At 35.2% G+C, this 57,913-nt stretch overlaps 3 protein-coding genes across 6 annotated transcripts; 1 reads left to right on the top strand and 2 right to left on the bottom strand.

Moving 5' to 3' along the window:
* Positions 1-880: 880 nt before the first annotated feature.
* On the bottom strand, positions 881-17,864 carry LOC102808704 (abscission/NoCut checkpoint regulator-like). 2 transcript variants are annotated; one of them, XM_085508326.1, is made up of 10 exons: positions 17,718-17,864; positions 15,871-16,058; positions 14,878-15,056; positions 13,957-14,045; positions 13,383-13,491; positions 7,953-8,198; positions 7,408-7,487; positions 6,996-7,094; positions 2,836-2,945; positions 881-2,433 (listed from the first exon to the last, which is right to left on the bottom strand). In XM_085508326.1, the coding sequence occupies exons 1-10, from the start codon at positions 17,769-17,771 to the stop codon at positions 2,361-2,363; spliced, it is 1,227 nt and encodes a 408-aa protein (XP_085364452.1). In that variant the 5' UTR covers positions 17,772-17,864; the 3' UTR covers positions 881-2,360. The 2 variants fall into 2 exon arrangements, with proteins under 2 accessions (XP_085364452.1, XP_085364457.1); XM_085508331.1 differs by lacking the exons at positions 881-2,433; positions 2,836-2,945 and adding an exon at positions 2,948-2,968.
* A 209-nt stretch (positions 17,865-18,073) lies between these two features.
* LOC100370400 (histone H3.3A) lies at positions 18,074-20,601 on the top strand. Its single transcript, XM_002732921.3, has 3 exons — positions 18,074-18,160; positions 19,297-19,598; positions 19,862-20,601. The coding sequence occupies exons 2-3, from the start codon at positions 19,317-19,319 to the stop codon at positions 19,988-19,990; spliced, it is 411 nt and encodes a 136-aa protein (XP_002732967.1). The 5' UTR covers positions 18,074-18,160; positions 19,297-19,316; the 3' UTR covers positions 19,991-20,601.
* A 17,116-nt stretch (positions 20,602-37,717) lies between these two features.
* On the bottom strand, positions 37,718-56,590 carry LOC100373311 (nuclear RNA export factor 1-like). 3 transcript variants are annotated; one of them, XM_002732940.4, is made up of 20 exons: positions 56,420-56,590; positions 55,866-56,079; positions 55,306-55,477; positions 54,951-55,034; positions 54,625-54,732; positions 52,886-53,045; positions 50,241-50,329; positions 49,011-49,118; positions 45,409-45,518; positions 44,065-44,101; positions 43,546-43,673; positions 42,393-42,453; positions 42,006-42,123; positions 41,667-41,782; positions 41,341-41,383; positions 40,410-40,485; positions 39,908-39,965; positions 39,185-39,360; positions 38,761-38,821; positions 37,718-38,507 (listed from the first exon to the last, which is right to left on the bottom strand). In XM_002732940.4, exons 1-20 carry the CDS (start codon positions 56,487-56,489, stop codon positions 38,469-38,471), a joined length of 2,028 nt encoding a protein of 675 aa, XP_002732986.2. In that variant the 5' UTR covers positions 56,490-56,590; the 3' UTR covers positions 37,718-38,468. The 3 variants fall into 3 exon arrangements, with proteins under 3 accessions (XP_002732986.2, XP_085364435.1, XP_085364442.1); XM_085508309.1 differs by having other exon boundaries at positions 40,410-40,482; XM_085508316.1 differs by lacking the exon at positions 56,420-56,590 and adding an exon at positions 56,274-56,378.
* Positions 56,591-57,913: the final 1,323 nt, after the last annotated feature.

The following is a 57,913-nucleotide window of genomic DNA, read 5'->3' as shown; positions in this document are numbered from 1 at the left end:
TTACAGTGGTACATGATTCTAGGCTGCCAAAGTCGGGACGTTTTTTTATTTTTTCTGAAATAACTAATTTGTTAGCATGACTGAGATTTACCACTATTTAAGAGGAAAAGTTGAAAAAACATCTATTTTAGCTTATGAAGCAGAACCAAATTCTACAACAACCCATGTCTGTTAGGAGCATTTTTTTACGCATGTCGCTTCGTATATTAAATATAACCGGTTTAACCCAACAGATATCCGTATCAGTATATGTGCTTATTCTAGCTTTTATATTCTGCCTATAGACACGGGCACAGTTAGGGGCAATGTGCATGTATAATTATTTATTATGGTAATTTTAGAATCGACTGGGCGATCTAAATATCATAATTTATTAGTTAGAATCTATTAGAAAGATATCGAACCGTGTCTTAGTAGTGCAGGGCACAATAAAAAGTGTTTCCTAGACATCCAAAATCCAGTGCCCTATTACAAAGGATATAATTTTAACAATAATCTAATCGATGTGTGGATATTCACTCCGTCGTATGACATAACCGTTTATTGCGAAATGTGGAACCCAATATGCAGCAGCAATTCAGAACTACGCGATACCTGTGATTTGTGAAATTAAACAGAACATTTCCTCTCATCACCAGACGATGGTACAGCTCTGCCATATTCTTAAACAATATAAGGAGTATTTCGACAGAGGTTTTTGCATTTATTAATTATATTTCAGGTAAACTCTGATCTGATAGCGCCATCAGAGTTGTAAAGAGAAATCAAACAACATTTCTAACAAATTACACATTTAACATGTCACGACAACATTTTTGCTACCATCATTCATTTCAAACACTACTGTATGAACCAGTATAAAGGATAGACACTGAATAGATGATTTTATATAATGAATTTTAATGTGCAGTTGTCATGGCAACAATGGATGGAAATGAACAGGCTATTTTTAAGCTATAAATTATGGACTTTATGTATTGAGACATCAAAAAATTGACTGCAATTATAAAAAAAAATATTAAAATTTTACACATTGACATGATTGTTATGGTAACGAAAGGGCACATAGATTTCTAATTTATACCATTACACAGGTCCAAGACCTGATTCTACCTACCTAAGTGGTAATAGTAAAACATTTGTTCTGTGCAGTGGATTCCTCCAGATGTTTACCTTCTTTTTGATAACCAATAAACAAGTACTTATACTAGTTTCATTTGCCAGAAATTCTGATTTTTATTTTTCAGTGATTTGTTGGATATAAATAGATTCTGAAAGTGTGGACACATTTTCACACCAAGACACAAATAAGAGACCCCATTACATGGCTTCTCACTGGCAGTAACCATACACTATCCACCCTAAGATGAAAAAGAAGTATTTCATAATTTCAATTACTTAATTGTTTTTATTTGATATAAGTCACCATCTTGAAAATATACAAAATTTGTTGAGATTAGTTATCACCTGACATTGTATCACCTATTTATTGTAAATTACTTGTAATGATTTATCAATTTTAGAAGTTGTAAATTTCGTGACTAACCAACTGAGATAACTACTGGGGCATGTGAAGTTTTATCCTTTGTTGTTTGATGCCATTCATCACTCCATTTATCGTATATGAAACTGATCAGATCAGATATCTACATTCAGTCAGTCATAATGGTTTTATTAAAAAACAAATAAATACATCAATAGCAACCAGCATAGTGTGTAAACCTTCATGAATGAATAAAAGAAAGACCTGGGAATTCACATTGCATAGAAATGCACCAATGAGTGTACAGATGTCATATTTTCAGGGAACCAATGAAATACATTGTACCAAAACAGACGTGGAGCAACCCTACATGGCAACAGACAAATTGTTATCAAGGTTTCAACAACCTTACAAAGAACAGGCCAGTGAAGATGACTAAAATGAATTATTTATTTATAAAATATCGTGCTGTTGTCAGATTGTACTAGCCTTGTATTGCAGCAATTAGTCTTGCTGCATGAGTCAATCTCTGAAATCAAGTACATAAACAGAGGTCTCTGGTGTCAAGTTCAGTCAACTGAATAAGTTGGTTCAAGCATGTATACAACTTTTTAAGACCAAGGTAGTACCAGTATATGCATTAAATTGCATACTTCCATACACACCAATACTCCATTGTCTGTATGGGGCACCCCAGACACAAATCCATATATTTTGAGAAGGTTGCAGAAAGTGCAGATAATGTTACATATACTGGTATATTAAATAATCATTGGAAGACAAAACCTCCACTTAATCTGCCAACCCCTTTAAAGTCCACCATTATGTTTTTAAAGCAACTGTTCAATGTACCAGTAACACTGCCCTCTGGTGTCCATCATTGTTGAATGCCTGATGGTGGATAAGGTGTAGTTTTATGATCATGTCTGTCTATCCTATCGTGTCCTAGTCTGAAATGAAACAGAGTATCATTTATTACTCAATGAAAATGATATGAAACTAAGGTAAAAATGAAAATAACAAGTATTATTAGTGATAACAATATGTTTACTAACTAAAAAGAACGACAAGTCATCCTTTTTTCAACTTCATATGTCTGAATCATCTGAAGATTGAACAACTCTAACTAAATGTTTTTCTGACAAAAAAAATGAAAGCAACAACCTAGAGGTGCTCAGAATGTAAATGAATTTAGTGCTACAAACAATTCATATCTGAATGTCTTTCATATAATTATTGTTGAATATCATTCTTGCATTGAAACAGACAAATACACACTACTAGTATTTATCAAGACCACTCAGTGGTTGTATCAATTTCCCAGGCTACACATGACAATTTTGATTTCTTACCCAAAGCACCGTTTACAGAATAGTTCATTATCACATCCTTGGCATCGTAGTATGGCATCATTGTTACATATAGAACACCATGGCAACTCATCCGGATCAATGGGAATGTCCTGAAAGTAACATACAGTCATCTCTTACCAAGTCAGAAATACTATATAATATTGTGGAGTTTTATAAATTAGTGTGACGCACGGCTGTGAGCAAAATAAAAGTGCAGTGGAGATAATATGACAAACATAAAAGCTAAAACTAGTGTGAACCAATTCATGGTGCAAATAAGGTTACAAATGTCATTATGCACACATGATGCCAAAGGTCAAAACACACATAAGGTCAAATGTTACAAATTCATTACACAAGTGGGTGAAATATTGACAGTTCACCTCATGCACAAGGTCAAAGGTTACCAGTTAACTCCTCATATCTCACACATTTCGTTTATTATGGCTATTCCAGTAGCTCATTCAAAATATTATAATGAATTTATATTCATTGAGAAAACAGTGCACTTAAGGTAGCGAGAAGGTTTTGTGACGTTTTTAAATAAAACATTCTCTGTCTGTTGTCTCGTTCAGAACAGTAATTTAGGTTATATATATCAAAAGACTAAGTATAGAGGTGCAAGTTCGCACAAACTGGACAGACATTGTTTACATAATTATCACGTGACATCAAAAATGACGAACCTTGTAAAAATGACTAAGTCTGCAATTGCGAGAGCACACTGCGGAATTTCCTGGTGAAATTTACGTCATGCATTGTCCGTAATCAAGTCCATTGAAATGCATCTCCGATAATCAAAAGACCTATTATTCTGATTTCTATGCAGGTTTGTTTTTTTGTCCCCAAATTATTTCATACTTGGCACCTTTAACAGACTATTATTCTGTGACAAAGCATTTTCTTTAAAAACCCAGACATATTTTGCACCATCATTATCTTTTGAACGATAACTGCGAATTTGAATGTCCTAGTCCGAACGCACTTGATTTGGCGGCGGTCCCAATGAGTCATACTCGATCAAAACTTCAACTCGAGAAAAACGCAAAAAACAGTTTTGGTTAATAAAACACTGTAGATTTGCTGCATTATTATAAATATACACTAAAATTGGCCAAACATATTAACCACTGATATCATAGAACTCATAAAGAGTATCAGATAATGAATAATTTCAAGCTCGAGCGTGAAAAATGAAGAAAACTGCTGGCATTTGAGTCCGTACTCCAGGAACGTTCGGGTTTTCCATTGTTATGCAAACGAACAACGAGGGATAATCCTCTGACAAACATTACTGTCCCACTGTACACGCTGACAGTTTACAAACAAGCTAATCCTTCATGTGTCTCTGATAAGACATCTAAAAACGGTTTTCATGGTAAAACAAAATGGCCGATGTTTGAAAAAAAATTGCTGTGTCAGAGTGCGACACTGAGTGGCAGATTTTTCTTTGCCTCGTCTGTCAACGCTTTCTTTCTTTTCTTCGCCATTGCGTTAGAAAAAAAATGTAATAGTAAAATAGAATAATGCCTTGGAAAATAAAATGATTTAAAACTTGAAGAAAGTTGTGCAAAGTTACAGTACTCCTTTCGCACAACCTCCCGCCTGCTTCCGCTTTCCAATCACCTTTTTCTCTCGATTTTGCGACCGCTTGTTGAATTCGACCGGACAATTTTCGCTTTATTTTCGACCGCGAAAACCCCAAAATATCACCGCCCACCTGCTCGCTCGCGCGCATTTAAAATTCAGACTAACAGAATAATTTCCGAGGTTCACATTGTCTTATAATTGTCTTTCTGGTTTTTATAGATGTTGAACAGCTGACAAAAGTTCAAATACTTTTTGTTTTAACTACATATAATTATATGCACGCAACCTGACCTTTTGACCTCGATTTGGCTTGGACTGAATATTTTATTGTAAACAATATTCTGACGTGAAATACAAAATGTATTTCAACACAAGTACGACATGGTTGTCTAGGGTTTCTTTCCTGATTGTTGAGTCTTCGCAATGTGTTTTGTATAATTATTGTTGTTTTCCCCCGATGCTGAAAGACCGTAAAGCTAAATGGCAGTTACATGCATGAGCTGAGTGAAAGAAAATATTTCTAAGCCTAAAATAAAACCTAATATTACACCTCTTTGTGTATTTGTTAATTTTACATATGTTTGTCATGACAGTATGTTTGTAAATATCTAGAAAAATCTTGTCTTTCGTTGATAATTTCGATTGTTTGTTTGGAATGTCGATCCCCGTTGGTTTCTCCATACTGAGTTTAGGAAGGGCGTCGATCAACACCGTGACAATCAGCCGAGAGAAGACAAACATTGACCGTAATTCATGGGGATCATGTCCGTAATTTGTGGGCTGAAACCCCAAATAATTAATCAATATTATTATTTTAATATATATTTTATTTTACATCGCAAAACTAAACCATGCCCAAAACAGAGCTAGAGTTGTTCGCAGTGAAACAACCACATTGAAGACGATGCAACTTCAACTAGTCATTTCTTACCTTGAAATAAAAAAAATCAAAATTCGAAGAGCATCGGGGAATATATTAATAATCATCCTTATCAATCGCTTGCTTTATTTTATTCGAATCCATGAAATTCACGATTTTTTTTAACATTGTTGGCAACTTCCGCGCTAAAAAAGATTGAAAATGTGGGTGTGGTTATTTTGCAAAGTCCTGTTGATAATACGGACAAATATGGTTCTGTGACCCAGGTCGTGCTCCGATCAGGTGACTCTCAGCCAATCAATGATGTTGTAACAAAGCATATTTGACGCTAATTGAAGGGTCGTCGTACAATCCAATCACCGGCGTCGATTCACATAGTTTTTTGTGCAGTGACAGGCTTCAAAATTATTCGCTGAAAAACATATATTTTGACAAACTGATGGAATTTGACCTTAGTTCAAAAAGAAAATACTAGGCTAAGATACATTAGAGTTCACGTGAATCAGTTTTCTCTGCAAGTTGTGAAATAAAGTAAACCAGAGTAGCGTCGATGATTTTCAGCCCTGAAGGACTTCCGTGTGAATCCTGAGTTTTGAATTGTTCATCGACTGGCCACCAAATAGTTATGGCTATAACTAAATTTGACACGTTTTTCTTTTAAGCCCAATAAATTATTCATACATGTCAAGCTCTGTTCGATTTTTTCAGGGCATGTGGCCGTTTTTAGTCAAAAATATTTTTTGTGGGAACACTTTTGCGGTACGTATACGGTATAGACCGAGCTCATTCAATGATCGTGACTTAATTTTAAAAATTTAATGTCAAATTTTACCAGACGTGGACCGATGTGGATTTGGTATCGTTATTTTTGGAATTAATCACTAACATTTCCTCGTTTCTCTGCTCTGTCAAAAAGAGTTAAAAATAAAAAAAATAAAATTACATCTAGAACAAGCACCCAAAACACGTAACAAGAGGTCCCAGTTCAGTTGCTTTCACGATACAAGTGTCATACAACTACTAGATTTGAAGTGTCGTACAGAATTTAATAATAGTTAATACTAGTTGTATGTTCACACTTTACTATCTAAACCACCATTTCGACCACCCATGTGCCAGTTTTCAGTGTTTGGGCGAGCGGTCATTGTTTTCAATGAGCGAGCGAGCGAAAAAAAAACGCGATTAAAATGCGATCGGTTTCCGGTCGGACAAGACCGCGTGGCCGGAAATTAAGCGATAAGCGGTCGATGTAAAAGCGGAAGGTTGGGCGAAATGAGTACTGTATGACCATGTTTCTCCGACGAAGTCTCGACTGACAATAATGCTGACAATGGACGTTAGATAAACACGCATTGTTTGCAACTGGAAGCTTATCACCCGTTATATCAGAATCGTCAACAACAGAGTATACAGATAAGATGTTATCATTTAAACCCTTTCAAAGATAAACATTATGCAAATATCCACAAAACGGCAGTTGTAGTCTTTTCTGCTAGTGTTTTAAAACACTAATTTGAGCAACGTTATTTCGCAATTTCGATCTTTTGTAAACCTGGGGTGATGCATCAAGGTCTAAAGTAACCGTTTTATCAATTTTTGAAAAATCAAGAAAAAAGTGAAAATTTCCCTTCTCGCTACCTTAATAAAGAGAAGATAACTGGTTGCATTACAACAGAAGTCAATTCAATACCTCTTGCTGAATGGAACTTGCTCTTCTCAGTGCTTTTTCCAGGAGGTCACCATAACCTTCAGATCTGACTTTCTTATCAAGGGCATCTTCATCCATTATCTAGTGAGCAAAGCAATAAAAGTGTAGTTTGAAGCCATAGTTTGATAATTACAGAGCGTTCAGAAACATGCTGACATACAATAATTAGAACTAACATGAAATTACAAGCATGATGACTAAACAAAAGAATACACTCAGTTACACTTACTTACTATTTTAGGTATTCATTATTAACTTTATTACATTTTAAACACCAAATTAGAAATGTAAAATTTTCTACACGGTTGTAATAAAGCTGTTATCTATCTATCTATCTATCTGATGCTATGAAACAATGAACAGAGGGAGAGTGGACTGTCAAAAACTGACTTACCGCTTTTATAACTCGTTTCCTTAATTCTTCTTCACTCAAGTCATCATCGTCTATATTTGTAGGGCACGCTGTTGCTTCCCCTCGAAGGACAAATAAAGTTGAAAAATAATTTAATTACAACTAAAAGTAACAGAAGAGAAAATATTTTGTTCTGATAATGTCCTATTATCAAGAATTTTATGAAAGAAATGTATGATGTAGTTCATATCAGTAATTATTAATTTAAACATTATATGTCTTTTCCCTGACATACTAGCAAGTATTGCAGTATGGAGATCAAAAGTCAGTTTCAAAACAAAAATTAAAAATATGGCTGGCAATAGCAGAAAAAAATATTTATAGAATGTCATTGTATGCTACTATGGGGCAATTTGTTTGACATGACAAGCATGTTGAATAGCAGAATTGTACTTCTGTAACAACTAAATGAAAATGTAGCTTTCAATTTGAGTGCATGATTATTACCGATAACTATGCAACACAAAGATACACCAATCTGTCTCTATGCCCTAATATGGTCATCAAACAGGCATAGTAAAGCTCACCAATTGGGGTCACCCCATCATTGCTACGTAATCTTCCGAGCCTCTCCTCCACCTCTTGCTCAATTGATTTTTTTCCTTCTGCTAATTTAATTTGACGTTTTGTTTCTTCTATCAGTTTATCAGCTTCTGCTGCTAATCTTTTGGATTTCTCTTCTGGATTTTCTTGACTGTTTTCTGCCTGTGTGGTACGGCCATCTTGATGGATCTGTTCCTGTGGAGCATCGTCTATTGAAGTTTTGTCATCATCTCAAAACATAAATTCAAATAAAATCAGTTAAAAGACATGAATGTCACAGTTCCCGTCATTTAATCATAAAATACTCATGTTAAAATAATACATGAAACATCTGCCAACAGGTGAATTAATATGTACCGGTACTCTATGTGGGTACAACTCATCATAAAGTAATTTCCCTTAATCTGATAACTGAAAACTTTCATTGACCCGGGTCCAAAATCTCATACACAAGTGCAACCAAACTCATACATGCTCAAACAACTACATTCATAAATCTGAGTAAACCTTGATGTACCTTTAATAACAACTTGACTTCTTTGTTAATTTGGGTCTTTGTATATTACCAGGACCTAGGTTTGTTTCAGTAACCACTATAATTCCCATCAAAATGTAGCCCTGACTGCCCTCTACAGTTTCCACTGAGATTCATAATGATATGACCCATTTATCCACTATCGACTGACAACTTAAGCTATATTTAAACCACATGTCAATGTACCTGGCCAAGATTTATAAACAGTAACTGCAAAGTGTTTTCACTGATCTTCAACTTTGTGACCAGTATTTCAGTGATGGCTTTTTATAATGGATTTGCATTTTTTACAGTTTAAAGATATACCGGTAATATACAACAACATTTCTAGCCATTTTTTTTTCAAGATTTCAGCGTTAATTTTTTATAAAACCAAACAAAAATCAAAGAAAGCTTAGAAAGAACTCCCGTGTGCTGAGAGTATTGAAGACACATTAAAAATTAATTCAAAATTACTTGTACATGAGATATTAATGGAAAAGCTGAAAACTAATTATGTAAATCAGGTAACTAATATGAACAGAACAGAACAGAACAAAAAAATTATGAATTATTATGCTCATCAGAGAATTAATATTAATCAAAATTAATCAGGCCTGTCTATTGTCCTAGAGCATTTATGTACCAAATTTTATTCAAATGTGATGATCAGTAATTGAGATATCAGTGTAATTAATTATGTTAATTAGGTGATTAATAAGCATAAATATTTACCAAAAACTAATTGGGTTTCTGCATAGTTCTCTTTAAAAGTTTCATTAAAATCCAATTTGTGGTTCTTTATATATCAGTGGAACATTATGCAAATTAGGTAATTAATATCCAATTAAAACTAATCAGGTGTCTGCATAATCCTGGAAGATCTATGTAGCAAGTCTCATTGAAATATGATGATTACTACTTGATATATCAAAAGCTGAAAATTAATTATGCAAATTAGGTAATTAATATGTACTCATATTACCCTAAAAACTGTCAGGTCTGTGCAGTGTCCTATGACATCTATGTACCAAATTTCATTGAAATGTGATTACTACTTGAAATATCAAAAGCTGAAAATTAATTAATTATGCAAATTAGGTAATTAATATGTACTCATATTACCCTAAAAACTATCAGGTTTGTGCAGTGTCCTATGACATCTATGTACCAAGTTTTATTGAAATGTGATGATTAGTACTTGAGATATCAATGAAAAAGCCGAAAATTGATTAATCATTATGCAAATTAGGTAATTAATATTGCACAGATTTTTACCCAAAACTGATCAAATCTGTGCATTAGTTTGGAGCATCTGTGTGCCAAGTTTCATCAAAATCCAATGAGTGGTTCTTTAGATATCAGTGGAACAGTCATGGAACAGCTAAAAATCAGCTAATTATCATGCAAATTAGGTAACTAATATGCATGGATTTTTACCAAAACCTAATCAAATCTGCGCATTTGTTTCACACACATACACACATACAGACACACTAACTGCAAAGACTCCCTTTTTGTGCTTCGCACACAGGAGTCAACCAGACTGTGGCCTATTTCTGTCACTGATTCAGATCACAGTCCCTCTATCCCTATATGATAGAGGGACTGTGTTCAGATCAAGGTCATGACGTCACTGAAAACCCTCGCATTACCATCTAACCTAATTATTTATTCTGAGCATGCTCAGTTGTTCTCTCAGTGTTGTTGGGAGGGTAACCCACTTAGGATTTTCAGATCTGGAAAAAATATTACGTGCATATTCAACAGTGACTGTTGCAGAATTTCTGAGAAAATGAAAAGCCTGAACAGGGACTAAAAATTATATCAGATACCACCGAATATAAGTAGTAAACTGTTTTTCTAGCTACCCAGCAAGGAAGTAAAAAAAGAGGAAAAACAGTAGCTACTATTAAACATATGTTGCTGTTCCATTGGGTGAACATAGAGATAATTCAACATTGTGATTACTCATGATGTCAGCAATAACTCAAGTTACATATGAACCTTCCTAGTTTGCTGGTAAAATGATGGCTAATTATAATGTCCTGGTTTATTTGGTTTATTTGTTCAACCTTTTAGCTAAAGGAACGGTTTGCATGGAAAGTAGGATTAGGTAAATGACAAGGTTGTGTGAGTTGCGCCTTCCACGATGCTCTAAACCCAACACATGACTGACAATGTAATATTTCACTTCCCTCGACGATTTGTTGTCGGTACCAATCAAATTGCAGGAACGTTAGATAATGACAGCCATCAAAAAGTAACCATTCATGACAGAGCTTATTTGTTTGTTGACATAATAAGGTGCTGGCAAATTTCTGCCCAATGTTTTGTTGAAAACAGTCTGTGACTTTTGCTGACAATGCAAACATGGCTTTGATTGATGGTGTTACTATGACCACCAAAATGAATATTCATTGAAACTCATTGCAAGAAGGCGCGAACTTTGCGAATTCACAGTATCTTACCAATGAGACATACTATTGTATAAAGACTTAGATGTTGTTTCCCAGCATTAACACAGACTATGATCATGCAAAAACACAAAACACATGTATCACAAGAGTTGCCAACAGGCAACAAGACTACGAAAAAGATTCTGAGATGAACATGAATCAGTTCTTTTCACAGACTCTAAGGATTCTATTTTATTTTATTCAATTTATTAAATATTATTTATTTTTTTATAACATTAAAATATATTCAAATACTAAACATACTCTCTGATTGGTGGGCAGTCATAACATTATATGCTTGTAAAAAACATAAAATGTTTGACTAACTGAAACAATATAATGGAAAAATGTTCATAGATACAAACAATTTCACCAAATGAATGGATCCACTTATATGTGTCTGAAAACAAACTAATGTATTTAGTGTTTATGATGTTTCACCTCATGAATACACAGTATTTGAAGGGCCAGTAACAGTAAATCTTATACAGTGAAATTACCGCTGTATACATTTGGAAAAGCACAACATGATGTGATTGACAGTCATTACAACTTGTCATGTTTGATATGGACCCCATAAGATGTATACATGGCAAATACATGGACTATTTAAAACAAAATATTAATGTGCACTGCTGGGCTACCATCAACCTTCAAACATTATTTGGGTTTAGCACCACCTAGTGTTCAAGTCAATACTCTATCCCAAAAAGCTGCATTTACTCTACTGTGATACTGCAGAATCCGAGTGCATTTTATTAATGCAGTAACATCATTATATATGGATATATAGATCCTATAAATATCATTATGAAAACTTAATTATAGAATATAAAATATATAAATCACAGCTAGGTATATTAAACCCTGATAGTGCAGAAAAAAGTCACAGCACTCTGGAATGCATAAATTGAAAGTACTCAATACTACAACACACATTCATACAAATCACCTTTAATCACATATCTGGAAATACAGACATCCAGAAAAACAAATACCCAGCAATTTTGACTTTCTGTCACTGATGGCAGTACCCAGAAACCTAGAATGACAGTATTAACACTATAAAGTGTAAAGATGAAGGGCTTCTTACTAAAGATATTTGCTAAGGACAACACAAAGCATTAAGTAGTACATGTTATTATTTTATAAAGTCATGCAAAACGACAAACAGAAAGTATACACTTATTATAAAATGATATAGCTTGGCAGTGACACTGAAATACATTTAGGATTGGTATGTGTACATCACAAATACATCTCAATTCATTTTTAAAACATGTATGAATAATGAATAATGCTCCGTCAACTCAGTCATCTGAAAAATGAAATAAAAATAAAATAAATGGCAAATTTACAAGCATAATGCTACATCTGATACAGCATAGTATCTCCCACAATGCATTGGGAATTTGATGATGGTACAATGGCATGCAAATTGTGAACACCAGATAATTTATGTAAATTTTGGTGTACATAGTAATATGCAATGAATGCTAAAATGATTTGAACTGTACCTTTGAAGTATGTGATGTCCACGGTTCTGGTGAATATGAATGGTTCCTCTGTAACTGCCTCTAAGCGTCACACCATGAAGTGACAGCTTATGATATAACAGACTTGACACTTGTTACAAGTGATGGACGTGTCAAGTCAAGACATTGACAGCTACATGAACATACACAATGGCATATTGCTAAAATTGTCTAGATCCTAAGGGGTCCATTGCAATTGGAACTCCCTAGTCCCTGTTTCAATGCTAGCACTTCTTGGTAAGTTGAGATCACATGTGTATTGATTTATGCACTTTTATAACATATTCAATTTGAAAATACGGGTATGGTCTCCTTTCCCTAGTATGAATTTTGTGAAGAATTGTTAACAGGACTCATGCATGTGAAAGCTTAAAGACTGTGGCTATTTTGATAGGCTATTATCATAGGTGATACTGAGAGAGCAAATATGACATCGCAAACCATGAATAATGAGATACAGTTTTCACAGTAAATCTATTGCAGCATATATGTCTTCATCATAAATGTGTGTAGCAATAATATAACTTAGGCTGAGAAAAAAATCATGCGGATTTGTGAATTGCTGGTACATTACTGCAATACTGCAATAGTTTTTGGAATCTCTCCAAAGACATATGACATGCACCTTTTAAAAAGTTGAATAGGATTAAACACGGATAAAACTATCTTGTACACACCTGTACAATATTTGCTCTTATACTAAAAACCTTTATTAATTGTATGCTGGATCATTAAAATATGACTTATTTTGACCAAAAAGCACCTCTGTTTTTACATAAGTGCATGCACTACTAATAGAGCAAATACAGTATATATACATGTACAGGTAGTATGGCACATATGTGTTTCAAATCAGTTAGTACATACCGATTTACATACATACTTTTCCTTACAATATGCACTCACCTTGTGTTTGTCCGGCTATTTTAGCGTCTAATGTAACCTCGTCTGATATTTCTGTAAATAAATCATTAAACTGATCTTGGAAAGTTCTGTTGTCTGGTGGCTGGTATACCTGGTATTGAAATATAATTAACATTAGAATTTATAGCATTGAATACTTTACTACAAAAATTCATATAAGGGTAAACAATTTGGATGTATCTAAGTATTATGATGTCTGTGTGTCATTCAAAAGTCATTCTAAGCAATGGCATCAAAAAGCATATTTAGAAAGGTTCAAATGAGTAAACAGAAATTAGCTAATTTTATTGTCGTCATGCACACTTTTTGAATAAGCATGGATACTAGTAAAATAGCCAGAGATGAACACAAGTTCCTTCAACTCACTCATTGGCATTAGTAATTCAAGAAATGTAAGTTTGTCTCGCATTTCATATCCAATTCATACCCTTATCTTTTAAATCACTGATCAAATTCATATTTTAATATTTGTCACAATGTTAATTATGTCTCAAAAATTCAAACAATGCCAAAAGAAATTGCTTTCAAATTATCATAGAAGACATGAAGCACTCACAGGTTTGGAAGGTTGTTTGAACACTTCTGGATCCATTCCTTTCAACTTTGCTAATCTCTCTTCCATTTCTGAAGTACTAGGTACATATCCTGAAAATAAAAATAGTGGTTTTCACAGTTTTGCTTGTCTATCTGGAACTTATCAAGACTCCCATAAAACATGCACTAAATTTGGTAAAGTAAATTACAATTGTATTAATTAAAGTCAGATTCCTTGAAGAAAGTGTTCTTCAAAATGAAGATCTATGGAACAAAGTTACACATACCAGTACATCAGAAATAATGCAACTGTAGACATTGGTTTAAGCAATTTGGTGATCTAGCCCTGTGTCAATCAAATTAACATAAGTGCAAGCATGGAAACTTATGATGGTCTTTTAAGTGGTCAGTGGACATTATATGTATTTACAGTTGTGTAAGTTACATTATAAATTTCATGAATATGAGTGACTACAACACATTTTTAAAATTAATGGGTGATACAAATCTGAATGTACAAATACCAGTTGCCCAATTTATCAAAAATAACACGAACCTTAGACAGCAACATCTTCTGGCAAATCAACATAAATACTTTTCTCCTTTAATAAGTTTCTCATTTCCATCTTTCATTGATTTACTGTTTATTGCTTTTTTTTATTATTATTATTTCATCTATTTTTTTCCCAATATTATTACCAACATTTATTTATAGTTTTGTTTGTAATTGTAGTCTGTTGATTTATTTTTTAAACCATAGTTGTGCTTTAGACAGTAATTCTTGTAAAATTTGTATGTTTTATATACGTGTTTTAGCAGTTAGTGTAACCATTTTAATTCCTTCTGAGGAATTTTAAGTGTTTCAATAAACCTATAACTGCAGTATTTTTTTGAAAATCAGAACTGTTACCAAAAGTTTTAATTGAAATTTTATTTCAAGTACCTCTTTCTTTTCTTCTCTCAGATTTTAATTTTTCCAGTCTTTCTGCTATTTCTTGGTCCTTTGGTGACATTCCTTTGTATTTGAGTTGCCCACCAGAATGATGTGGTGGTGTACAATGAGCACTTCTAGCACTGTCTATCCCAGTGGATGTCCCTCCAGATGCTTGTGCTTCAAGTCTCCTACAAGTTGATATAGATAGTTGACAAAGGTGCTTTTTTCACTTGGACACATCAGAGATGTCAGCAAGCAGACAATGACTATAGTGATAAGAAAACAACTGACCAACAAGTCTTGACACCCTCCCAAGTGGTAGTACAACATGAAATAATTATGTTAGACAGAATCAAAATCTCCAATTTTAGACTTAACTCCAAGTCCAAAGGTTTTTACAATAGATTACTATTAGCAGTCTGGCAAATGAACCCCAACTAACTCTGTCTGCTTCTCATTAAATCAGCAACCAATCAGAATTTGTGTAAAAAGTTGTTTTCTAGTTGGGTGCTCTCCAATTGGTTGAAAATACTGTCAGGGAAGAGGTGATTTAAACATAATTGAATTTTCCTTTCTTCAGATGTAAATGATGTAGAGATGACATACATGATGTATATCGGTGACAGGAATTAAAAGTGGATCTCTACCTACATCAGATTTTGAGGATATCTTGAGTCATAATAAAATCCTCAAAATTATGTTGATATTTCCACTGTTTCTACACTTTTTATTCATAAAATGTGAATTTTATTTTGCCAAATCACAAATTCTATGAAATGTTTTTCAGGAATACAATATCAATGTGTGATTTTTACGCATGGGAATGAGCATAAAACCACTTGCTTCACAAAAAATCTATGTGCACCAGTGAGACAAGATTTAGCTTAGAGACAAATTTGTTCCAACTACACAGTGACTAGGTGAGCTAATGGTTCAGTCAGTATTTGGATAATAAATGAAAACATGCAGACCTTACATAATGTGAGGTATTAACATACTTACTTTTTAAAGTTCAAAGGAGGTGAATACCTAGCCATGTTTTCTCTGTTCTGTACCTCACTATTGGGATGAGTCAGTCTCTCATAACACTTTGTGCATACATGCTGGGGATGTGTTCCAAGTTTTGGAACAACTGCTTTCTTTGAACAACATTTTTTACAAACTGCATGACCACAATTAGCACAGCCATACTGAAAAAAAATAAATTAAAAAAGTACTGCAAAATCTGTGTTATAATCAGCAGCTTCTATTAAATTGTTACAATGCAATAGATATGAATAAATAAATAAATAATAAATAAACAAACAAACAAACAAACAAACAAACAAACAAACAAACAAATAAATAAATAAATAAATAAATAAATAAATAAATAAATAAATGGCAGATATTTCAAACTATGAAATATTTTCATAATCCAGCATACAATAAATGCAATTCTTGCATTATATACGCTTCTACATTTAAACATACTCATTTACTAGTCATTTATTTGATAATTTATTGGAAACTGAAATTTCACAAGCTTGCATTTCACATTATTCAGATTTTTTATGATGGCATATTGCAAGACTACTACTGAGCTATATTTAGTCGTACACTTTAGGTTGTGATGTATTGTGAGTGTACTGTAATAGTAATAGTAATAGCAATGGTTACAAGTCTCTTGTTTATTTCATGGTAACCCCGCTTTTGCCATTTACATAATCCCATATTGAAAAAAACACACCAGAAAATAAACAAGAGACTGTATGCAAATCTACACTATGGTGTGAATAGGGCAACCATTTCTGTTATTTGCATGTCTCTGGTGCGAATAGTCATTATCTATTCCAGTTGTCATACAAATACCAGTAGTCATTTATTTCTGTTTCTTGCCTTACAGTGGTGTGAATCTATTTCTGTAGTTTTTTCACACAATCTTAATTCAGATTGTGAAATGAATGGATGTGGATATTTATCAAGGTGTTTAATGTATGTGTGTAGTCTTAATGTGATTGGACCAGGTATGTATGAGATAAAGATGTGGACGGTTGCACAAATAGATGGAAAAACATATGCATAAAGTTCAATCTGTAAGTTATCATTTTCAGACTTTGTCCGGAGGGAAACTAAGAATTTTTTGCGAAAATAAGGCCTCCAGGAAGGAATGGCAAGTGCTGTATTCTGCCTTAAATTCTTACATATTTTACTAGTGGAATTTGGATTTTGTTTTCATCAAAATAGTGACTTTTCTTTTATCTGTTATTATCTCCATTTTTTGTGAATGAGATGCCCCTACAAACTTCTTGTAAATATTCTAAAATGTTTGTATCCTTGAATAGCAAAAAAATCTTTCTCTTTTATTAATTGCAAAAAACATCAGGGAAAATTTAAATTGAATCATGATGCAAATTAATTCTGTCAACAAAGATGCTGTAAGATGAAAAATTATTTTTTCTTAAAAATGCACAATGCATTATTTATGGATTATCTGAACTGTTGTTTACATGTAAGCACCGTCATAACAATACTAATATATCAGTGGTTAGAGAATAAAGAAAAATAACAGGTGTAAAGATATAATTAAATAAAAGATAAGTAAATAAAGTCATTAATCGCTATTACGTTCATGCTGGTCATGAAACTTTAATGATGTTACGTCACATGTGCTCGTTAATAACCTCCCTGAAAAGGTTGGCAATGATATAACTATATAGCTTCATCTAACCATGTACCTCAGAAAATCATGGAGTTAAAAATACATTTTTATAGCTCCAATCTATGACTCAATTATCTAACATCTCTGCCTGATTCTCAAGTGATTCAGAATGACATGGCATATGAGCAAATACACTCTAAGTTCCTACCTCCTTCTTGAAGAAACTAAATTCTGTAGCACAAATAAAACATTGACTCGCCATGAGCACAAAATCTTGTTAGCAGAGATACAACGGACACGGTATAGACTTCAACAGAAACTTGTCGCAAGTCTTGTTTTGGTGGGAAACCCGGAAGTGATCACATTAACCTCGTTTTCAAGCAACATTCCGAATAAAAAAAAATTAAGCCTATTATTACACCTACACAGTCAATACAATCATAGCTGTAATATTTTTATTTTGCAACATAGTACGCATATTCAAATCACACGAAAAAAAAACACTACAAATGACAACGCACATGTCAGTTAATATAGAAGCCTGCGAACGAGCCATGGCTGCAATGCATTTCGGGTAAACCAAGTGAAGCCATTTCAAATTGGATAGACCTTCGGTTGGCATAGTGGCAGAAATATTCACTAGAAGAACAGGTAAAATCAACTGTATTTTGTTCTTAAACGTGTGACATGGTTTTGAAATTGAAACGCGACAGTTATTGATATTCGATACTCTTATACCACATTGCTGGCTTTCATCTTTGGTTTGTTTCTGCGCGGGAAAATGGCTTTCAAAACATGGCCTTTTCGTAGCGTTTCGATAGAGTGCGGTGACTGTAGTGTATTTAGTTTGGCTCAATGTACGCACTACGTGTTTGGTTAAAACAGCCTTCCTATTGTTGATTCGTCTTGCGCTTTGTGATTTGGCGTTGACTTTCATGATGAAACTTGATTGTTTTCGTTGATTACATGTGTTGTGTTATTTCCAGGTTTGTTCGAAGGTGTATTGTAGACTTAATTTGCGCCTGCGTTTAGTGCTCGCGTCTTAAACCGTCGGAAATGCTGGTTATTTCGGTCAATTTGGAAAATTCCAATTTTTTCCGTGGCATAGGAAACAGGCGTTTAATGCACTCGGGCGCCATTTTGATTGCGCAATGCTAGTGTACGTTACCAAAACATGTCACTCTCATGACATAGCATTTAGACTGCTTGCATGAATTTATTTCTGTTTTTAATTTTACGTTGTGTGTACAATTATGCACACTTTCGAATTTATTATTAAAATGAGGTGGGCTCAGACAATTTGCATATGTATACAAATGACAGAACGAGGCACCGCGTGTTCCACTGGTTTTGGCGTTTCTGAACTGAATATTATTAAAATAACAAAGAAAAAAAAAAACCTTTAATACAGTTAAGTTCTAGTAAATTATATTACACAACTCTTTAAACAGACTGGTAAATGTTGTGTAATCTTGGTTATTTATATACCCGTAAAAAAATGATGGGTTTGAAAAGAAATACCAATACAATCCCACGATGTGTAGAGACATCAAAATATATTTCTGGTCTGAGTTAAAAACTTGTCAAATTTTTTTGGGTATTTTTTTTGTCAGATATTCAGAAAAAATTATAGTGAAAGACTGGAAATGCTATTTCAGAAAACTAATGGTCCAGAAACGTCTTCATAGGCTTGAATGAAAATTGTAGCAAAATGTTATTTGAATAGCTATAGCAACAGGACTGCAATGTCTTATTTACTGAAAAATAATTAATTGTTTTTTTTTCAGTATTTTGTACAAATTAAAAAATGGCTCGTACCAAGCAAACTGCTCGCAAGTCCACTGGTGGAAAAGCTCCACGTAAACAGTTGGCCACAAAGGCAGCTAGGAAAAGTGCACCTTCAACTGGTGGAGTGAAGAAACCACATCGTTACAGGCCTGGAACTGTTGCTTTGAGAGAAATTCGTCGATACCAAAAGTCAACTGAACTGTTGATTCGTAAACTCCCATTCCAAAGATTGGTTCGTGAAATTGCTCAGGATTTCAAGACTGATCTTCGATTTCAGAGTGCTGCAATTGGTGCTCTCCAGGTAATATAGCTCCCCAAATCACTTGTGTAATATTGTATTCAGAAGTCATATTTAACTCCATTGCTATTTTCAAACGGAAAGGTCTGTAAACTCTAACCCATACATTGTGCTTCATTTGTCTAAATGTTTTTTCTGTTGCATCAATTGCTTAGATGCATTTCTTATCCTGTTAAGTCTTCACTACATATCCTAGTTAATAGCTTACTTAATTTAGTTGCATTACATAATGCTAATAACTTGATATTTTGTTTTCCTATTCACAGGAAGCAAGTGAAGCCTACCTGGTTGGTTTGTTTGAAGACACCAATCTGTGTGCTATCCATGCCAAACGTGTAACAATTATGCCCAAGGATATACAGCTGGCTCGACGTATTCGTGGTGAACGTGCATAAATTCTCATTCCGCATTTATTGCACACGTTTCTTATTTATATTTAGTTGTATTAATTTGAGTTTTGTGTTATTACTTGTAATTTTCATGATTACTGCATTCAGGGTTTATAAAATTGCATTTGGGCCGTACTGCCAACAATTAAAAAGAGAATGTTCAAGTCTGCGTTTGCAACTATTGAGACAGTTTTTTTTAAATGCTTGGTTATAATTGACAGTAAAATTACAAAATGAAGATAAAAATGCATAATCTAAGCAAAACAATCCATTGATTCAAGTGAATCCACAAGGCTGTCAACTCGGTTGTTTTTCTGCAGTTGGTAATTTTGCCATTTTGAGTAAAATTTTTGATTCATTTCTACTACTCCTTTACCAAAATTTCAACGGTTTTTTGCACCAAACATTCCAGCAACATCAGGGATAATCCAATTAATATTAAAATCAGGTAATCAACATATGCAGAAAAGTTTTAAGCCTTTTTCCTTGTAAAATGAATGCTCTGCCAAGCTTTGTGTATGGTATGGTCAACACTTTCTTGATGTTAAAGTCAATGTGTATTTTTAAAGGCAGGAAGGTGTTTTTTATTTTTTTTTATTAAACTCACTATCACTACATATTTATATTTTTCATCACTATTGATATTGGAATTTGTTAAATCTTAGATATGTTAGGTATGTTGGAGTTGTCAATTGATGCTTTATTAGCAACTAGAGGAACTAATAAGGGTGTTGAGTTTTAAGAATCAGTGTTCAAATTTCACCAAGTTTCTGAGAGTGCATTGTATATACTGCAACCAATCCCAACCTCTTTATGATCAATAGCACAAGAATGAGGGATTTACGGAATGTTGCATCATGCCTTATTAGTTGTACAATTCCATTTTTGTCATAGTTGAAATTTTACAGGAACCTTAATGTCATCTGTCTAGTTTCTGTCTTGAATAAATGTGTAGAATTAGAAAAGACTGTGCTCTGTGATAAAAAGAATGTTCTGATGGTTGAGCGTAATGATTTGATGTACAGAATGTGATCAATGTATATTTTAATCACAAGTGCAGGATGTGCAGCATTTTATATGCATTGGCCAAGTGATTAACATCACGAGTAGCCAATCGGACTGAGCTGTCGGTAATAAGAAACTGGCCTGAAAATTGCAATGTTGAGAGGTAGTTGGTTTCTGTGGGAACATCTCTGAATAAATTTGTACGCCCTAGCTGCTCAAGAGTATGGTGTGGAAAGTATAATTAAAATCTAATTTATCCAATTAAAATACAGGATGCATTGTAGATGCACGTGGGACGTTTGTCAAAATTTGATTTGTTGCATATATTCACTTTTTACCAAAACCAGGAAACCAAACATTGTTTTCAAATCTTTACAGCAAGTCCAGGCGCTGAAGTAGTGCTAAATGTTGATAACTTACAATAGGTTACACATTTACAGAAGTTACAAATAATGCAGACATGTCTGCAATTTGAAGCGCACCAGAAGGAGGCGCCGCCCATGAAAGTGGAGATGCATTATTTTTGAATTTCTGCTCCAATAAACGACTGGTGCTCTCAACTTAGTTTCCTCCTTCAATTTGCATCCACAGTCCCCCAACAAGGGACCGTTGTGTCACATATTTCAGTGAGGGGCACATAGAGTGGCTGCACTGTAAAGAACGTTAGTTACTACTGGGTGACAGACTGATCATGACAGAATTGTTGATCAGAGTGCATTAATTCTTATGGAAATGTCCATATCACGATGATCTATGTAACTGAAAGCTGCCTGCAACAAATGTCCTATGAAGACTTCGTCCTGTATATCAATAATGAAATTTAATACATACAGCCAAAACAGTCAGCTTGGACATTCAGTTGTGAGACTTTACAAAACAAGTCCTTGAAAATGAGTCCCCGTTACAGCAATTCCAGGCACTGATTTGACGCTGAGGTAGTGCTAGATGTTGATAACTTACAATAGGTTACACACCTTGTTTTCAAATTTACCTAAGTTGTAACTAGAAATATAAACATCGGCTGCAAATCAGAGGAATGATTGACAGATATTGCCCACAATGTTTTCTATTTTTTCTACAAAGTCAGGTACACCTAGACTTTGAGGCGCATCTGTCTTTCATTCACTTTTGGTTGGTTATCGTGTTGATTGCGTGTCTACAAATCGACATTTGTCCAAGTTGTTTAAACACCACGATGGAGAAGCAAGGAGTCAAAAAAACAGTTGAAGTGAGAACAAGAGTTGTCGATTTGTATTTTCGTGGACTGTCATTTGCTGAGATTGGAGATCGAAATGGTGTTTCAAAGCAGACAGCCTATAATATCGTCAAACTGTTTGTGTTACCACGAGAGTATACTGCCAGGAAACTGACAACGTTATAGACTATGTCGAATATTATAAAACATTGCGACCGCACATTTACGGACGAGAAATTCAACAAAAACTACTTGTGTACGGCGGCAACCCTCCCCGGACGTGTGATCGTGTGTTGCCAGTGATAAGCTTTTTAAAGCGATTATTTGGTGGCACATCAACCTTTTGGTTCTCATCGTCGAGAACTAATAATCGAATAACACCCATTCTACTTATGTATCCACACAAAATCAAGGCAGTAACAGGTTTATTTTGGTTACGGAGCTAACAACATGGCGGGCATCTCAAGGCGCAGACGACACTTGTTAAGTGGCTTAGACATATTACGAAACTATCCAAAAACGAGCCAAAATGACAACAACAAATCGTCAAACTGTCCAATTACCGCGATATTATTGCGACAGCCATTTTAATGAGCACATCGGCCGATGAGGGCGCTGTTCTCATCTGGATTCTCGCTGTCCAGAATAACGGAATAATAACATTACACAGAATAATTAATAATAAACAATAAATAAACAAACAAGCAAATAAATGAATAAATAAATAATTAAATAAATACAAGTAAATCAAGAAAAAAACACCAAATTTATTATTTTTTTAATGAATACATGTCTGCGCGACGTCGCAATATAGAACGTTTGTGACATACCTCAGCCCCGAGAATATGGCTACTGCGTGGCCCTCAATGGAAGGGTCGCAGAGAATCCAGAATCACAGACATGTACACTGGGCTAGTCTTTGCTTTAATATGCGTATTTAATTATATGGAAAGATTTGTATATTTATTTCATGCTTTCAATTCCCACACTGGGGTTCTTTCTATTAAAGCTTTCTTTGATATACAGTGGAACAGAGAAAATATTAACCTATATAATGTGCTTCATTCACTTATTCAAGGCCATAGGCCCAACAAAAGTTGTACAGGTTGCTTATTGAAAACAAAATAATAATATATATGTACATTTACAATCATCATATTAATATTACAACAATTATGTAATTCGCTCCTTAACTTTAGGGCTTGAAATACAAAAGCTGCAAGCCGCATGAAAATATTTGTATCTTCTGATTTCATTAAGTCAATGAACTTAGTAAAATTAGGTGGATTATAAAAGAAATGCGGTAAGTACTTGTCTCTGAAATTTGCAAAAAATGTACAGACTAAAAGAAAATGATATTCATTTTCAATTTGGTTCAAGTCACAGAGAGTACAAATCCTTTAATCTCTTTCCGTTTATCCTCTGTTAGCTTCAATAAGCAAACAATGGGCTGAGCAACGGAATCTTGATAAATAGCTTCTATGTTTAAAGATATTAACTGAAAATATATAATGCTCGGGTGTAATTGTAGTTTTGAATTCTCTGTAAGTTTCTAATTTATTCATTGTACATATGTCCCCAACCCATTCACGATCAAGAAATATTTGAATCGTTCGCAAAAAACATCCATAAATATATTGATATTTTTAACCTCCTGGGCATGCCACGTTTCATCTAAGTTACATAGAAATAACAAGTTTTTCACTTCAGCTACCCATGTTTTCTTTGAGCTGAACCCTGACTCTTCTATGTTATACAACATATTGTAACATTTGCGTGGATACCTGGAAGATGGCATATTGGCCAATTTCGCATAGTAATTCACACACCGCTTTGCTGTATAAAAGTAAATGGGATACCACTATTATTCGGAGCTCTGTTTGAAATGCCTAGAAATCGTCTGCATGCATAATACTGTACTCGCTCTAAAGTGTCATATTTCCTAAAACCCCATATCTCTGCCGCGTATGTTAATATTGGCAAGACCATTAAATCGAAAATTTTGAAAAAAGTTGTATAGGGCAGGGGACCCATTTGTCTTGTATTTTTTGAGATGGCAATAAATTGTTTGTTTTTTTTGCTTGTTGGGCCAAAACGTTAGTTGCCGAAGACCACTGCAACCTGCAGGAAAATACAATACCTAGATATTTGTAGTATGACACCACTTCTACGGACTGGTCCCCATAGTACCACTTCTCGTTAGATGACCGCCATCATGATTTTTTAAAAGCTATAACCTTTGTCTTTTCCATGTTTACTACTATTTTCCACTTTTCGCAATATAAATTCAGTTTATTAAATAAACGTTGCAACCCTACTATTGAATCAGAGAACATTGATACATCATCCGCGAATAATAAGCAAAATAATTCCGTATCATGCGGGGAAAGTTGAGTCCATGTTGTTCCGTCGTTTCCAGTTCAGTTACCAACTCGTTGATAAAAAAAATGAGAATAAAAAGGGGCTCAACATACAGCCTTGGCGAACACCAATTGGGCACTCAAAATAATCTGTAAAACATTATAATACATACTTGTCAAAATTTTGAACATTTTACCACTTATTCCCCCTTTCAATAAGGTATACCAAAGTCTTTGTCTCTCTACTCTGTCGAAGGCCTTCGAAAAGTCTACAAAGGTACAGTAGAATTTATCCCGTTTTTTTTGTTTCTGGACAATAGACTGAAGAACAAACACATTGTAAAAAGTGGAATAACCACATTTAAATCCCGCATGTGCCTCGTCTACCTTTCGAAAGGCCTCCGCCCAGAAATAGAGCCGTTTATTTAAGATGAATGTAACAATTTTCCCCATAACATTGAGTAACGAAATCGGCCTGTAGTTTCCTGGGTCGTCTGAATCTCCTTTCTTGTGAATGGGTACAACAATTGTCCTAGCCCAATCATGTGGAAAATTACCAGAGTCAAAGATATTATTAAAAATAATGTTTAGGTAAGGGGTTAGAATATTTATTGATGCCTTGAAATACTCCCCAATAAAACCGTCCGGTCCTGCTGTTTTTTTCGTTTTTCCAGGAATTTATGCTTTGGCGAATCTCTTCCTCCGTAATAATTCCATTTAAAAGGTCCCAGTCTATTTCCATATTTGTGTCGAGCAGAAAAACATATGCTACATCGATCATATTTTCTATATCCTTTGCTAAAGGGAAATCTTCTACATTTGAACAGGGGAAGAAAGTATTGAAGTATTCAGACCATTGGTCGGATGAAATTGACAAGGTCAATCTAACCCGACCAGTGGAATAATTAATGCGTTTTAGAGAAGACCAAAATGACTTGAAAGTGATACATTCAATATCTGATCTTAGACAATTTATATATTCAGATTTCTTTGTACGGCATTTAATCGTTTAACTGTTACGTTTTGCTTGACAGTCTTGCAAGTCAGTGATGTCGTTTGTATTGCGGAATTTTCTCAATGCTTTGTACACCTGTTTTTTACATCCTCTACAATCCACGTCAAACCAAGGTGCCTGTGTTTTGGGGGCATAATTGAAAAGTTGGCGACTTTGGGAAATAAATTAGAGGATAATATTACATAATCGACAGTACTGGTTCCATTTGTGGTAATACATGTAAACTCACTAATACGAGCATCATTCCCCACCCTCCCATTTAGAATATGTACATTAGATAAACAGCACAGGGACAACAGTCATCGCCCAAAGTTGTTTACAATATTATCTTTTGCAAAGCGGGGAGTATTAAAATACGGTACAGGCATTGAAGTCCCCGCTTGAAATTAAACTGTTTTCTAATAATTCAATCCCATTATAAGCGTCAATTCTGTCATATATCGTAGCATTTTGTGGTGGAATATACGCATTACTGTAACAATATAAAATACCTTTTCCAATATTGAATAATTCCTTTTTGAGAAGAAAAAATAAGCAATCTGGCAAGTCATTTATAATATGTTTTACATAATTTACCAAATTCTTTTTGATATGAGTAATTACTCCATCAGCAAAACGTCCACGTGATTTAATTTTAAGGCGACAATAATTAAAAACAATAAAACTTGGGAAATTGTCAGAGAATTGCTCATCGTACTCTGACCAAGTTTCTGATAATGAAATTATATCGTATGACATAATAAACTGAACAAAATCATCTATTGTTCTACTGATAATGTATTTCTTTCTTATCTCTGGTATCAGAGTATCCCATAATTCGCATAATGTCAAGGAATATATATTTAGATGTAGTGAAGCCATATGGTCATTCAACCCCAAAGTCAATCAACCACCCTTCCGTATGAGGGTACTGGTAGTATATTCACTATGATAATGGGCACGGCAGATCTAGATAACAATTTGGTATTATGAATGGCAAATAATATTATAAATAAGAACAAAAAAATCAACAGAAAAAAATCCATCTCTGGGTTTAGAAGTTATGCACGGAAAAGCCTGCAAAATTATTATGCAAAGTAAGTAATTAATATGCTTCTGGAATTATCTGAAATTATCAACCCGGTATTCCTCGACGTTCTGTGATTTCGTTATTTCTACTCACTGGCGGATCCAGAAGTTCGGTGAGAAGGGAGGCGCTCCTATTGACGTGGCCGAAGGTGGGAAGGCGCCTTGCGTGACTCCCCCTAACTCCGCTAGTGCTACTAATACGATTTCGTAATCGTGGTAAACCCTATATCAAATGAATATACGCTGTGTTCATAATCCCATGTCCGGCCATATGCTTACTTACATGTATTGTCGCCGAGGACCGAACAAGACAAAACGCAACAAGAATGACATAATGGTAGGGTGACATTGCTCGTTGTAATCGAAGAAAAGAAACGAAACGAAACGGAATGATACACATAGAGACAATTAATCTGTAATCAGAGAAAATGGATTTTAAATGCAAAATATTTACAAAATATAGTTTGCCGAAAATAACAATATTTTAAGCAGTAAATGGTTCGTGTCGCTTACATAATCGCTTAATTACGGAATTCTGTAATCAGGGAAACAATGGTTCTACACGTACAATATTCACAACTGTCGGACGAAATCCGACCAGTATAGCACCTTTCAGTCGTGCATATAACGACATAAAACATTTGCCGAAAATTTTCCGATTATCTGTAAGCGTTGACCGTATATACAACAAAAAGTTCACAAAAGGTGTGATCATTCATGCCATCTTAATCAACATTGGAAATAATATTGTCTCTTAATTTGAAACCGTCGGATACATACTTTGATGAACTCAGAGGTACAAACGAGTCACGAGAGTTTAAAAGTGAAATAACTGTTATTTTTTATGGGTATTTGTAATATTAAGGGGAGAGAAAAATTCTCTCAAATGTTTGTATAAGTTCAAATCAAATAAGTGGTTCTCAAAATATAAAATTATTTGCGGGGAAAATGGTAAATTATTATGCAAATTTGACAATTAGTATGATTTAGTGGCACAACAATATTATCAGAACTTGCATTTGTCCCATGCTGTCTGCACAAAATGTCATCCGAATCAGTACTTAAAATGAAAATCATGAGACAGGTTCTTGGTTTTAGAGTGGGCATGATGCGAAATTCATATTACACGCATTTATGCTGACAAGGACAGATGATTTGTTTAACATGTAAATCAGTAAAAATACCTTATTAAAATTAAGACCAACAATTAGTCTTACTGTGGTATCTTAAAGATAAACCAACAAATGAATAAATTTATTGACGAGCAATTTAGTTGTCAAACTTTGTATGTTTGTTGTTATTTATTTATAAATTATGTTTTTTTTAAATAATAATATTTATTTCTAGTAAATATTTATTTATTTGCTTATTTATCATTATTTACTATTATTGTTCATCAATATTATGTATGTGTTTATTATTAATCATTGTTTATTCAGATATTTATGTTTGGTTTTCGGGACAGCGGCAATCCAGATGATAACAGCGCCCCCATCGGTCGACGTGCTCCTTAAAATGGCTGTCGCAATAATATCGTGGTAATTGGACAGTCTTTGTTTGACGATTTGTTGTGGGTCGTTTTGGCTCGTTTTTTGGTCGTTTGGCTAGTTTTCATCTCACAAGTACAATGAAAAGTGAATATACTACAGTATTCAAGGGTTATTTTCATTCAACGTAATTGCAATATTTTTTTGTTCGTACAACGTAAATTGAAAAAATAAATTCCGTAATTCTGTACTAGACGTACAACGTAATTAATAAAATATTTTCGTACGCAGTTTTCACTGTAAACTGTAAAAACGTCTTTTTTTTCCTTGTAAGTTGTAAAAAGCCCTTTTTATTTCCCGTAAAACTGTACCAGTTGCACCCCCCCATTATTGATATACTGGATGAAGTCTTCATAGGGTGACCACCGAACTCGGCCAGAATTCTACTCGGCCAGTGACCGATCACGGCCAGTGACCGTACTCGGCCAGCATATGTGTTAATGGGTTTGTCAAAGGGTGTCGATTTCAGTGACGCAACAGTAAAATGTTTAAAAAAAATACACGGGCACCAAGGGTTATCGATCTCAGTGATGCAATAGCGAGCGCGATTTCAGTGATGTCTATCGTGCTTCATTAATAAAAAAAGGGCTGTCGATTTCAGTGACGCAACAGCCAGCGCTGTGTCTTTTGTCATATCACAGTAAAATGTTTAAATAAAATACACGGGCACCAAGGGTTGTCGATCTCAGTGATGCAATAGCGAGCGCTGTGTCTTTTGTCATATCACAGTAAAATGTTTAAAAAAAAGATTCACAGTCAATTCGTCCCAATTCACATTCGTCCCAACACATTCGTCCCACAAGTCGATTCGTCCCAATTCACATTCGTCCCACAAGTCGATTCGTCCCAATTCACATTCGTCCCACAAGTTGATTCGTCCCAATTCACATTCGTTCCAATTCACATTCGTCCCAATTCACATTCGTCCATTTTTTTTAATTTTTGGTCAGCGTTACGATCTTGAGCAGGGTCAATTTCTATGCCAACTGTTACTGACACGCTAACTAATAACTCCACGTTGCGTGTACGGTGTATTTGTATTTATTAACCAATAACTCCACGTTGCGTGTACGGTGTATTTGTATTTATTAACTAATAACTTGTACGTTGCGTGTATGGTGTATTTGTATTTATTAACTAATAACTTGTACGTTGCATGTACGATGTATTTGTATTTATTAACTAATAACTTGTACGTTGCATGTACGATGTATTTGTATTTATTAACTAATAACTCTACGTTGCATGTCAGGTGTGTTTGTATTTATTTATTAACTAATAACTTGTACGTTGCATGTACGGTGTATTTGTATTTATTAACTAATAACTCTACGTTGCGTGTACGGTGTATTTGTTTATAACGTCGGCAAAAACAAAATGGCATAATGAACAATTACGCATGCCAGTGCTTGACGTGTACGTGAACAGTTCGTTGTTTGGATTTTTTGTGTTTATTTGGCGAGTTAGTAGTGGGCTAACTTTAAATCTGACGAATCGATCGACTTGTGGGACGAATCGACTTTGGGACGAATCAACTTGTGGGACGAATCGACTTGGGACGAATGTGATTTGGGACGAATCGACCGTCCCCCTAAAAAAAATACACAGGCACCAAGGGTTATCGATCTCAGTGATGCAATAGCGAGCGCTGTATTACAGACTGCCAGAGTCAAATCACAATACAATATAAAAAAAAATGTACGGGCGTCAAAGGGTGTCGATTTCAGTGATGCTGAAAGGGTTGTCGATTGTTAAAAAATAAAATATGGCCACAAGGATTATCGGTTTCAGTGACGCAGTACTTTATGGTTAAAAACGTTGGAGTTCGTGTAACCGTGGTGTAACCCTCATGGTTAATTAACACATCTTGCAAGGTGTGATTCTTGTATTAGACGCTTGTTATTGTTTCCGTGTCACAAGCGGCAGCAACGAGCACTGCGTTATTTATGTAAAAATAAATACTGCACGGACGGCAAGGGTTTAATCAAGAATGGTGAGAGGCATGTAGTAATCTTCAGTGGAAATGAAATACAACAGTTTTGAAACTATGCCATGTTATTGTATATACAAACCGGAAGGCTGTTGGCGATCCACTCCACTCAAGCAAGCAACATGTTGCCATGACGATCCGGCCCTGGTTTGGAAGATCCAAAACAGATTGGGTATAAATTATATTCGATATGCGTTCATATCTGAACAAACTGTTTCTTTGCACGTTGTGCTTATGGTTGTTGAGCAATACATTTCAGGGTCCGCATTTTTGTGGTTTGATAGGATGTGTTTTCGTGGGGGAGATTGCGTGAATAAATTGAGAACTGAAGTCGGAATGTAACAATGTAGCAAGATGTCCCACTCTGTCGCCAAGTTAAATGCCCGACTTCTTGTACTTTATACGCTAAGTTGCAAACAATGACCTGTCAATTGGCGGCAGATCATTGTTTAAAGAAAAAAATTCACGGCTTAAAGGTGTTAACAACATGACTAGAAGTGAGTACGTAATTGATGATGCCGCCTGTACTAAACCACAGGGAGCCCAGGAACTATAATCAACTGTAATACTAGTACGCAGTCTCTATGAGCGGGGGGGGGGGGGTCGGCTTGTATCTAGTGTAAGAAATAGACAAGGGATGAAGGCTCCAGCCAGCTCACATTTTTTAAACTCGAAAAAACAGACGAAAAATATAAAAAATAAAATCTAAAAAAATTACCAGGTTGAAGAATATTAGTTGCTCCTTCGAATTTCGCCTAAGCCTTACCTACATTTTACCGATATCTGCAGAATAAATCAAGAAAACCACACAAATTGACTCCATTTAGAAATTCCTAACGGTTAGTCCGAACGCATGACACCGTTGGAGGCGTGGCCTGTTCAGCATTTGTCAACAACCAATCACAAGACTGGTTACGAACCAGTTGAGCAAAGCTAACCGAGTCGTGACCTCGATGTGGTTCGTAACCAGTCTTGTGATTGGTTGTTGACAAATGCTGAACAGGCCACGCCTCCAACTGTGCCATGCGTTCGGGCAAACCGTTAGGAATTCCTAAATGGAGTAAATTTGTGTAGTTTTCTTGATTTATTCTGCAGATATCGGTAAAATGTAGGTAGGGCTTTGGCGAAATTTGAAGAAGCAACTAATATTCTTCAACCTGGTATTTTTTTTATATTTTATTTTTCATTCTTCTCGTCTGGTTTTTCGAGTTTAAAAAATGTGAGCTGGCTGGAGCCTTCATCCCTTGTCTATTTCCTACACTAGATACCAGCCGATACCCCCCCCCCCGCTCATAGAGACTGCGTATTACAGTTTATTATAGTTCCTGGGCTCCCTGTGTACTAAACTTCGACCTGTCGCTTTCGAGGCATAGTTTGCAATAGAAAAGGTTACAACAAATAAATAAAATAAAACGAACTAAAATTGTCACTGGGGTTGGTGTCTTTTTTCAAAATATTTCTTTCCGGGTACCTCGCCACAGGGAGAGTTAGACCAATGTTGTTTAGCAAGGCTATGAATTGTGTCTTTGGTGGAAAAGTTTTGGTTTTTGCCGTTTCAAATAGAACATTTCTTTCGGGGGTGTTTCTTTGTGTCTCAATTTTCAAGTTATGGTCACTGAGGTAGAATTTAGTTAGATTTTCGCGCATCTCAATATTTTGCAGGGTAACAAGGTAGGTTTCTAAAGCAAAATTGTTTTTTAATTCACATTATGTTACTTAACTTATTTTTTAAATGTGGCGCAATCGTTATTCGAAATAACAGTTTTCACTGTTTTCATATTTCTATGTATATTATCAATTTGTGTCATGTTTTTTTTTTTTCAACTTTATGGTCACAAAAACAATGGAGTTCGCGTGATCGGTGCGTAAAATACTTCATAGCTACAAGCGTGGGCATACTAACCTGTAATCGACAGACATGGATGAATAAACACCTCGTGCGAGGCGCGATTTGACTGGTGGCATACGACAGGGGAGCTCTTCTTTAACAAGTCGGTAAAAGGTGTGACCACGTGTAGTTATCAACAGTATTTCCATTGTGATTTTTATGCCAAATATGTCCATTCTTTTTTTGAAACACACAACTTATTACTGCTGATTTATATTTTATGGGTTGCGTCGATCTCTCAAGATACGCACAGACACAAGCACTCATGATATTGCCAGGTTGTCCCGTGACTTTCAACAACTAAAATAGAATTTCCCCTATGTACAACAATTTGTACCTTATAAGCGCGGCGTAATTGCATTTATTTACCAATAACTCGTATCTTACAAGAACGATGTATTTGCATTTATTTACCAATAACTCGTATCTTACAAGAACGATGTATTTGCATTTATTTACCAATAACTCGTATCTTACAAGAACGGTGTATTTGTATTTATTTACCAATTGCAGTGTTCAAATTGGTCTGTACTTTTCCTAAATAAAACTATTTTTTTGAAAGTAACAAGTCGTGTAAAGGTGTTTTCATTCCTAGCAGAATTTGGCAAAGAATTATGCTTATGGCTATCAGCCGATAGAGGGTGCAGCCATGGCTGTGTACGTTCCAATAAAACCGGGACGCTTTGCCAAAATGTTTTTGTTATTCCTTGGAGGTATCTTATTAAATCCATGGGTTTTTTTCCAGCGATTAACCGTTATAATGTTCTTATTATTTTTATTTTCATTCATATATACTGCTCCCCCAGCTACAGACAATATATATATATGTGTGAGTGTAATCACATTGGGTGAGAAAAATGGTATAGATGATGTAACAATCTGGTAATAACCGCGTTGTGTTTTTAAATATATATGCAATGTATACATAGCTTGGTTCCGCGCATGAAGCATTGTAGCCTTTTCCTGTTTGCCAAGCACAGTAACAAGTTAAAAATAAAGAACTTTTGGTGAGTAAATCTTGCATAAATCTTGTTTACCCACTACAAAGCCATCCGTGAATCGATCTAAACATGGAACTATAGTTCCATGATCTAAAACACTACTGCCTTAGTTCATTTAAACACACCGTGGGTTAGCGCCGATTGTGAATCACACTTGTAGCCTTGTCAAATGGTTTATTATCACGGTGACATGAGTCAAGACGCATGTGAATCATACTCAAGCATAGTCCATTATTATATATACTAGTAGTTTATTTTACCGTAACATAAAGTTTATCTATAACAGAAGTGATTTATTAAATGCAACTCGTAAATCTTCACAATATTTTGTCATGGATCTGAAAAATAAAATGCATTAAGGATCACACAATAAAATGTTGCGCCATACAAAACTGCTACAAATTGAAACATTAGTTTTAGTGTTTTTACATAGCAGAGCCTTTTCTTTGAAAACTTGCGTCACTGAAATCGACAACAGTCGGGGAAACAGGAGCGTTTCTTTTTTTGTATGTTGTGTTGTTACACAGCGTAGCCAGACGGTCGCCGATGTGATGTCTGTGATTCCGATGTAATGTCTGTGTTTTTTCTTTGAAAAGAAAATTTGCGTCACTGAAATCGACAATGTTCAGCCAATGTTGAAATCAACAACTTGAACATGTCGGAGAACCAGTAGCGTTTGTGTGTGTATGTAAACTTGCGTTGTTGAAATCGACAATAAAACAGTCACAGGAGTTTGTCAAAAACAGTCAGTGAAACCACAGTCCCTCTATGATAGAGGGACTGTGGTGAAACGGATGCGTCACTGGGTATGTTGTGTAGCATATAACATCTGGAAATAAAATGCCGCCACGGCAACAGACGTGAAAGAAGGTGACAATTGTTGACCAATGACCAGTTTACACCTCGACATTCACAACTGGCCGAGTTGTGCATTTTTTTCTTGGCCGAGTTGAAATCTGGCCGAGTTCGGTTGTATTCCTTCATAGGACATTTGTTGCAGGCGCTTTGATCAATAATTCTGTCATGATCAGTCGGTCAGCTGGTTCTATAAAATAACTAACTAACGTTATTTACAGTGCCACCACTTTATGCGCCCCTCTTACTGAAATAACATGCGACGCAAATTGAAGTACGAAACTAAGTTGAGAGCCTCGGTCGTTTATTGGAGGAGAAATTCAAAACTAATGTACCGACACTTTTACGGGCGGAGCTTTCTTCCGGTGCGCTTCAAATTGCAGACATGCTGTCTGCATTATTTGCAACAACTTCTGTAAATTTTAAAACAAGGTGTGTAACCTATTGTAGTAAGTTATCAACATCTAGCAATACTTCAGCGTCAAATCAGTGCCAGGAATTGCTGTAAATTTTTGAAAGGTCTCTTTGTGCTCGTCATATTAAAGTGGAGGGGTTGTCGCGAGCGTGTCCTTGAAACTTGAGTCCCAAGTGGCGTATACAACAGATTATTTATTCACATCAAATTCGAACATGTGTTGCGTGACGATCCCTCCGGTTTAAGACAGCAAAGAAAAACAGATCAAAAATGAAAGCATGTCCAAGTTATCACATTTTAAACAAACAAGATGGCCGCCAGTTGGCCATATTTGATCAAATTGTAAATTGAATTGACATGTACATGTATCCATTTATGACATGCTAAATATCAATGAAAATGATACATAGGTGACATAGATATAGTAATATGGCCATAATAAAAACAGCCGTTATTCGGCTATCTTTGATCTGATTATGAAACAAACTGACATGTATCATGTATGTTCCAAATACGAATGAAAATGGTACATAAATCTTGGAAATATAGTAGTAAGGCTAAAAAGTCAGATGGCTGTCAATCGACCATCCTTGATCCGATTTTGGAACAAATTGTCCTGCACATGTATAAAGTATGTGCCAAATTTGAATGACAACTGACAAAGCATGTCCAAGATACCATACATAAAAAACACAAAACAAGATGCCTGCCAGTGGGCCATCTTTGATCCAATTGCGAAAGAAATTGTCATGGACATGTATCCTAACATGTATAATCTTTGTACCAAATTTCAATGAAAACTGACAAAACATGTAAAAAATAGGCCAATGGCTTGTTGCTCAACGGCTATTGTACAAAAGATTAGTGCTGTATATGACAAATACCCCAAAAGGCAGTGAGTGAGACAATAAAACATGCTAAAATAATTACAAAAATAACAGAAATATTCAATAAAATTAGAATCGAAGAGAGTTAAAAAAAGAGCTCCAGCGTGTTGAGAGAATAACATGATATTTGCAATTATCAGAATTCGCAATACATGTATATACCAAGTTTTGTTGAAATATGTTGAATGGTTCTTGAAATAGCACCCAAATAGCTTGAATTTCACTACCTGATATGCAAATTAGATAATTTGCACCAAAAACTAAATATATCTGGAAACTGCCCCAACACATCTATGCACAAAGTTTTTTTAAAACATTAAATGGTTCTCAAGACATCACCAAAATAGCCAATCTGATTAAATTGTATAATTTTCCACGAAAATCAATCATGTCTATACACATTTAAATATGTTGAGTGGTTATGTTTTCATTACAATCACAATAGACCAATCAAAGAAAATTTTGAACTCCCATGTGCTATGCGAGAATGAGAAACAGTTGACAGAACAAATGGGAAACATTACATATCTCCCTGTGAGCATATAATTTCAATATGGCATCATTGTATAATCTTCCCAAGTTTTGTTCATTTTCCGACAACTGTAGTGCATTAAGGTAATAAAAAAAAATCATTAATTTCTGAAATTTTTGATAAATTTAGCCACTTTTAGTGATTGGGTGAAGTGTCATCCAAGCTACATGTGTACCAAGTATCAAAGAATTTGGACTACTGGTTTTGAAGAACAAGTCAAAAGTACTATTTTTGATAAAAAATGACAAAATGAACAAATCTGATAGAGGTCCACCCAACGTATATACCATGCTGGTTTGAGAGCAATCGGACTACCAGTTTCGGACAAGAAGTTGAAAATAGCATTTTTGACCAAAAATGACAAAGATATTCACTAAAAATAGAAAATTGAAGATATGAACATGAAATGAACAAATCTGATAGAGGTCCACCCAAGGTATATACCACGCGAGTTAGAGTGCAATCGAACTGTCAGTCTCAGAGAAGAAGTCGAAAATAGCATTTTTGACCAAAAATGACCATTTTAAAATATTTGCCAAAATTAGGAAATTTAAATTTTTTTTTACCAAACTAACAAACTGATAGAGGACAACCCACTATCAATATCAGCACTGTAGACCACTTAGTGTCATAGTAGCATAGAAGAAATTTTAGAGTTTTGGGGGGCTAATTTGCATAATTTTTGGCAGATCGACTTCTCATGAACAAATTACCATCTACACTCATCAAGGCATCCACACACCAAAAATCGAGTCAAATGGTTCTGCGGCATGTCCAAAATACAACATTTTCAAAAAACAAGATGGCTGCCTGTCGGCCATTTTGAATTGAACTGAATCGGTCCAAAAGATGAACGGACGGACGGCAACAAAATTATAAGTCCCCGTTTTTGGACAATGGTTTTAAAAAAACTACAATTAAAAAATTAGTGATACCGGTAATTATATCATCTTTTAATTTCCCTTTTCCAGTATTAAATGAGTGTGCATATGTATGGATGAAATTATAAAGTGTCCGATACGAACAATGAGTAAAACACGATTGTTTGACTGGACGCTTACACGTACTAGATGAACCCATCTAAAACCCTGGTCCGTTGTTTTGATTAACTGTCAGGTGTAGGTGTATGTAAATATATTGCGCCTGCTGTAAACACACCTCATAGCTGTGCTGAGCTGAGCTGAGCTGAGCTGAGTTGTGCTGTGCTGTGCTGAGCTGAGCTGAGTTGAGTTGAGTTGAGTTGAGTTGAGTTGAGTTGAGTTGAGTTGAGTTGAGTTGAGTTGTGCTGTGCTGTGCTGTGCTGTGCTGAGCTGAGCTGAGTTGTGCTGAGCTGAGCTGAGCTGTGCTGTGCTGTGCTGAGTTGAGTTGAGTTGAGTTGAGTTGAGTTGAGTTGAGTTGAGTTGTGCTGTGCTGTGCTGTGCTGTGCTGTGCTGAGCTGAGCTGAGCTGAGCTGAGCTGAGCTGAGCTGAGCTGTGCTGAGCTGTGCTGAGCTGTCAAGTGTGAGATGCGACAATAAGTGTGGCTATAACACACATTATGTAAATAGCTGGCTTCATCATAAACAGCACTGTACAACTAGTAAGTGTCATTTAAATGCATTTTATTCTTTTTATACAGTATAATGGTATTGTTATCGATATCCATTATCAATATTAGAAATGAAATGCAGTGTAAAGTAAAAATAAACAGTAACTACAAATAACATGTGTTTGAGGGGCCAGTGTACAGGCATTCAATAAAAGACAAAACCAATACAGAAATACACAAAGGGGAAAATTATTACAACATCTAAAAACAAGTCTTATTCAGGATCCCCCATATGAAAACATCAAATAAATATCAATTACTTTTTTGTTTTTAAAATAAATTACGAACATTCTGATATACATGTAGCTGTGAAATACATTCTGCAATTCAAAGGTTTTCTGAAAATATTTGACACATTACTGAAATAAGTCAGGCCATGTCTTAGAAATGCTAGTAGGTTATCTTCGTCCTTAGTAATCATTTATTTCAATCATATTTGAAAAAAAATAATGAGATTAATACCACAATTATACTCCTGACAAAGCTTGATCAAAAGACAATCATCCCACCAACAGAAATAAAAAGTATCAGTATCAAAACTAAAACCGATTAAATATGCAAATTTATATATTTTGTCTAAATTAAACAGATCAGTTTGCTCAGAAAGACCAGTTACAATGCAAGCTTAATGCACACACACAGTAATCCAGTTTAATAGTTACCTCAAAATATGATATTTTTCACTGTACTTTAACTATCAAGGCCAAAAAATGGTTGATGGGTTGTGCTTTTTTTCAACACAAGTGATCACCAGACTCTTGCATTGTCACTCCTTATGGATACAAGAGATGGTGAACATAAACTTGACTGAACAATAGTAAACATGATAATCATTTTCTCTGAAGCAATGGGACTTTACAGCTAGCTAGTATTGTCACAGAATAGTACAAGAGAAATCGGTCCAAAAGTTTTGTAAACATTCTGCAATTGTTTTTGTAAACAGAAGAGCATAACATACTATTATCAACAACAGCATGCATCAAAACATGTAAAACATTAATACATAAAAAAAAATTTCCAGCGTCTTACTTTTAAAAATTACAAAGAAAACAAGTATGTGTTCAAACACTTTAAAAGTACAACAGACGTACATTTTTTGGGTGATATGTTTGATCAATAAAATACTCATCAAATCAATCTCATTTGACAAAGGCTTCAGGAGGAATGTTCCCTTTACTCTGAAATAGAAACCAAACAAAGGTCAGAATTTATAATTCAAGTTTTATGCTTTTGTACACACATTATCGTTAAGTGAGGACCTGGTGTGGCAATGACCAAATACATGTAATGTTATTAAAGTATGAAGAGTGGCAGCTGTGGAGTTTACGACAATAGCAAATGCAATTAATTAAAGGCTTCAATAATTGTTTATGTTAGTACAATGTGCAGACATAGTGTGTTATATAATGCATAGAGGTGTACTAAACTCACATGTAGATCGGTGAATACCCTCGCAGACTGCTCATAGTTCCAGTTGTTTTCACATAGACACCTGTAGAGTTTCAATTAAAGTAGGTTATTATCTAAACTTTACCGATAATCACATGTTGCTTAGATAACTCAATGACTGTCATAGACTCACTCAGCCTTGTAAAATATACAACACACTAACTTGCTAACACATGCCTAATTCTGAAGATTAATTAAATAATTTCTGTTTCCAGGCAAACTCCTCTTTCGGGGAATAATTGCAGATATGTATAATGAAAGTATCTTAAGGCTAAAAAGATTTTACTTCACTAATGTGTGATGTAAAGCATGCATTCAAATCTTCTCTAAAACTAGTGTTCTACCGTCATATAAAGTTTTTGTTAGTAAGTTAGTTAGTAAGATTTCTGACAACAAAACTACTTACTTCTGTGACCACTCCACGTTCATTCCTGACTGCTGTGAGAATGACTGTATCATTTCTTGATGTGTTGGTGTAACTGCTGCAACAAGTGGAGCTGATTGACTTAATGAAGATTGTGCTTGGATCTCAGGAGGAACAGGACTGGTGGATGGTGTTGGTGCAGGCGTGCTAAACGCACCCTACGTTTAGAAAAAAAGTCAATATGTTAGAAGAATTACAAAGTTCAAACAAACCATATTGTGAAATTCACAACTACATTTTAAAAGTAATATTGTTGACACAATTTTGTCCAAAATCTTAAAGTATGGTATGTTTACTGCAATAAATTCTATAGCTAAAGTATTCACAAGATATCTTCATCAGAAGTTTCTAGCCAATAGCCGAGCTGTTGTGATTTTCTTCAGCATCTTAGGGTGTCATCGAGTCACTGAATTACACACAAAATTCTCTGTTGGACATTCGAAGATGGGCTATATTACAAAATCAGACGCACACCATAATTCTGATCAATAGAGATTTGCATTTTTAATTGGAATTAATTTTCCTTATATTCAACAAATTGACAAGCGAAAATATTTTTCTCAATGTAATTCATGACAAACTAGTGCAAATAAATCACTTGTCAATTTTTTTCAGCAAAAAATAATGCCTACTAAAGTTTTTGTGAAAATATTAGTATGGTAAGCTATATGTGTAAACAACCATGTAGTTATCAAAATGTCTTACCTTTAATTGGCTTAATGATGGTTTTCTTATACTCAACTGGTCATTAATAATGCACAACCTAATAAAGAAATAAGTATGATCAGCGTATGTGACAGTAAAGCAGCTAATAATACTACTAGGTAGATGTGCAATTACAATACTTCCAATAACAACACAAATGAAGCTACAACACTTGCATCTTGTCATCATTTTAGAGTGCATTCCAAAATTACACACTGAAGTAAATTGTTTTGTTATTTTTCAATTGATATGCAGGTATGATGGCGACTCCATATACTTGTGTACATAAACATAAACAAACAAAAAATGTAAATCAAACATTGGTCTTGGTTTCTTGATTGTTTGACTTAGACATACTTCACTGCATCTTAACACAGATATGTTTGGCCATATACGATTTTGTTTATACGACTATTTTATTCAAGTACAATGTAAATTCAAGGAAGAAGCTTGATTCATTGATTGGTTAAGAATATAATAATATCACACCACAGATACTCACCCAGGTCCTGCTGGCACAGTGAGAAAGGTCCTAGAAAATGCTATTATCGGTTGTGGATGGCCAGATCTTCTACCTGCTTTTCAAAACAAGAAAATTAAACCACAGTAAGAACATGTAAACATAATCTTTACCAACTGATTTTTGAGAGAGTAAATATTGCTATCCAAACACATGTTTAAATTAAGTCATGAATGTATCAGCTTGAAAAGAAAAATTAACAATGATACAATGACAATCTATTCTCAGTTGCTGTGCTAATTATTCTCATGACCGTGTGCTACAAAAAATATTTTTTCCCATAGTGTATCTAACACATCTACGTTGTCCCAGCACAGACCCATGTCATACAATGCCTTACTAGCCGATTTTGGCTAAAATAGCGCTCCGCCGCCTCTTTATACCAGTGTTTATACACAGAACTTGAGAGTGCTTTTTACAGTTTAAATTGCTTTTCTTCACATATTTTAGTGAAATATTGTTTAGTGAGTGAAATATTAATGTCATACATAATTAATAAGAAACTAACACATAATAACAATAATCAAATTTGTGTTTGAAGTTCGAAAGTACTTGCGTAATTTCCGATTTCAACAAGTTCGAAAATAGAATGTCCTTGAGCGCAATAAAATCATACGTAGAACGCCTGCCAAACCAGACACTAGCAGCGTAAACTTATTGCAAATTTGTGCAATTTGGGCCCAGTTTGTTCTTACAGTATTTCTAAGTTTCATTTATCATAATTTAGTAAACATGCCCCTGAAACGATTTAATATATCCGTAAAATACGTGCTAATCGACGATTGACTTCGAAACGTTCAAAGTTTGGAACAAACTCCCAACACACCTTGCGCGATATGCGTCAGATCGGTGTAGAATGGACGCCAACCTGCAGCGTCAACGACACATCTATTGTAATAAGAAGTTAACTTACTTTCTTTGAATAAACCTGATACTGTAAAACACAGCAAGGTTGGCTGTAGTGAGAAGGAAGGAATGAAATCATGTTATGAAGTCCAACAACGATGTATAGAAAGTTTTCAACACACCAAGTATGAATCACATCTTCTTTGTGTTTTTTATTTTTGCTTCTTATATTTGTTGTTGTTTTTGTTTGACCATTTCAATTTTCTCCAGGAATTATTAAATTGCTGTAGTTTTAGTTGGCATTTGTATCATCATGTAATGTACTTATTAATAAACAAAAAATAAAATGTAATTATTGGTGCTGATACCGCATGTAGTTTACTGTACACTTACTGTCTGCATGCTGATGTCCACAACAAATGATGCAAGATCATGCTGAGTCTCTGGAAGCTCAGTGAGGAAGGCGACAACACCAAGTTTGGATGTTTTCAGCAGCTTAGACCTGTAATCTAGATATCAGACATACCAATTTGTGTATGATGGAGAGAACTTTGAAGTGCTAATATTGTTGTGACAATTACAAACTGTTTGGGTCTTGGTGATGAGGAAGTATCTTAAATTTTAATCACTTCAATCGTAAGAAATATTTTGTTATTTTGCTCTATACAACTTTTATATTCAATCCAATTCTACTAAACATTCCATTAAAGAGTTGATAAATGCTATACTTACCAATGTCAGTGACTTTTTGTAGATTTCTACTGAACTTTATGTAGTAGCTCAAGGAATGAACCTTCTGTGATGATGAATCTCTGGGATTATTAGGTGGTATCGTCATGGAGAAACAAGACTGAAATATAATATTTTTAGAGAGGTGACATTTAGAAACGAATGTACATAGCATTATCAGCTATTAACAGACTTGCTTGAGTAGAAGAGCAAAAAGTGATTATTTTGTTCTGTTATAAGTTCATTCAAGAAGTTAATATCATTATGAGCATTCACTTAACTTATTCAGAAACTCAAATAAAATGTAATGCAGTGGTTTTTGACTGGAACCATGCTGGAGTATGTATACATTTAGAAGGGATGCATACTGAGAATGCAGAATTCACTCACCTTTTCATGATAAGCATCAAGCAAACCCTGTCTGTTCTCTGAATCATAAACTGCAAAGTATCTGAAAACAAACAGAATCAACAGTCAAGATGTACAGTAAAGACATAACCAAACTGAATATCCATGAAGACTACATCATTATCTAAAACAAAGGAGGATATATTGGTACACCCTGACATGTAGACATGAGTAGGCCCTAGCCGACCGAATGGCATCAGACCTCACTAACGCCCGACACGTACGTATCTTCGGCAAGATCAGTACAGCGAATTCGCAAAGTTCACGCCTTCTTATAATGAGTTCAATGAATATTCATTTTGGTGGTCATGGTAACACTGTTAATCAAAGTCGTGTTTGCATTATCAGCAAAAATCACAGACTGTTTTCAACAAGATGATAAACATTGGTCAGCACCTTGTGACACATTATGTCAACAAACAAATAAACTCTGCTGTGAATGGTTACTCTTTGATATCTGTCACTATCTGACATCTTGCAATTTGATTGGTACAAACAAAAAATCGTCGTGGGAAGTGAAAAACTACATCGTTCTGTAAGGCGTGTGGAGCACCGCGGAGGGTGCAACTCACGTGACTCATCAGGCTAATATTGGTAGTGCTGAAGTAGATCTGTAACCATTAAGAGTTTCATTTACATATTGATGTTACTTTGGGAAAAGTATGCACGTGCCTGACTGGGTCTGGTTGATAACATAATAAAGTATACAAATTCCATATTACATCAAAATAAGTGGAAAATGTCTTAATAGGTGATTTTCTGTTCAACTGGGAGATTTCGCGAGATGCATGAAAGACACATGTCGAACGTCTGTCGCAAAAATCAAACCATTTAGTTTTGAACTTGAATTTCTTTATTTCGTAGCTCACATCGACCGGCCGATCTTCGACAGAGGAATATTGCCTTTGAATACCCTCACTTAATCAAAATTGTCTATCATCAAATGTGTACAGCACATTATTAAGCATGAAAATGTCCCCCATAATACGTTCACGCCTATTGAATCCCACGCGATGTTTGACGCCACTGCCACGCTATGACCTTCATTTGTCCTGTTTTTACGTTCGATTTCACGCATAACGCGTGATTCTCGCAGTGAACGGAAAATGGTCTATTCCAATCATCAAAAACTTACTGCTGAATAAATGTACAGACCAGACTTTTTAACTGGTCATTTATATAGTAACTGCCTTGTTGGTCAGGTAATACCTCTGATCCAGTGTCAACATCAAAAGTAATTGGTGGTGGCAACTCATGTCCATCCTGTAACAAAATGAATGTTTTAAATTCAATATGCGTTCTAATACAAAATATATAAAATACATGCTGCGTAACAAATATACTGCTTTAATACTGTAGAATACTTTATTTTCGCTTGGAATTTATTTTCGCTATTTTCGCTGAAGGGATGATTCCGTGAAAATAAAATCCAGCGAATATACTTTTTTTCCTATATTTCACATTAAACTCATGAAAAATCAGTGAAAATAAATTTCAAGCAAAATGCCCAAGAAGCCTTTTCAGTGAAAATTAATTCCAGCGAAAATAAAGTATTCCACAGTAACATACATAACCTTCATTATATTTGTAATCCATGTAGTTGTGACTGGTATCAATGTATGGCTAATTTATTGTTAGGTCATATAATACTTACCAATTTCAGTAATTTTGGAAACCTTTTTCTCACAGAACTGTGAAAGAAGCAAATATAATTGCATTGTTTGTGGCAAAGTTTCACATAAAACACAGAATGGTGTAGTAGGGATAATAATTTAAATGTACATGAAATCACCAATATGACAATCTGATCTGTTTGGCATTTCATAACTCACACACACAGTTCCGTAAGTAATAACACATCAAGTTGGATTTTGCAATGCATGTACATACCTGCATGGCCTACTTACCCAAGGACACACCCATCTATATAACTTCCCAGCACCAACTAAATATCAGTCTTGTTAGAGGGAGGAGGGACTTGCATGTCAAATTCAGTAATATGATATCATCATTGAACAACCACTTTGATATCATTACACTGTGTGTGTGTGTGTGGCAATTCAACAATTTATCAATTTTTTTTATTCTGGCTCGTATGATGGGTTTCATAGAATTAAACATGCTTTGTAGTTAATGACAAATGTTTTGTGTTTCAACTTCAACTTTAAGTTTTAGAATTTCGTTCTTGAAGATGAGCAATAGGTATTTTTTCAGGCTATATCTTGTTTTCAATTTGTGCAAATAACACTCTGCATCTTCCCCACAAATCAACACATATCCTGATCCCTCTCTGCATGCCATGCTCCAGCTGATCAAACTTTACAATGAGAACAGGATCCATCTTTCACCACATGCTGTTCCCACAGGACATAACTCCTGAGATACACTGCCAATTGGTAGCCATTCCTCCTGGCTAACTGTGATGGTCAAGTCCTGGCTGTGCCTGGCTTAGGTTGCCTCCCTGTGGGAGATCTTACCCGTCATCAGCTAACAGACTCAAGAGCTTGACAGCAGAGGGCTATAAAGCTTCAAAATCAGAGCGCTTGGACAGTGTCCCCAAGGTTTGCCCGTTCTGCTTGATCTCCTAATCTGTTGTGGTTTCAAACTGCAGTTGCTGTTTTTCAGGTTCATTGACTTCATTCACTTGTCACTCTAGCTGGAGCAAGGGTTCAGATGTATAGTATTACAAGTGCAAGACAGCTTGTGTGTGCACATGTGCAACATGTTTTGAGAGGGGAAGATGTTGTGATAGAAACAAAAAGAATCTGTATGAGCACAAAACTGACTCCCACATCACATCTTCAAGAACACTAGACATTGAGATTGATCACTTAAATTTTAAACATTTAACTATAAAACATACTTAATTCCATTTCATATCACAATTTCTTGTACAAACAGTGAAGACTGATGGAATGCGTGTACTGCTTTGTGGATATTTTTGTTTCAGAGCAGGTACTGACATAGTCATTTTCTTTGACTAACGTTATGGTTTTACCTGACATATGTTGTCTCATCTCGAAACTGAACACACAGTGGATTGGCATCTAATGTTAATTCTTCTAATTTCAGGCCAGATATCTTGTCCAGATCTTTTTCATTTTTCAGCTTTTGAATAAAAAAAAATTAAGTGAATAAGACGAGCACCAAAATCAAATCCATAGCTACAGTACAGTTCTCGCGGAAGCTTTGGCTTCACTTCAGCTTCACCTTCGCTTCAGCATCGCATCATTATGGCATTGTTATGGCTTCAGCATCGCTTCAATGATGCGACATTAAAAAGTTAGGCGGTTATCGCTTCGCTTCATTGTGGCCTCATTATGGCGACACTGTGGCATCAGCATCGCTTCATCAAACAAAGAAGTATAGAACTCATTTCGCCCAACCTCTCGCCTGCTCCCGCGACCGCTTGTTGAATTTCCGCTTTATTTTCGACTGTGCAAAAATTCGGACTACTAACAATTTTCTGGTTTTCATAGATCACGGTTACGAGTTTAGTAACCGTGCATAGATGTTAAACAACCGTCAAAAGTTCAAATACTTTTTGTTTTAACTATCTATAATTATATGCACGCAATCTGACCCTTTGACCTAGATTTGGCTGGGATTGACTATTTTATTTTAAACAATATTCTGACGTGACACACTGCTACAAAATGTATTTCAACAGAAGTACGACATGGTTGTCCGGGTTTCTTTTCCTGACTGTGTTGAGTTTACAATTTGTATAATTATTGTTATTTCCCCTAAGGAGAACACAAGCCGAAGGACCATGAAGCTAAATAGAAGTCCCACACATGGACTGAGTGAAAGAAAATATTTCTAAGTGTATTTGTCAATTTTGCATATATTTGTTGTGATAGTATGTTCGTAAATATGTGGAAAAATCTCGTCTTTCGTTAATAATTTCATTTGTTTGAAATGTCTACCGACAGTGTCCCAACAATTTGTTTGGAATATCGATCCCAGTTGGTTTCTCCAAACGGTCCCGACGTCCATTATTCAACACAATCAGCATTTATTTATCGTAATTCATGGGGATCATGTCCTGTAATATGCGGGCTGTAAAACCAATTAATTAAACATGTACTATTTATTATATATATTTTTTAACCTCGTGAAACTACAACACAGCGTAGAGTTGTCGCGGTGAAACAGTCGCCTTGAAATCGATGGAACTTCAATTATCCATTTCTCACCATGAAATAAAATTAAAAAAATTCAAAGAGCATCGGGGGATATATTATTAACCAGTCTTACTAATCGCTAGCTTTATTTTATTCAAATCCATAAAATTCACGAGTTTTTCAACATTTGTTGGCAACTTCCGCGCTAAAAATGGTTGAAAATGTGGGTGTGGTTCACTCGCAAAGTCCCGTTGATAATACGGACAAATATGGTTCTGTGACCCAGGTCGTGCTCCGATCAGGTGACTTTCAGCAAATCAATGATGTTGTAACAAAGCATATTTGACACTAATTGAAAGGTCGTCGTACTGTCCAATCTCCGGCGTCGACTCACTGTGCTGTGACAGGCTTCACAATCATTCACTGAAAAACATCGGTATATTTTGACAAACGGCTGGGATTTGACCTCAGTTCAAAAAAATAAAAACTGGGCTGAGATACAAATCAGTTTTGCAAGTTGGGAAATAAGGTAAACCAGATTGGGGTCGATGATATTCAGTATCGAAGGACATCCGTGTGTATAATGAGTTTCAAATTGTTCATCGACTGGTCACCAAATATTTACGGCTACAACTAAATGAGCACTTTTTTTCTGAAGCCCAATAAATTATTTCTACACGTCAAGTGCTATTCGATTTTTTACCAGGCCTGTGGCTCGTTTTTATTCGAAAATATTTTTTTGTGAGAATACTTTTAAAGTATGTATAGATCGAGCTCAGGTCACTGATCGTGACTTAATTTTGAAAATTGGATGTCAAATTTTACCAGACCGACGCCACCACAACCATCCAATCATAGTTGGAAATGTACGCACTTGTTTAGGAACTTTGTATCAAGATGGCAAGCGACAACGCCAGGCGGCGTTCGCGTGTTTTGCATGTATTAGTAGTCCGGGCATGGGATCGGACTCGGCTAAAACTAAACGAAACACAGAAAAATACCATCAAAATGAGGAATCTGAATCTGTTCTCTTACCAGAAAATAAAATGAACGAAAATAAGGCAATTTTGTAACAAGAACAGTTTCATTTCGTATAGCAAATTGTGTTGTTTCCGAACGACGATTGCATCGTGTGATTTAAATTTATCACGATTTTCCTTGCAGTCAATATGACACTCGTCACCTTGCAGATTGCAATGTACTTCACATAGTTTTTGGTACCCAATACTCGCAACATTAAATAATTAAACAAGATATCTTTTTAAAATGTCATTTTACTCTTGGTCATAGTATTTTATTCCCCTTACCACTTTGAATTTCAAATCGATTACATATCGAACTTCTGTACATGTGTTTTTTCTCTACTGCCTTTCCATGTGAAAACAAGTCATTGTCAATGACACGTCCCCGTTCCGTTCATATTTGAGTGACATATACATTCAAAGCAGATCATGACCGAAATGCACCTGCATATGTACAACACATTGTGCTAAATCTGAACAAAATCCATCCAAGCATGTCTCAGATACGGATCCAGAACTGAATTCTTTAAAACAAAATGGCCGCCAGTCGGCCATTTCGAACCCGATCCAAAAAAAAAAATGACGTGCATCAAGGTCCTATTATGTTTAATGTATGTACCAAATTTGAACAAAATCCATCCATGCATAACTGAGATACGGGTCCGGAATGGTGAAAATGTGCGATTTCAATGCATTTTCGGCCTTAAAGCGGCCCCCATTTGGCTATCGTTAATGAGATCATGAAACAAATGCACATACATATTTGTGACATGATGTACCTTGTGTGTGTGAAGTTTGAACTCGATCAATCCAAGCATGTCTCAGATACGGATCCAGAACTGAATTCTTTAAAACTAAATGGCCGCCAGTCGGCCATTTCGAACCCGATCCAAAAAAAAAAATGACGTGCATCAAGGTCCTATTATGTTTAATGTATGTACCAAATTTGAACAAAATCCGTCCATGCATAATTGAGATCCAGGTCCGGAATGGTGAAAATGTGCGATTTTGATGCATTTTCGGCCTTAAAATGGCCGCTATTCGGCTATTGTTAATCGGATCATGAAAAAAATGCATGTGCATATGTCCCATATAATGTGTGATGTATAAGTGAAGTTTGAACTTAATCGATCCATGCATGTTCGAGATACAGGTGATCACGGACGGACGGACGCACGGACGGACGCACACAGGGCAAAACATAAGTCCCCGTTTTCGGACTGCGTCCGAACGGGGACTACGAAGCTGAGGCCACGATGATGCCACAAAATAAGAGAGGCGAACACAGCTTCAATTTTCAATGATGCGATGCTGAGGCCATGAAAGCCAATGAAGCCATGCGTATGCGACAATGATGCCACAAAAGCCAAAGTTTCCGCGAAAAATGTACTGTACTTCAAGAATAAACAACCGAGGACCCATTGGAAGTGGGTTAATTTGCAAAAACTTACCATATTCTTAGCCAGAGAAAGGTTTCGAAGTAATGGCACTTTACCCACAAGCTCTTTCAGATTATCCAAACTATATAATTTGTTGTTACTGAGGTCCAGTGAGGTGATCTATATTAGAAAACAAAAATTTATTGAGAAATTGTGTCAACACAATTGGGGATGACATACGAGTCCAAACAGATAATAATATACAATGTGTAACACATTTCTGCCAGTCAACATTGGCAGATTGTATTCAGTGAGTGCATATTTAAGTGTGTCTACTGCAGCAATTGAACACCCAACCTTTCGTTTTATATTCATTGCCATATGATAGGGCAACTCTGATTGGACGCATGTTCTAGAAGAGTTTCCAATCAGATCTTGGAAGAATCACAAACTTGTTCAGGTTTGAGGTGTAGTGAGCAAAATGTTCTCAACCATGGAGGGCAAGAACAAAGCATTGTTGCAGCTAACTCAATTTTCAGGGTACATACATGCACACTGCTTACTCTAATTTAGGCATCATTTATCAAACATTTCAATCTTTTTTGACGCTTGAATTAGAGTGTAATCAACGTTTTACGTAGTCACTGATGCTTATTCAAGAGAACAATGTTTATTGTGGCTAGCATGAATGGGTAAACTTTGTTTCGACAATGAGCTGTTATCACCATAAAAAGTGTTAAATTCTTTTAAGACTATAATTTTTAGTACCAACAAAATTAAAAGTAATGCATATTAAATTAAATATACTTAGTATTTGTTTGGCTTGACTGTACATTTTCAACATTTCATGACACCAATTTTAGAACTAAATTAAGGCCTTTTACTCTTCCTTGATGCCTAAATTAGAGATATTATGGTACATGCCTTTACTTTCATCACTGAAACATGACTTAGAATAGGAACATTGTGGGTATTTTGCTGATCATTGTATCAAGAATTGAACCATAGAATTTTTTACCAAATTTTACAAAAATGTTTGCAAAAATTATAGAGTTGATATTTTCACAAAATATTCAGATCTAATAGAGGTCCACCAAAGGTACACATATACCAAATATCAATCAATGCAATTAGATAGTTGGTTTTTTAAGAAGAAATCAAAAATAGCACTTTCATCAAAAATATTCACTGAAATTATAGAATTGATACTAACCACCAAAGGTACACATGTACCAAGTATCAAAGCAATTGCTTCGTTTTATATTGTAATGCAGTGCATGACGTATTCTATTACAAGCTCACCTGGGGTATATTCTCTGCGATAATTTTTATAACACTTTCCATGATGTTTGGCCGATTGAGAATTGCCTGGATGTTATTACTTTTCAAATCTGTGAAAATGAAAATATTTGTCAGAAGACTTTCAATGTAACCAATCCTTATATATTAACACATAGCCTTTGAGAACACTTAAGGCTAAGAAATGACACTAGAGACCAAGTCTTGGCTGAGAGTAGAAGGGTTGTGAGCCACAGTCAAGCATCGTCGCCGTGATACAAGTCGCAGATTTGATTTGATTCACATCACGAAGAGAATAGTATGGTACTTGATTGAGGCCAGTCAACACAGGGTCACCACCCGACCGCCGTTGCAAATACCATTTCCATGCACAGAGTCGCATGTTTGACTCTATTCACGAAGAATGGCAGCATCTTAATCGAGTGGTGCTCACATGCACTGCGATGACAACCCCCCTAATTTTATTGAAGCAATGTTGAAATGTAATACAGATTGATGCAAGAGGTGAATGCTTAAATTATGAGGTGGCAGGTGGGCGGGATAGCTAGGAGACGGGTGCAGGTCACTTTCTGAACGTGGAATGACTATGCTAAGGCAAAGCAGGATACAGGAAAGCTTGACGATTGCATGGCAAGAAGGATTAGGCAAACGACCATCACGAGCGTGCGCGCTTAGAATATGTATGTGAATGGAAATAGCAAGGGCGAGGCATGCATGAGATAGAAGGTCACATGAGCATGAATGGTGGCATCAGTTGATGTTGATGTCATGTCATGTCATGTCGGGGGTTTACGACTGGTGTGCGTTGCATATGTCATGTGTTGGGGATTAAGACTGAGGCGTCATTGCCCAGCATTAACTAGACTACGTTGACGCATAATCATGCTATAATTCGCTTACCACAAGTGCGAATGCACCAACAAAGGTACCATACAACATGCAGGTCTACTTTAACCTCGTTTTTGTTTTATTAGATAAACTTAATTAACATGTGACCTGTCAAAATAACCCAAATGAATGAGAACTAACTATATGGCGATTGAAAGACTTGGGTATTTAAGCAGAACACAGTCCAGCAATAATAAGTGTATGCATATAGTTCCATAAATATCATAGCAGGGGAAAAAATAACCGCGGGTTTTGTGTTTAGAGTTTTTAGTTTAATATAAATTCAATACATGTAGTAGCCAAGTATTGGATTCATCAACTAGTTATGGGACATGTCCGTGAATTACTAGAGATGTCATGAAATGTCTTGCTCTGCTTGGGTCCCCTCCAAAATCAGAGGCCTGACCGTGATCTTTAGGCAGGAGACAGAAAAAAACTATCAGCATTATCACCCTCACATTTAGCAAAAAAAAGATAAAATGTTTTTTAAATAATAAAGATGTACTGTTATCAATTTGTCAGTTTTGATGTTTTTCCTTGCTTGTTTTTTCTCTCATTTTGTTTCACACCTGTTTTGCATAACAATAAAGTTTATATAATTATGTAAATTAGCCACAACCAAAGAGTACCTAACCATGTAGTGTTCTTTCCAAACAATTTTCTTAGGGTTGCGGCTAATTTGCATACTAATTAACATAATGTATAGTTATATTTTTTTAAATAAACAAGATTTACTGTATACAGTGAAACACATTTACTCAATTAAAATGGGATATATTGCCAGAAATATATTAGTTAATATTTTTAATTGTTTACAATTATATACAATTCATATCTGGAGTTTTTGAAAAAAAATTATAACTGAAATCATCATTATTAAAATTGAGAATTATGTGAATTTGACCCCCCTCCCTAATCCTTTGTTTTATTGCTCCCCTTATAATTTTGCACATGTGCTGGTAATTTGCAGTAAAAAGAACATGGCCGCTGTTAGGAACTACACCTTTCAGTCGGAAACTGTTATTTATTTTCCTGCTCAAAATAGAGGTTAATTGTGCAAAAACCACGCTTTACACTTCTTTTCAGTTTGCTAGTGAGTGCCAACTCTGTTTTTTTGTCATGTTTAAAGTGTTAAACAAATGAAAATGAAAAAATGTTAATGAAATGATAAACGTGCATAACATTTCTGATCTGATTCACAATAAAACTTGATGGGGTTTCTTCAGCGTTGCGGGCAATCTCTCAGAGTAGTGGCATAAATTATGCCATGAATCTACTTGTAATACCAACATCACCTATACACAAGCAGTGTAAATTAGTGAATTTACTGATATGAGGAAGAGAGACGAGTGTTTATTGGGGAACAACTTATTATTTCATCTACTGTAAGATTATAACAAGAAAGCAATCCCAATGAAATAATGGGAAAGTTCTACATGTCCATGGGTCAAGAAATGAGTTCAATAAACAATGGTGTGATGATGAATTCCAGCAGCAGGTAATACTGGTTGATCTAGTTCTGTAGAGGTATGCAGTGAATATAATAACAATAACTTTATTGCAGCCTTAGAAATGCAATGTTTCTGTCAGTTAATAGCAATAAACTACTACTATAAAATATTGACTTGCCTAGAGAGTCAATAACTAGAAACATGCATCTTCTGCTCAATGGTAGACTGGTAATAAGTACATTCTGGATATAATTATCCTGTAAATATCTGATGTTACAAAAGTGTTGAGTCTGTACTGCATGCACTTACCTTCATCCTGAAGCAAATTACTAAGGTTCAATTTGTGAGTCAGGACATCGTATCGATTACTCATACTTCGTTTCAATATCTCTATCTGAGCTTCTGTTAATGGAATATTTTTAAGGAATCTTTCAGCCAGTGGAGGGTGAGGTTTACAGTTTATAACCACCTGTATTCAATGAAGATATCAAGTATAACATGACAATGCAAATACATGCACAGCTAATACAAGTGTCAACAAGTCATTGTTAATGACACAGTTCCCGTCCAAAATTTTGTGATCTGACAGGGCTCTGCCCAGGCTGATTTAAGTGCTGGTCGCTAATTAATATTCATGAGGTCATTAATATTCATTTTTCCATTCTACTAGCTACAATTTAACTACTTTAATTATTTTATTTATTTTAAATTAATCTGCTTTAATAAAAGTGAATAAATATATACACTTTATTTTCGCAATCATGTCTAAAATACATATTTTGAGACATTGACCTCTGACCTGGCAGCCATTTATTTTCAAAGCGTGTCGTCAGTTTGTTGTGGAAAAGTGGAAACAAGAATTTAATTGTTTTATTTTCCAATGGAATGCTGGTAAACCACATTAATAGTGAGAAATAAGTATTCATTGTATCGCTGTCTGAATATAGCTTATGAATTTAATTTCATGAACGAGTCATGAAGCCAAAAACATCAATGAAGGTTACTACACTCGAGTGCAAGTGCAGATTAAACATGAGAATTGGACATTGGGTAGTCATATTGAATCAATTACAAAAATAATGTTCATGTTGTTGTATCTCTTGGTATACTATCTTTGCACAAAATTTAAACAGAAACCTTCATGACATTCAAGAGAAAGTAGCATGGGTACCATGAAAAACAAAATGGCCGCCAGTCGGCCATATTTGTTTGAATCACGGAAAAAGTATGACGTGCACCTATAACCAAATATGTATGATCATCATACCAAGTTTGATCCAAATCGGCCCAGTCATCTCCGAGAAACAGCTCCTGACTTGTAAAAATGACGATTTAGCACTTTTACATGAAAATTGGTCGTCGGCCAGCCATATTGAATGAGTCACAAAAATCATGTTAGTGCAGATGTATCTCTTGGTATACTATCTTTGTACAAAATTTAAACAGAAATGTTCATTGCATTCAAGATAAAGTAGCATGAGTACCATAAAAAACAAGATGGCCGCCAGTTGGCCATATTTGTTCAAAATACAAAAAAAAAAAAGTGCACCTACAATCCAATATGTATGATCATCATACCAACTTTGATCCAAATCAGCCCAGTCATCTCCGAGAAACTGCTGCGGACACGTTTAGGTATCAGAAATAGCAAATTTTACATCCAAAATGGCCGCCAGTTGGCCGATCATAACTTGACACGCATATGTAAGACATTATGTATATTTTTCATGTAAAGTTTGAATGAAATCCGTCAATGGGTGTCCGAGATATAGCTCCGGACGTACGTATGTATGGAACGAACCCAAATTAATACAGGTCAATAAATATGGCAGTAAACTTCGAAAGCGAGGTCAATGTTAAAAAAAGAAGTACTATAGATAAAAGTGCTAAAAAACTAGAAGAGAATGTTGCATGCTATTCCTTTTGGGTTTAAATTAAGATTGAGATAACTAACTATTACGCAAGGGTAATACAAATCCAGGAAATATTTGTTATCAACAATCCAAGAATACCTGATATATTAGAAGAAGCGGACATTAAAAACTTACCTTATGTCCATTGGTATTTGTTATTCTTTTAGATACTTCTCCTATAGCATAGCCAGCCCGCTTATCATCAACGTAAAAACATGCAGTACCATCAGACAGGTAGTGAAACTAACAAGGAAACATTTTCAAACAATTTCAGCATTTCAATGCTGTTTCTTTATACCATGTGTAAAAAAAATTGTCAAGTGGATTGTTTTGCTTTAGATTATGGATTTTGTGTAAATAACTTGCCAATAGGGTACTCTGAAACAATAAATATTACTTGGCATTGTACCATTTTAGGTGTGGAACTATTTTATAAGTCTCTAAGAAAGAAGTCAACTTACATCAATCGGCTGAAATGGAACAGTGCATAAATCCTGTATGGATTTCAACAGCCATTCTTTACTGTTTTTATTTCCAAATGGAATCTTAAAAAAAGAATAAGATAGAACAATAGCTTGAATAATGTGGATGCTAATTTGTAATTAACCTTTTGTATATGCAAATCATAGGATGATGCATGGCAGATTACGAAAACAGCACATTGTGAATTAAACAAGCTGTGACATGGATTGCTCACACAGTGCATAGCAGACATATATATACACAGGACAATGGGAGCAATTTATTTCAAGATATTAGATTCATTTTATTGAAAAAAAGAACTTGATTATTGATAAAAAAAATCTTAGCACTTACATAAATTTTCATCCAGGTATAGGTCTCTCTATTCGACCTTCTACCTCCATGTCTAGATGAAACTGGTAACCCAAGTCTTTTAAATTTGTTGTGTGCATCCATATCCGTGTTATCATCTCTGCCACCAGGACGATATCCACGTCTAGACTTTGGCCTTGCACCATAAGGGGCACTATGGAAGAATGACAACCACAATGTAATAATAATTTAATGAAACCATGTGCCATGACATGGGATCTTGGTTGGACATATAATTAAATAAGGAAAAGAGTGAAAAAAACAAATGTGTATAAATTTGGTGACTCCATGACTGTTTTATTATTATATTTACTTTTTAACCAAAGTGTTGATTTTACTATAATTAATATTTTGTAATCATATTTTTTCATTCCTTGTTATACAGGTTGCAATTAAGAAAATATTTTCGTTCTCAATTTCTTGTTGGTCACAAACTGGGCAGATCAGCATTTTTGGTGTTATATCTGCCCTAACCGACTCACTAAATTTGTATTACCATAAATAAAAGCAGTTTACAGTCAATTGACAATAGTACTACTCACAATCTGTTACCCCCTGCTCCACCTGCAGTGCCAGCATCATCCATTGAAATATCCCCATCGTCATCTTCAAGGCGTGACCTAGGATTTGGACCATCTCTCATTTTATCATCGCCACTACTCTGGTTCTTCCGATAACCTCGGCCACCCTTTCGTCGAGATCTCCTATCTTTCCATGATGACTGTGAGGGCGGTGACATTGTTCGATCATCATGATCTGTAAAACATTATTTTTCTTTCATAACACAAAAACTACTAGCATAAACACACAGAAACAATAATCATGAACTAAATGCCATAAACAAAGGTGGACATAATTTTCCAGTCAAATTCATGAGACACTGGGAAACGCAGATCGTCAAAATTCGCTGAGTGAAAAACCATAGTTTATAAAGGTTGATAATACTGAACTGAACCGGAAAATCAGAAGCAATGTGATGATTGGAATCTTCATTACATCATGGGGCAAATATAGCTACGGCATGTCCCAGATTTAGCAGCTTGCCCTCCACGACCTTGAGAAATGCTGCGTGGGCACATGAGGGGGAATCACCTACCTCCGAAAGTCCGTAGACCGCCTTTCGTAGTAACTTTGAAACTGTCTTTTCGACGGTAATGCGACGACATGTCACGACTTTTCCAAACCAGAAATAAACTGCATACTATAATAATAATGCAGGAAAAAAGAAATTTCTTACACAACGACCGCTCACACAAAATAAAACGCGAGACCAAAGCGGAAGTAGAACTACGCAAGTCCATATTAATTAACACTTTAGGAAGCCCTATCAAAGCCTATAATACCGATCTTCGAATCAATCGCACAGTAATTCGGATTTCGGGTATTTATCAACATAGTTTGCTTCATATGTGTTGTGTTTGCCGAAGAGCTGTTTTAGTAACATATAATACAGTAATTTGTAAGCTCGTGTTTCGCAGCGAGTTAGGGGTACTACAAAATGAAGACGCGATTCGACAAGCGGGCGCTATTTCATAAGCTGTAGGAAAGGCAATCTGATTAAAATAAGATCCTGGATGGCTTAATTTTTTTAATTTATTTGTTTTATATAATTACTATTTATTTTAATTATTTTTTGACGTTACAATTATTTTGCTGCAAGAATGGTTTTGTTCGTGAAAGCCACCGGGAGATTAGAGTAAATAATTAAAATAAATAATACTTATAGTAATTATATAAAAAAAAATTAAGCCAACCAGGATCTTATTTTAATCAGATTGTAGTAAAGGACAATCCAAATGTCAAAAGTCAATCCTTTAAAATGAAATGTAATGTTTTACATAATCCGAGCGTATACTAAAACAACCAAACCACGAATGAAAACAAATACATCGTGTCCTTAAACAACTAACCTGGTTCTCGCCTGTAAGGTCACTATTGCCGAGGCGGGAACCAGGCTCTAAGCACAGTCCCTCAATGTGCTCTAAGGTTTTTGCAATCAACACGATGTCGTCGTAGTTTTAAAAATAATCTTTGAGCGTTTTTTTTAAAAATGAAAATGTAGATCGCTGGTTCTTAACCGTTACAAGAAATGTAAAACGAAAAATGTAAACAATACTATAATAAAATGTTTGAATTGCTAGAATTCCTTTCAAGTAATGAAAAATCTGACTTTTACATGATTTCCTGAAAATCTGTTCTTGTGATACGTATGATGCGATATAGAGACAAGTGTGCCAACAATCCGAACAAAATGAAAATTATTGTCTTGTTCCATAGCAACTATTACTGAAAATAGTATTTATTTATTTTGGTGGATGGACTCAGAAACAACTCCTATCCGACATTTTGAAATACAGTTCTGTAATGGTGTAAAAAAATATGCCATGACAACCGAATACCTCATCATATACACACATGAAACCAGTACTGTAAAATACTTTAATTTAGTTGGAATTAATTTTCACTGAAGGCACCTTTATACTGATACTATATAATAATGATATTCCATGTAACGTAACGACAGAATATATTTTTATAAGAGTGGCAATTAATTTACAAAATAATAACTAACTATAAATATGTGACAAAA

This window comes from Saccoglossus kowalevskii, chromosome 2, assembly GCF_978046115.1.
Source record: "Saccoglossus kowalevskii chromosome 2, keSacKowa6.1, whole genome shotgun sequence".
NCBI lineage: Eukaryota > Metazoa > Hemichordata > Enteropneusta > Harrimaniidae > Saccoglossus > Saccoglossus kowalevskii.
This window is presented reverse-complemented; position numbering and strand designations above follow the sequence as displayed.

Excerpts from the sequence above, each read along its gene's own strand:
- LOC100373311 (XM_002732940.4), bottom strand. The coding sequence starts at position 56,489 with ATGTCGTCGCATTACCGTCGAAAAGACAGTTTCAAAGTTACTACGAAA. Across the intron at positions 45,519-49,010 it reads TTTCTCTGGCTAAGAATATG|CTGAAAAATGAAAAAGATCT; the intron begins GTAAGTTTTTGC and ends TTTATTCAAAAG. Across the intron at positions 43,674-44,064 it reads TTCCAAAATTACTGAAATTG|GATGGACATGAGTTGCCACC; the intron begins GTAAGTATTATA and ends ATTTTGTTACAG.
- LOC102808704 (XM_085508326.1), bottom strand. The coding sequence starts at position 17,771 with ATGGCGAGTCAATGTTTTATTTGTGCTACAGAATTTAGTTTCTTCAAG. Across the intron at positions 14,046-14,877 it reads TGAGAGAAGAAAAGAAAGAG|GATATGTACCTAGTACTTCA; the intron begins GTACTTGAAATA and ends TTTTATTTTCAG. Across the intron at positions 2,946-6,995 it reads CAAGTTCCATTCAGCAAGAG|GACATTCCCATTGATCCGGA; the intron begins GTATTGAATTGA and ends TGTTACTTTCAG.
- LOC100370400 (XM_002732921.3), top strand. The coding sequence starts at position 19,317 with ATGGCTCGTACCAAGCAAACTGCTCGCAAGTCCACTGGTGGAAAAGCT. Across the intron at positions 19,599-19,861 it reads CTGCAATTGGTGCTCTCCAG|GAAGCAAGTGAAGCCTACCT; the intron begins GTAATATAGCTC and ends TCCTATTCACAG.